The sequence below is a fragment of the Bactrocera dorsalis genome, chromosome 4, assembly GCF_023373825.1.
Source record: "Bactrocera dorsalis isolate Fly_Bdor chromosome 4, ASM2337382v1, whole genome shotgun sequence".
Taxonomy (NCBI): domain Eukaryota; kingdom Metazoa; phylum Arthropoda; class Insecta; order Diptera; family Tephritidae; genus Bactrocera; species Bactrocera dorsalis.
The window spans coordinates 29,608,101-29,680,189 of record NC_064306.1 but is presented as its reverse complement, the minus strand read 5'-3'; the positions used below and the strand labels follow the sequence as shown (position 1 = coordinate 29,680,189).

Sequence of the window (72,089 nt, the reverse complement as noted above, 5' to 3'; positions counted from 1 at the left end):
TTTCCGGCTACCCAGAGGATAGTTGGTCTAAGACCGGAAGACGTGATTTGCATGAGCCATATATAAAACAAACGTTTCCGCCCACTCCCAAATGAAAGGTGCTCAGAGAACTTTTATCACTAGCGTGAACTTCTACGCTCCATGCTACATTATTTTCACTTACAATTTAGTATAATTTTTTAACATTTTGACCTACATGTTCCCCTTAATGAACTGCAGCAATAAATCGAGCCGGAAATTGTGTATTCTTCAATAGTTTTAGTATCAATTTTCGAAATAAAAATATGTGTTTTGAACGTCAGTCTTGGGAACTAACTGCCTGTAGTCAGAGATGTAGCAATACACGAAGCTTGATGTGCTTAAAACACGAACGACTTATTTCATTCTATTTCCCAACTGTTAAATCTAAGAACGTGACACACAACATTATTAATGAACACCAATTTCAAAACTCTCATAAGCGATGATGTGGCCAAGTGTGCTGAAAGCTTGTACTCATGTGTGTGTATATATGTTTATAGAGGAAAGAAAAATGATAGCTTGAAATAGTCTCGAGGTATTATAGTTGCATATGTATGTAAGCAAAGACGAGTATTTATGTGGGTTAGCGCAAGAAATTTTATGCATTTTCATGACTATGAATGCATTAAACCGCACTGAAGCTCACCAACACCCATTGCCGCTATGCGTGGCAAGCATTTGTGTCCGGCTCGGTCTGGGTTGAGCTCGGAAATATTCTTCTTGTTTGTTTGACACTAACATTGGGCTATAATTTGCATGACAAAAAAGCTATAAAGTGAAATTTGTATGCTTGTAGAAGGATTTGCGAACGGACTCAGCTGCCGCCAAGCAACAAAGTTGACGAGCACACGCCATGGCGTATGCGTAACATTTTTGAGTTAGTACAGCTTGTACTCCGAAGCGTGCGAGCCACACAGAAAATGCGCCAATTTAATTTATTCAATATGCACTGCGATGTGCTTCGTATAAGAAAACTTCAAATAACTGAATTTTATTACGTGCTCAGTGAAACAATAACAATTGCAGTAGCGGTGCCTCGAACATGCACAGCGCAGGTAACACTTTCGTACGCCCACCTATCAGCCGCAACCGTCAATTTATTTTATCAATTACTTCAGCAACTTTGTCTGATTGTTTTCTTTCATGCTTCAGCAAACGGACAAAATCCATTTGAATTATTTCGCGTAACCCGCCATCACTTTTAGGCAACGTTTGCTGAACTTTAAGGCATGGCACACACCTCTGCTTCACCTGCGAGTTTCAATTGTGCCTTTGTGTTGCGAATTCCCTTTGCATGCAATTGAAAACCGTTCGTGTGCAGTACGAAATTTTATTGCATTCGCATTTCTTACACATTTATATAAGTTACTGTTAGCTATGTATATACATACATCAGAGTTGCCAAATTTTCAGCTTTGTTCGAAGGGCGCTCGTTGACGAGGCGGATATGTTCGGCGCAAGTCCGTTTGGTAGTTGACTTGAACTCTCTGGTCTTCTAAGAAAACGGCAAGTTGTGATTTTCCCGAAGACTAATCCCAAACGTATTTAATCTTCACAACTGTATCTTGAAGACGTCAAATATTTCATTAGGTGTATTTTCTAAGAAGATTAATTGCTCTACAAAGTCGAAAAATGAACAAAGCTCAAAAGTTTATCATAAAGCCATTTCAATTTCATTTATTTTAATGTTAAATTTCTCTTGCGATCTTAAATAGTCAGCGGTTTGAAACCCAAATTCTAAACAATTCTCCCATTGAAACACGGCTAAACGTACACAAGCTAGTCACTCGTTTCTTTTTTTTCGCTATTTGGCCCCAGTTAGAGATATCACGTGCAGTCAGGTCCTTTTACACGTGGTCCCTCCAACGGAGTGAAGCTCTTCCACCGGCGGGCACTGAATCGAAAACCTTCAAAGCTTCTTCCATCCGGACAACATGACGCTTCCAGCGCAGCCGCTGTCTCTGAAATCGTTGAACTATGTTAATGTCCACGTTGATCCGTTGAACACCCCTAAAGCCGATTCATCAAATGATGTCTCATGTACCATGTAGTAGAACAAGAAAGATGACAGACTTGTAGGGTTTGGTCTTTGGTCGGCGAGAGAGAATTTTGCTTTTAAATTACCTACTCCTGTTGGCAAGAGTGTTGGCTGTATGCATTTTTCATAAATTTTTTAAAACATACAATCTTTAAAAATTCTATAAAACCTTACTTAAAAAGCTGAATAACTCGAGAAGTATTAATGATAGCGATTTTTTTATAGCAAATAAAATTTCCTACAAATTTGTCATAAAATTTTTTTTCTTTAGCTCCTGTCATTTACGAGATATATACAAAAAAATGCGAAATTCTTGGAAAAGTCAGGTTTAGAGCCTCCTACTACCTCGCCGGTGTGAGTTACGACTTTGTTGTACTGGGCACTTTTGTAGAGTGAACGATTCTGAGAAATATGCGTCTAAAGTCAAATCAATGCCATAAAATACCTCTGAGCTGTAGGAAGTTAAAGATAACAAATCACGATTGTAGTGTATTTTCTATGGAAAATTTTTACAGGCCTTGGTCCAGTTCTTAACGTAAATATTATGGGGTAAAATTTTCAGTGATTTTCTTTTAGGGTATTTCCAAGGAAATTTCGTGACGGGACTGAAAAAAATTAATGGTTCAATTTATAAAAAACACCCTAATGTATATATATTTAGCACAAATCTATATACAGATTTATATATGTTGCCGGTATACTTTATGTTATAGAAGCAATTTATATTTTTCATGCCACGCAACTTCCGAAATGCAAGGAGAGCTTCTTCTACTAAATAAAACATGTAAAGTAGTAATAGGTTCAAGTGGCAGAGAGGAAAAGTCTAACATTATTTTTGTAATATTTTTAATCTGTATCTCGTGTTGTATATTTACCATCTGGATGCACTAAGGATAAACTGTCGTACTAATATCGGTATTCTGCTTGAGACGATTGTCTCATGTCTCAAATTGTCACAATCTTAATTTAGTGACTCTGTTAGTCAGGAGTCTCATTTTGGTATTCTGGCAGATACAGTATACTACTATACAATATACTACTACACTGTATCTGCCAAAATACCAAAATGAGACTCCTGACTAACAGAGTCACTAAATTACTATAGTCACAATTAGAGCCATGAGACAATCGTCTCAAGCAGAATACCGATATAAGAATGTTTTAAGCAATTCCGTGCTCTCGTTTCAAAGATGGACACCATCGAAGGGAAAATACGTAATATTATTCAGTCTTTTTTCGATAAGAAGGAAACCGCAAGCCAAGCAAAAGAATTTATGCCGATAACACTGAACAGCCAATTGTGTAATTAATTTATGACGAGCTACTCACCTACGGCCAAACTCTTACTTAGGACCTGTACCGTCAACAACTAACTCGTTTGGAGATAGCAATTTTACAGAAGCGGCCAATAAGAAAGGAATTGTGTTGCATCAGGACAACACCATTGCATATACTATACATGGGTAGTGACTCGACAGAGGCTCTGGTAGCATGTTTGGAGGTTTTTACTCATTCACCTCATAGTACTAAACTGGCACCAAGTGAGTACGACTTGCTCCTACCTATGGTTTTATTTGGGGAAAGTTTTCTTCAAAAAAAGCCTGAGGAAATCGACGGTTTCAAATTGCCAGTAGGAACAAAGTTTTTAATGAAAGTAGCATTATGGACTTCAAAATGGCAACAAGTTATTGCAGGATTAGATATTTCACCAAGATTGTATCGTTCTAATTATGCTAAATAAAACATTTTATTTAGTAGAAAAATTGTCAACTTTAAAGGGTTAGGTGGCTTTAAAAATTTGAAAAAAATCGATTTTTTTATCTTATTAAATATTTAGTAAATGCTTAAAACATTCTCTCAAAATTTTAAATCGTCCGAGTAAAATTCTAAGAAATAGACCCTTCGTTAGTTCTACCCATGAGGCCACGTCGGTGTAGCAACGCGTTTTTCTCAAAACTCCATTTTTGAATTCGGTTAGCACGATTTTTCTAAAATTTATAGACCGATTTACTTTGAATTGTGTACATACATATAGTATACACTTGTTTAAAATAACATTATCCAGTTATTGAACGAAGGATTTTTCATTACAATTTATTTTTTAAGCCAATAAATGACGGAAATTTTAACAAAAAATTTGATATTTTGTTCAAAGACGGACAAAATATCAACATTTATATTATTTTTTTGGTTTTCCTTTGTTCAAACACGAGATTTATATTTGTACTAAAGGAATATTTTTGATTTTTTTAATTTGAAATGTACCAATAATAAGTTATGCTGTCTACGGCGAGAGCACATTGTTTTCAGACAGCCAGGGAGATGAGGTCTCAACGGCTGAATTTTCAACATTTGTATATAAAAATTTCAGGAGACAATGTTCAAATATGTACCTTCGATATGCCATATTACTTTTTTTTAAATATATGACTGTTTATATTAAAAAAAATTTAATATTCCTTTTTTTGTGCCTCTGAAATTCACCAAACCGCTTAAGTGATGATATAATGCGTTCTTTACACCAGTGAACGTATTTGGGAATTTATTTACCATCAATTGACAATCGAATTCCTTACTTCTTAATGAATATATAAAATATATTTGGTATTAGTTAAAACTGAGTTATTAAAAATATATGGACAGAAATACATCGGGCAGAAAAGTGTGGTCTAAGCAATAAAAAAGTAATAAAGAATACCGTAATATTATGGGCAAAATGTTACGCTTGCATTCAATGGTAAAGGGTCAGAAAGGTAAGCTGCCAATTGTGGTATTAGAAGCCATAGAAGCCATACTACGCGCATTTGTCTCACCTAGCATGTCCACATATGTACATATGTATATATATACATACATTTTTGAGCGCACAATAACATTTACTAACATACATATATGTATAAAACTTATTCTGACATATTTATGTCGCAAACAACAAAAACCAACTATGCAGTTTATGCATTTTGCAATAAATGCTTGGCTGTCACAATGCCACTCGCGCACACGTGAGCCACGGCCGCCTGTGTTTGCCTCTAAATTTTATGCAAATTGACTAATTAATTTTTCGCAAAATGAAATTTTATCGCTGATGTCGCATATTTGCATAATGCCGCCATGAGCTTCAGCAAGTTCTCGTTTTTTTATTTTATTTATTTATTTACACACCCATATATACATACATATTTGCATTTGTGTGCGAATTCAGCGGCAAGTCCTACAAGTGCACCAGGTACACACATAAATTGCTTTTAATGGTGAACGGTTGAGCGCAAATATGGCTGCATATGTATTTGTTGTTGTATTGGTGGTTTTGTTTAAATGCAGCAATTAAGCGTGCCAAGCATTAAATGCGCTGGTGGACGGCGGTAGGGCCGCTTTTACCCGACCTAATGACCGCTGCACGTAGCTTAAAAATGTTATTGCAGCGTTGTGTGGCGCCTTTTGTTGTATTGCCGTTGCTTTACTAGCTTTTCCGTTGTTCTTGTGAGTTTGCTGGATTTCACTGTTATTATTTATGTTGCCACAGCACACAAGTTCGTTGGCGCTGGAAAATTTATTTAATCCCATAAATCCTTTTTCTGCCTTTACTAGTGAGTAGTAGTTTTTGTTGTAGTGCCATATGTTTGTTGTACCTACAAAGATGAATTTAGAAAACGGCATAAGACAATGCACAAGTGTGTATTTTATCAACTCATATAAAAGATGCCGTAAATTTATGTTTATTTAATAGACTGTAAGAGGGTCACCATGAAATTTGGCATGTGCAACAAATCAGTTTGACAGTTGTAAGTTGAGCTGGGATGAACGTAAAACAACAAGTTGTAAAATATTTTGTCAAGGTATGAGAGAAAACATATTCACAAACAAATGACAAAGACTAATAAAATATCTGGAAATAGGTGATATCTACTCTCCAAAATATATATTTTGATATTATTTATAGCAAAGTTCTAAAATGTTGAAGCAAAAGTTTACCATTGTCAATTAGTTTTAATTAATAACGCCACACATACAGATTTTGTATTTTAATTTATATTTTTAATATGGATTATATGGAAAATCGAAATGAATTGGATTTATATTGTCTCAAAATCAACCAATTTTAAAGACGATAATAAAGATTTCTATTAAAATACGTAAAAATATTGTTCTTATTATCAATCTTTCTCAAATTTGATAGAAAACTCCGAGGATCGGGGATATAAAACATCGAAAGTTGCGTCTATGTCTTAAGTTATCTCGAATGCAAGAAGAGCATTATAGATCGTAATTTTTTTTCACTTAAATAAAGACATGCTTCTCAATAGCCTACCGACCCCAAAATAACTCCTATTGGCAAGAATTATTCTGCGTTTGATCTCCAGGCTTAGATTGTTAGTGGTATTTATGCTGCTCCCGAGATACATATGTAGTTACTAGTTAATACTCAAGGAATCGTTGTGTATATCCTCAGAAGCTTTGTCTTGCCCTCGTTTACCATAGCGCCGACTACTTCCGCTTCTTTTTCTTGACTGGATAATACCTACGATGTTATTGCGGTCCATATTAACGAAGCTTATACCTTTCTCGAGCATTATATTGAAGAAGGCGCACGTAGGGGAATCACCCTATCTAAAATCTTGTGTTGTATCGAATGGCTCAGAGAAGTCCCCCCTTCCTCAATAAATTTCCGAGATAGTGTCTTTACCGATGCTAAATCTTCAAGTTTTCAACGAATAATTTTCAATAAAAATACCTACAGCTGTGTTCATCAAAATAGTAGTGCCGGTGGGTTGTAACTGTTAAACAAAAAATGCAAGTTAAAAATGCAAACTATGAATTAAAAAATTTAAGAAGTAATTTTTAGCTATTTCCCATACACAGTTTTATTTGTTTTAATATATTTGTATTTTTTACTAACAAGATTTAATAATGTAATTTTTTTTTCAAAAAAAATTTTTGTTTTTTCTTTGAAATAGTAGTGCCCATTTTGTTGAAGAAAAATTAGAAAAAAAATTAAAATTAAAATTTTGTATATTTAATTTTATCGATTCACTAATATTTGGATGTAAAATCTTTATTACATTTATACACCAACGTAGCATTGCTTTTATTAGATCCAGACCTCGCTTCCTATGGATTTGGTGCCAATGCCTCCTTGACCACTATTCAAAGTTTTGTTCTACTTGATGGATTTGCTGTTGCTACAACTCGTTTAAGATTTACCAAAAAATGTTAAAGTGAGCTTGGACGTAAGTTTTGGGTCCTTATTCTGTTCAAACATATACTTTTTATAGACATTTTCCAGTTGGGATATGTGATAATTTAACATCCTTCAACAGGTTTATATACCCAGATCGATTCATGATGCTATATATCCAATATGTAAAACCAACACCATAGGACGAAAAGCATATCCGTACCATAATGCTCAGTCTACCATGTTTAAAAATTTTGTTAGTGTACTTGGAAAGATCTTATGCCTTTGTAGAGGACGAATTTTTTTCTTCAAAAATAAGCAATTTTTCTTTCACTGGTCCACATTTCATTCTGTCATTTCGTAGATAGCCATTTAAAATGTTCTTTTGCGAACTTTATTCGTTCTAAAAATGAAAGAACACTGGGATGAAAAAAAAACAAATCAGGAAATTTGTAAATCACTTAAGGGGGTATTCTACTCTAGAATTTTGAAAAATTCGACTTTTTTCATATATTTAAAGTTTAGACCCTTAAGAACATATCCCCCAAAGGATTTTTAAAAATTATAATTATTTCAAGAGCTACAGTGACTTTAGTGACGCAGTACCTAGCCCGGTAGGTAAGTAGACTCACTTTTTTAAGCGCGTTTATCTCGCAACTACTTTTTTCCACACGGTACCGGCATTATCTCAAGTTCTATACAACCGATTTACTTGAAATTTTGTGTGAACCTTCTTTATATAATCCTTGATCCTTTATCTTTATATAATCCTTAGTCCTTTGTTTTAATATTTAAAAAAAAACTCAGGAATTTCAAAAAAAAAAGCGTAAAAAATGATTTTTATTTTCAGGCAGTCGCCATTTTTCAAAAAAAATTGTTTCGTGTTCCCTGAGGTAGGGACTATAACAGCATCCTTACTGATTAAGAATTTCTTTTGATTTTTTTTTCAGACCACCAGGAGAGTCAGGATCAATGTCACCAGGATGCGCCATTTTTTTTTACACCTGTCTCTCCCCCCCCTCTAATTATTTTAATTTTTAATATTTTTTTGTAAAATTTTTTTCTGTATTCTTAAGATATCAATAAAAACGCTTTAAAAAAATGGATGGTAAAAATATTTTTGGTTTTTTTTTAATAAAATTCAAAAAACTGCCCAAAATTTGATTTCTAGAGTACTTAGAATACCCCCTTAAACATATTTATTTATCACAATTCTCTAATCATTTCATTCATTTATTGACCCCTAACGATAAGCACTAATATGTATTTTAATGAACTGTTTGTTTTTTAGAAAGTATAAAGAAGTGGAAGCAAATATAACGGGATTTTTTCGCTTTTATAATTTTAAATCTTTATCCTTTCAAAATATCACTATTGTTGGCTTGACAAGTCGGAAAGTATTGGTAATCTTTAAATATAAGAAGCTGTTGCACTCTTTTTTCATGAACATAACTATACACGACGTTTGGGTCTAATACTCGCATTCGAAATTGACCATACAAAGCGCAAAGTAAAGACTGAATATTATTAGCAAACTTTTGTTAATTTTTTTTTTCTTTTCAGAATATATTTGGGTAAAAAAATGTTCATGTTTTAAGCAGTGGATGACAATTAGTCGCTACAATTATTTTATTTGATCCGTTGAACTCTCTCAAACCTTACAGTGGATACTTCGAATGAATCCCTAATAATACATTCTGAAAAAGATTTTCCAATGCTTTCAAACAAAAGTTAGTATTTCCATTTTTCCTCAAAAATCATGCATATAACTTCAATTTGGTCGCACGTTCTCTACATTAAAAGTTAAACGCAACTTTAGCGTATCAATAATGCATGACGTAATATATTACTCGTACAATACATTTTTAATTACAATTAAAAGCAAATTTTTTTATTGACATCCACTTAGCGCACTCTCTACACACATATATAATTACTATCCGATTGTTCGTAATGCTGTTTAATAACAGTAGTTGTTATTGTCACCTAAACTGTCTCACCTAAAACAGTTTTTTAATGGACTCAACATACCAGACTGGAAAAATGCAAATATTAAGCGCTTCATTGCGTTTATCAGATCACAGCCAAGTAATTATAATGATTAGCAAACATAAAATATTACTGCTCTTAACACAGACGCCGCTCTTTGTGTTGTTTTCAAGTAACGCTCTAATTACTTCAGTAATAAAATCGACCTTGTTTATTAAAAAATATGTAAAAACTTCAGCTGCTTTCTTACCCTTAGTAGATTCTAGATACGACTGCAGCCAATCTAACTTTACATTATGACCAAAGCATATTTTATTCTAAGCTCTCTTTGTTTTAGCTAGTAGTTGACCAAAATATCTTCACACTAAAACAAGTAAAAATCTTCTAATATTTCCCTAAAAATGCTACATCTGTGTAGAAATATATTTATATTTGTATTTTTTGTTATAACTGTACACATTTTGTTCTCTTTTATATTATTTTGTTTCTTCAATCTCAGCTTGCACCTGAGCTTGTCAACCCGGCCTCAAATAATGTTGCTTGCAGCAGTTGTTGGCATGCAGCCAGACAAACGGACAGACAGACAAGAAGACAGGCCAGCAAAGTTGATAAACAATTCACTTTTTCGGCGTCAAAATGAATTTACTTATGTAAAATTTCTTCTTGAGATTATTAAATTATCCAGCATATTTCCGAAATACCTGAAAATGTGTTAGGCTTTACATACATAAGTACAGTTAGAATATTTTAAAGGGCGACCCGAAATCAACATGCAGCAACATTATAATGATAATTTGATATGCCATTTTCGCTTCACCAAACGCTAATACATACATATGCGAATTGATTATATCCATATAAGCCACCTATCGGTTAAATGACCGGTTAAGAAGCCAAGGAGCTACCAGAGATTTTCATTAAAGTTATGAGTCTCTTAAGGCCCAATTGAAATTTATATCCCTTATCAATATCTTGTGTACCCATGATCATTCATCTGTTTGCAATGGCCTTATGAACTTCACGCTGACTCGAAACCATAGTTTCTGAGGCAAAGTTGTTCAGAAAGATCATTCTGCATACGCAAATTTTTCGTTGTTTGGCTCTTTGCAATGTATATATATATATATACATATATCTGAATTTGCTCCTGCGCAAAGATGTATTCTGAAACATAAAATATTTCCAATCTTTGAACCACCCGTTTAGAATTATCTGCCTAACATCTTTCTTGGAATTTGCACAAAAAAGTATTCCACACAAATTTGGATATACTTGTATGTATGTAAATGTCTGTCTGTTGCACACAAAGAATAACTTAATCAACTGTCAAATCTCGACATGCCAGCATAATCAAGTCGCTCTCTTATTTATTGCTGCTGGCATTTAAAATATCTGCGACAGATTTCTGGTTTTGGTTTTGTCTTTGAGAAATTTTAATATACAACCATAAGTTTTTAGTATAATATATACATATGTGATATACATAAATATATTTTGTAAATATGTATTTATATTATTATTTTTTATGTCTATGCTTTATGACTGTGCAGTTAAATGGAGCATAAATGATATAATAAATACCAGACGATGTGACTAATATGTTAAGTAAATAAGCTTTTATTTTCTGTTTTTGTGGTTAATGATTACAATGAAAATGTGCTGAAAATACATATGTATATGTATAAAATGTGCTCGAGTATAACTTTATTATTTTATCATAAGCCGTACAGAAGATAATTTTATTTATAGCCAGGTAATTGGATTAACAGTTTAATTTGTTTTTTTCAAATATTTTGAATTAAAAAACTTGCAGCCTTTCCTGTCACTACTATCAACTCAAATACTTCCAATTCAAAAAGCAATTTCGGCCTATATATCTTGAGCATATCAAGTTACTGGCCTATATAAAGTATAACACTAGTTAACAGTTACTTTGCCACTGTGATGTTAGAATCTGTTTTTTCTAATTTTTCGTTGCTAAAACCGAAAATGATAGTAAAAATTTCTTAATACGTACGATTTTTTGTGTTTTAGGCAAGAGGTGTGTCCAACCATCACAATTTACTGAAATGGCAAAAATAAAAATCATAAAGATGGAAAATTTTTTCACTCAAATTCGTAATCAGTACATCTTAAATATCCCATAGACTTCTTAGCACATCAGTCGATAATTATTCCTTCGTAATTGTTGAGTAGTGCAATCTAAAGAAAACTAAGTCAAGAAATGTTTATAAAAGAATTTTTTATTAACTATATAATTTTATACTTGCAACTCAAAGTCCTAAAGGATTCAATTACAGAAGTTTTTTGGTTTCACAAATATCCAAAAAAGATCGCTTTCTAACATAGCCACACTTACCTATGAGTTAAGAAGCTACCTTCAATATAAAACTTGTTTTTACAATGAAAATAAAACGGAATAACTAAATCGTAATCCAAATGCTAAAAATATTAAAATTTATTAGCTACATATATGTATGTACATATGTATATACAACAACGCGGCACAGATTAAAATACATGTAGGAGCAGCATTGGCAAAAAGAAAGCGCCTAGTTTGGACCCTCTGAAGCACCTGCTCAAAATGACATGTAAAATTTGTAATATTAGCAACAAGAAAACAATTGCACTGCACACGCAAATAAAACAATAAATTTCCCCAGCACAACCACTCTCACACAATAAAACGGAGAATTGCTGCAAAGGATGATATTCGAATGTGCTTTTAAGGAACTGCAATCCTTGGTAGTCATATAGTTTATTCTAAACCCAGCAGTGAATTTTCTAGAATCAAATTAAAGAGCAATTTTGGTAACTTTTGTTAGACAAAGTAAATGCTACATTGATTCAAGGTACTAAGTAATAACAAAAATCACTCATTTATTTAAAAATATGAATTAAAGTGATTAAGTACCACTTCAAAGATACTTTTTCAATTATTAAGTGCTAAAATTTCCAGTATAGTTTCAAGTTACTTCAACTTCTCTTCGAAACTTTCAGTTTATCTTGCTATGCATTATCTAAAGACTCCGCAATGTTTAAAGATAATATAATTCTGAGTGAAAGTTGGTAATTAATTTAGGTTTATCTGTATTGGCTTAAATCAATCCACACAGGCCAAGTTGTGAATAGTAAAACTGCTTTGCAGTATCAATTTTAATTAGTTAGCACAGATTCGAAGATCGAGCAACTTAAGGGGTACTCCCACCTATCTACCTATTACTTAGCCAATCAAATTATGTGTCATTTCTATATTTCAAAATACATAATACAATTTTTGAAAAAAAATAATTAATTAATTTTCGAGTTACACGTTAAAGAAACGGTCCTCCACAGCTGTGATTCCGACCCTATCCGTAGATGAAACTTTAAAATAATTGCCTATTAGGAGACATTATCCTTACAATGTATAAGATATACAGGTATAATCAAATATTTAAAAAACATTTTTCCAAAAAAAAAGTTTTAGTCGTTTGTGGTCTGCCGAATTCGATTTTTCGCCAGATCAAAAATCTGGTAGGTCATTATTTGGAGAACTATACTTACACTTAGTATTGCCATAAATTCTGTTACAAAGTTCACAATGCACACAGAAAGAAAAAATTTACAAAAAATAGTTGTTATTTTTTACGATAATTTGTAGGCAAAACTACCCAGAAGTGGCTTTAAAGCAATATTCTGGGTATCATAGTCTAATATCAATAAAATAGAATAAATAAATGAAAATCTGACTTCTCACAGAACACCGCCACCGGAAAACCAAGTGTTTCTTTTATCAGAAAAATATATTTTGCTCAAATTTAGATTCAAATCATACCACATCAGTAGGTTCCAACACAAGCAACATAAAAATATACTTCGTAATCTCACCGAGCTAGATGTAACTACTTATATTACAGAGCACAACTAAGAACTTGCTACAGGGACTCTTTTGCAATTTGCACCTTGGTGTTTGCAATATGCATATTTATGTACGCTTTCCAGTCCAGACCATATGCTGCAACATGTAAGTTGAAACAATTACACCAAATACAGTTACCTGTTCTTTTGTCTCTCTATCTACCCTCTTCCTTTGCTTGCATGCGACCAAAAGACGAATGTGTGCCACAGTTATTCACTCACATGATTATTACCATGTTGCACAATGTTTTAAGTGACTTTATGAGCACGTCTTCCACCAACACCCTTTGCAGCACACACACACTCGAGCAGCATGATGAATGCGGTTAAGGTGAAAGTGTTGCTACGTAAATTTACAGTGCAGTGAAATTTGTCAAAATGAATTATTTCCATTCTTTCGCTGTAAGCTAACGCAATTTCCTTTGCTGGCGGTAATCAGTCGTAGGTGTGAATTATGAATTGTTATGTGTGGATTGATGAAATTTAATGAACGCAAATTTTATGCACTTTAGCATGTGACAAAACCGACAACTAGTTGCTATGAAAATTGTGAATTGTGAGAGTTTAGTGCTCGCGCTTTCCTCTCATTTGTCTTGATGATACCTTCATATGGCAAATTTATGCCATCTAAGTACGGCTAAATGATTTGTTGATATGTCAGTTATCATTATTATAGTTTAGGGCAAGAATTGCAAGCAATTTATGTTTACCATTTCACGTGTATACCTTTTTAACTATATGCTCACTATACTCCAGTGTAACCCGCTTCCATCCGTCATGTTTCTGAAAAACTTACGCCTGAACACCGTTTATAAATTGTTCAACGTTATTGTGCCGGATTATGAATTATATTTTATTTTATCGATATTAAAATCTTGGTGGTATTAAAATCCACCTAGTTAGCGCAAATGAGATATATGTGATATAAACTGAACCAAAGAAGCTACATTATATATATCATATTGTGTATATGAGGAAAAAATCAGCCAAAGGAACGTAATTTTTTCATCAGTGAAAGATTTACGCCTAAACAACGTTCACAAATCGTTTAGCATTCATTATTGGATAATATTCCACCAAATAGACTACGTCCAGCACGCAGTGAAGAAAATGTAGCAGCCGTAGCTGAGAGTGTATAGGAAGACCGTGGAGAGTCTATTCGGCGCCGTTCGTAGCAACTCAGATTGACGTATGGAACGCCCTAGGGCATTTTACGTCGAGATCTTAAATTGAAAGGGTACAACATACCACTTCCCAAGCGACATTGCTTTGCTCTATGGGCTCCTAAAAATACCAAAGAAGATCCCACATTTCGACGTAAATTTTTTTCAGCGATGAAGCCCATTTCTGGCTCAATATGTACATATGTAAACACTGAAACTGAAGAGATTCAAGAGCTGCCATTTCGTTTAGAAAATAGAACGGTTTGGTGTGGTTTATTGGCTGGTGGAATAATCGATCCATATTTCTTCAAAATTATGCCGTTGAGAACGGCGACCCTTATCGCGTCATGATAACCGACTAATTCATAACTAAAATTGAAGTTATCTCAGCATTTGGTTTCAACAAGACAGCGCCATCTCCCACATATCGCATTAATCAATGTATTTATGGAGATAACACTTTGGTGAGCAGATAAATTCCCGGTGTATTGGCTACCCAGATCGTGTGATATTATACCGCTAGACTTTTTCCTGTGAGGTTATGTAGATTCTAAAGTCCATGCGGATAATCCCGCTTCGAAGCAGGCCTTTGAGCAAAACATCACGCGTGTTATTAGCAAGTTACTAGTCGAAATGCTCGAGTAAGTTATCGAAAATTGGACTCAACGGATGTACCATCTGAGACGTAGCCGCGACAAATATAGGAAAGATATAATCTTAAAAAAATGCCAAAGAGTGATCTTTGGAATGATAATAAACATTCCCCATTGGGTTTGAAGTTACTGTGTTTTTTTATAAAAAAAAAAGTTGGAAACTTCGAATTCTTCCTGATCCTTCTTTGCCTAATTTTATATACTTTTCGCATTAAACCATAACTTAAACAATATTATATGTTTATTTAGTTTTGCTAAGATATCTTACATATTAACTGATATATGAACCAATGCCAACCCGCTTGAGTACCAACGAACTTGTGTACTCAGATTAAATAAAATATCAACATTTATACTAAAGTTATTTTTATCGAAAAGATGTCGGTTCAGAGTTTTGGCATATTATTTTTAAAGGTATAACTATAGGTAAACTTCGAACTATGAAAAAATCGATTTTATTTTAAATTTCTTTCTTGTTGTGCCTTTTAATAAATACCATTTCATAGATTTAAGTTAATTAATAATAAGAATGAAAGTTTTGTTTGTATTGCTATAATTAATAATATTTTTTTTTTCTTAAAATTTCAGTTTCCACTTACGATATCACCTACCGAGGCTTTTTATCGGTAAGTCCTTTTTGAAAATAATAATTTTTCTATACGTATTAGTTCACGTGTAATAAAGAGTTTTAAATTCGAAGCCGCCATTATGAAATATTTAATCAAATGCCGTTTTCATATCAGAATCCATTAGTTGATTTAAAAATAAAATATTTTTGCACAAATGGTCGCTTTTCTAATTTATACAAATAAATTGCCCAAATAAAATACATTTGTCCTTCGTTTGAACACATGTTTCGCAGCCATAATGCTGAAACTTCAAGTACTCTTCAACAAAAATAGTCAAGCGTCAATATTTTGCAATTAAATATGAATCAATCATAAAGTGCGCCAACTAAATTGAGGTCAATACGAGTACGCATATGGCAGGCCGAAATGAGGAGTCAAGTATAATTGATGGTTTTAAATCAATAACTCTAATGCCATAAATGAAAGTTTTTGTTATTTTTTGTTCCAGTTTTTCATAGTTTGTAGTTACATTAATATTTGTTGGTGTGCGTAGTTACTATGTGAAAAATGACATTCTTTGATCTAAATTCACTATTGTCTACCTTAGTACCTAAAGTAAACATTCTTAAAATTCAGACTCTTCGAAATGTATTAAAGCTATGTAATGAACAATATCGAACCAATTTGTGAAATAATTTTGTAGATTTTTTGTTGTATATTTTTTATTTGAGAGAAATCAACTTATAAATAAGGTTTGTAGGAATCTTGTGAGTCATGGATAATTAGATAGGGAGGATATGCACCGGGACTATAGCTCTACTGTGCTCTCTAATTATTTCATATTGTTTCGTTCAACCCTAGAGCCGTTAGAAAATCTAGGGCCCTTAACGAATAGATGAGTTTAATATGACTTTGCATCCTAAATGCGATAGCCTTGTGCTATTCGCAGCATCGCTTTCCAATAATATGAAGGGTGATCCATTTCAAAACCTTTTTAAAGAAAAACCACAGAAACCAGCCCAAAACTTGAAATTATCTGCTCATCGAAGTCTTTTCTCAATAAATTCATTGATTGATGCCATATGTGGCAGGTAGGCCGATTATGTTGTCAGAGCTCATTCCTATTCTCTTCATATGTTTGCGTAGTCTACATTGTCCTGTAAGAAATCCAGTTAGCATTCCTAAGTTATTTTTGCTTCTGGTGTTATAGCCATCGGTTAGTTGCTTGTCTAAGTCCGTTTCTACATATAAAGCTAAGTTTAAATTATTTTTTTCTGTCTACTGTTTTGAATTTTCGCTCAAATCTAGTATTGCTAGTATTAACATCCAAAATTGGGCCGGAGCAGAGTCATTGCTCAGACATCGGCAATTATCGATAATAAATAATTCGTCCCGTTTACTAAACGCCCATGACAGCATTAATAATTATATACACATCTACAAACCAATTCCAGCGTTTAGTCAACAAATAACGGCATAAAAACTCACAAATATATCGGAGTTGAAGGCAAAGTGCATTGAAGCGTGAAATTTGTGAGGAAATAAGAGCGGTAAAAAGTGTCGAACTGACAGCGTGAAGATGATGATGCTGATATGTGTAAATGGGAAAAATATTCGGCGAAATCCCGCCAAATTGAGAGCAGGAAGAAAGCGAGAAAATTTCAAAAACATTCTTTTTTCGATTATGGCTTTTTACCTTCGACGTACCAAAAGTTTCCGTGCACTCGCACTGGTATTTTTTTGTTGTTGTTGTCTGGATTAAGAAGCCTTTTGCTTGCTTCAGCCTGAATACGGATATACGTACATATGTATGTATGCATTTATGGATTTACTGGCGTGCATGGCAGCTAGCTAGCATAAGCTTTCATGTCAGCCGTGCAATTTTCACTGCCGAAAGCCGATTTTCAAACGATTTTGCAACTAAAATTGACATCGTGAATGGCATCAAAATTGCCAAAACTTGCTGCTGACAAATTGTCCATTTTCGCATTTTTTTATTAACGCCACTTTTTTCTCTTCTCTTCGTTGAAAGCTTTTCAGCTTTTCTGCTCTTCTATTCGCCGAAATCAATTCAAAAACCGAAAAGCGGAGTGAAGAGCACCTGGCGGGCAATCAATAGATGTTTGAGAAATTCTAAAATGTTTTTTTTTTTTAATATTAGCGACATCATTAGACGCTACTACGATTATGACCGGTTGATGAGATACTTGTACACGAGTATGTCTGCTATTATTGAGTTGTCAAGTGACTGCTAATACGTTTTCTTACTTCAATAACATTTAAAATATATTTTATATTAATATTCTGACACTGCAATACATCAAGAATGCTAGTTGTTCGTTAAGCCGATTTTCGCTGTCAAAAATTATTGAATATACAATATATGAGTATATGTGTATGTAACAGCGCCGGTGGGAATCCCCGGTAATCACTCTTCATCGATCTATGCATTGGAAATTCGCTTTGAGGAAAAAAAATACCAAATTTTATCTTTGTAACTCGTTTCCGTTCGTTGCTTCTCGTTTTCACCGCTAAGCTGTTTGTTTATTTAGTCGCTTTGTTCTCGTAGATGTGTGTATATAGCGCACAATTGTGTCTCACTGCTGCGAAAGATGTCTAATCATTTATTTGTGTAAACAAAATAACGAAAAATTCACACTTAATGCCGAATATATCTACATATTAATAAGCGTTTTAGCAAAGGTACCGGTCTATAGCAAATATTGCGGGGAAAACTGGTATTTTTGTGACTACAAGTACGTCATCTGTGCTACGCAAAGCAATAGTCAGATTACACTGAGAGAAATTGTGGAAATAATAAATAAATTTTGAAAATATATATCTTCCTTATAATTTATTTTTTCAGTAATCTATTTCTTAGTTTTGTTGAAAACTTAAACTAAAATTATTTGCAGATTAGTGAAATGTATGTACTTCCTAGAGAGACATATACTAATTTTGGAAGGGAATGTCGAAAAAAAGTAAAACTCTCATCGAAATATTAACTATAGAAAAATAGTATATACTTTAAACAAAATTAGTTTTATTAAAAAAATCAATCTGTTTCAAATAATTTTTGTTTTTCATTGCAAACACTTCAACTAAATACCTTTTGAAGTTTTATCCGCAGCATTTTAAAAGCAGCAAATATGATGAGCCAAGTAATGCGAAGAACTTCTTACTTGATATTTTGAGCAAGGATGCCTCCCTACTCCACTCCCAAGATATTCACTTCTGCCAACGGATAATGTTCCATAACTGAAGCTTCTTGACGGAATCGGTTCTTAAACACTCCAAAGTCGTCTAACTGGTTTGCCTTTGGTTCTTGGTCTTTTATAAAAACTCACACTATGACGTGTTTATGTTTCTTTGTTACTTGTTCCCCTCTATTACCATCTTAACAGTAGTCTTGGATTTAAGTCAGCTTTTAATATTTATGCTGGTTCCGATTTGGACGAAATCCTCTATTACTTTAAAATTATGCCTATTTTTTAAGAAAATAAGTATATTTTTGTTCACTCTCCTTGTCAGAGGAAAAAGTCTGGTACTCGAATTCTTTATACATATAATAACCTCTATCACAGCGGGTCACTTTGGGTGAATATATTTTATACAAAACTACACAAAAGTCTTTTCAAATTCAAACTGCGTTGTGCAGTGTCATTTTATAAAGTCATTATGAGAAGTCTATAGATACAAGAAGTGAAGACTATATTACATTTTGTAGGCGAATGAAAAGCTTTGCATATCAAAATTATTGCAACTATTTTGGAAGTGTATCTCAAAGACCTGTCTAAAATTTCATAAAGATCGGTTAAATAGTTCTTGAGAAATCTTGCCAACCGACTTCAAACACACAGTTTCAAGAAAAACATGTTTAAAGACGGCGCACTTTGCTTAGCTAGCCGCGGGCGCACATGTTCAAGGCTGTATCTCCGAAACTATTACTTGAATCAACTTCATAATTTTCGCCAATATTCTAGATATGGTTTACAATTTAATAAGATAAAAAATATATATTTTGTTAAGATTGTAAGCCCATGTAACCCCTTAAATCCAATTCACTGTTCTTTGTAAAATTAAGACACTGTGTTTAGATAAGTTTAGTTTTCGAAGATGACTAAACGTATGTCTTTCAGTTTATTTAGTCACTATCGCAAACAGACTTGCCTTCGAACATATGAATATACATACATATGTATGTATGTTAGAAGATATATTTCACTATTCTGCTATCGTATACCGATTTTTCTCAGTGCATAACTAGAGGAAGTTTAAAACATAGCGAGTTTCTATGCTGCAGCTGTCCATCTTAGCGGTAAAAACACAGTGAAGGTAGTTCACAGTGCAAAGTCAAGGCAAGTCATGGTCAAGAGAAGTCGAATGTGATTTTAGAGACATGTGTCTGAATGCACTGTGAGAAATCTTACTTGGAATTTTTTTTATTGTAATAGTTATTAAAAAATAATGAAATATATGTATATATGTATATGTACATAGTGTATGGTCATTCATTTAAAGTGGATATCAAAAATGCATATGGGATACTTTATAAAAGATATTTTATAAATATATACAGAAAATTTATTATATTTATTGGTATATTTGCACATGCTGGATATTTTTACCCTGGACAGCATATACTACTTAACTAAGTTTAACAAGAAATTTATAACACCCAGAAGGCAACATTGGAAACCGTTTAAAAAAATAGTTTTAATTGCGCATATATTTCTTTCTCCAAAAAGCTGCTCCTTTGTGGGAATCGTCGATAGCAGAGCTATACAACTGCCATGCAAACTGAATGATCAATTTATTTAATAAGATATCTTCATAAAATTTGGCACCACTTTTTATTCGAAGTAATGCTTCAATCTTCGAACAAATTGTTCAAGCTGGATCAATATAGTATATATGCACATATGTAGCTGTCAAACATGTTCTTGTATAGACACTTTTTTTATTTGTGAAAGGTATTATAGCTTCAGTGCAAGCGAAGTTAATGTTTTTTGTTGTTTTATTGATTTTTAAGTAACTTATTTTTACAAAAGTTTAATAATTATGAAATTTAATAAAAAAAAAAACATTTATTTTCTCAATTCACTTAAATGTTTATTGTCTTTATTGCCAACAAATTGCTTGATTAACAAGTTTAATCAGAATATTTCATTAGCGCAATACTGATAGAAATTTTTTTCTTCAAGGGATAGTCGTTTATGGCTTTGAAAAAAAAAATTAAATGCTGTAAGACGTATGTATGTCTACATCTAGGTATGTCTGTCAGCCAAAAGCAAGTTCATCTATCTCAATATGAAGAGTTGTCGAATCGATAAACAGCGTACTTAACACTCTAATAAGCGATAAACAAATCACTGTTAGATATGTATGTGTATGACAACATGTGTACATATTTATATTTATATTTATATTTTTATTTATACTTTTGTATATTTGTCAATACATTTAACTGCTGTCCAACGAACCGCGCAACTCATCATTTTTTCCAACTCAAAATCAATTCAGTTCCAGTCTAAGCCATTTGACCGGTTTTTTCGGCTGTGTGATTTTTTTCTATTGCCCCTTCCGTACCTGCTTTGCGGCGCTGCTGTGCGCGCTTCAAATTATACTTGCACGCAACTACGGCTCGACATTCAGAATCCGAGCATCAGCCGTGGTAAGCGCAACTCCGGCTGGCAGCTATAAAATCAAAAATAGCAACGTGTCAACTGAAAGTTTCAAAAATTCAAAACTCGAAAATTATTCGCAAACAAGTAAAAAAAGAGTGGACCGCAACAAATTTTGTACCTGACCAAATATACCGTAAATTGTCAAATATTCACTGAAAGTGTGTTCAACGCGCAGCTCCAAGCAGCAATCGGATTACATTCATTACAAGTGTAGAACATCGTCACACGCGCAGTGCCCGCCAGGATGTCCGCCGTTCGGCAATTCACTTTGGGCTGTGGATTAGTTGTGCTGTTGCTGGCTGTTTGTCAAACGAAGGGTAAATATTTTTGTGCAAATCACAGCTGTTTCACTCGCATGTGTTTGTGGCCGTTAAATTGTTGTTGTGTTATTGCTGCACACAGTTGTAAAAATGTTGTTGGGAGCTGGGTGAAAGTGTTGCACAATTTACTGCGCTCGTGTTGCGGTGTTGTCAGTGCAGCCGCGCGCAGGACATTGGGTTAGCCGGTGGCTCAAATTGTGGCAACGCTGTTGGTCACCAAATTTCATTTGACGCTTGGAATTTGCATACTTTTTGGTTGTCATAGTTTTACCGTTGAGTTATCAGCGTGTATTTCGTGAAAATTGCCTCACTCCCATAAATCCGCACATAAATGTTTTTGCTTTAAATATTGCACGTAGTTATGTATATACAGCGGCTTATGGTTAAAAATGGCTTCGAAATAGTGGAAATATAAAGAATATGTTCGTTGACACGCGAAACAGTTAGTTCAAGTGTGACTTTTATAGAAATATGTTTTTTACAAAGGCGACCTTTAATACCGTAATAGGATTGCGGTTTGTTGCGGAACTTTTGTGCCAAAGCTCTTTTATTGCCTATCGGTTGACATAATTGGGGGCTTGTGTCGCTTAAATTTGTTTGGAAATATTTCTATTTGAGATTCAGAAATTTTGAATTCTCACAACCGGTGTCATTTTAATTTATTTTCGCGAAGTTTTATACTGTTATAGAGTTCTCAGTGTTCCGGTATAGTTGTCTGCCGAATTGACTTTATTTACTTCTACGATTCGGAATCCTAGATTTACTGAAAATCTAAATCGCATCCTATCTTAAAATGTTACATGGGTTTCCCAGACTAAAAACAGTCTTTTCTAAATTTTTTTTCTTATATAAAAAATTAAATATTTTATTAAAATGTTTTATTGTTACAAACATACATATTAGCAAATAAATTCTGAATTTTTTGGAAAAAAATGATTTTAAACTCGGCCATTGCGACGCCATTTACGGTGACCCCTCGGAGAAAAGATGCGCCCGCGTTGGCGGAGTATCTCCTTACAGAGGCATCTAAAGTGAAAAAATACGCGTTTTATTCGAAACTTTAACCTAGAACTTGAACGAAGGGAAAAGCAACTGAAAATTTAATTTTTGGCAAATATTTTTACAAAAAAATTAAAATTTCTTTAAATTTTTTTCAAATAGTTTTTCTTATGTCCAAATGTTTAAAAATTGTATCTCAAAGATCTGTTTAAAATTTCATGAAGATCGGTTGAGTAGTTCTTGAGATATATTGCCAACCGACTGCAAAAACACAGTTTCGAGAAAAACGCGTATAAAGACGTCGTACTTAGTCTATATAGCCTCGAGCGAACAAGTTCTCAATGCCGAAACTATTATTTGGATCAACTAGAAAATTTAGGTCAATATTCTAGGGGTTTTGTAGAAGTTAATAAGACAATAAAAAGAATTCAGTTTTTTGCTGAAGATTTAAAACATCAACAAAAGTAACAACAACACAGTTTTCAGAATTGACAAAAAATACTTTGACTCAAAACTATTTTAATCTGAACTAACAATAAAGCAATATTTGCCAAAACTAAGTAAGCACCGCTGGAGTAAACGTTGAACAAGTCAACAAGCTTGCACTTTTAAACAAAATAAAACTCCACTGAGATCGCAATTGAAGAAGCTAGTTAAGAGGAGATAGGCAAAATCTAAGGTATTAAGAAATACTGGAGCATTACCTTGTCGTGTGATGTACCTAATGTTCAGACAATACGGAAAGAGTTTGGATTGCTAAAGGAGGTTTAGTTTTAGAAGTTGTTAAATGCGTGAATTTTGGCATCCCAGGAGTGCTCAAGTTCGACCGCTTGTGGTCAGAAAAATTTCATAGTATATTTTTAACCAATCAAGCAACTTTCAAGATACAATACGAGAGCCGTCTTAAGTTGGAATATATCTATCCTCATACTTCTCTTCTACATGAAAATTATATGTGAAAAATCTATCACTCTCAATCAGCAAAGTAGAAACTGAAACAGGAAAAACTTAGTTTTTTATTCTGGAGAAAAGGCTATTACAAGTTATTAAAAACATTTCTAGAGATCTCAAGAGACAAGAATATTAAAAATTATTACATCGGCATCAAAGTAATCTTAAGCCTACTAGTATCTTTAAGGAACTAGTTCGTTGAAACAGATAGTTGAGTTGTTGAGTAATATATGGAAACTATTTATATAAAATGCAAAACTTTCTAGGAACCTGCAAAATTGTGGCTTTGCACTGCGACCTATGGCCTATTGTGACCTTGCTTTTCGTTAGACTGGTCCAAATTTAGCTTGAAAATGTTGTAAATTTAGTTCTTACTATAAAGCAAAAAATCATAACTAGCTCCACTTATATTTACCATGAATTTTGTCTTTCTTAAGACAATTTGTTAACTTTTTGTATATTTACATTATCAATTCGATCCACGGGGGTTTGTGGGGCAAAAATGAAATTAGTATATAGTAGTATGTATTTTGTGTCATACCGCAAATCCAAATCCTAAAAAATCGAAATTTATTTAACGTAAATATCTTTTTTTTGTTAAACAAAACATTAGCAAAACCGTCCATAGAAAGTTATTAAAGCTTTCTTAAAATGTAAATATTGACATCAGCTCACAATATTTTTAGACTTTCTTTCAAAGATTAATCAAAATACGCACTTTCTACTTATTTAAGTTCGGTTTGATGGATGAACCAAAGTCTACTTATACAGTTTAATTTGCAAATTAGTTTGTGGCTTTGTCGAGCTCTTTCCAACACTTGTTTGACGATTGGTTTGGCTACCGACTAATATAATATATTCATTAATCGCTGACGTCCGAATATACAAAAAAAACCAAAAACCTCCAGTCAAACGTGCATGTGTATTCAATTTATGGCAAAATTTAGCCAAAATTTCTTTGCTAATTTACATAATTTAGAAAACAAGTAGCTAAGCTTAATCAGACAGGTTTGTTGCGCGTGTTTATAGCTATGCATGATACTGATATGCTGTTAGTATCGGCAAATACAAATATATAACTAGTAATAAAGTAATCAAGCAAAAGCCGAATAAATACAGAGAAAATACAAAAAATTGTATCGCATTACTAAAGGCGTATTCTAGTATAAAAGTTCAAATTTCGAGAGTTTTTTGAAAATTGGTAAAAAAGCAATTAATAATTCTAGCACCCAAAAAAGTACCCAGAAATTGTAAATAAAACGCAAAATATTTATTTATTTATCAATATTTATTAGTTTGCGAAATAATAAAAAATCAGACGGAGCCTAAATCTGGTGAATGCAGTGGTTGACCGATGGTATTCCTTGCGTTTTTGGCTTTAAATTCGATCACAATCGTGGCTCGATGCGACGGTGCATTAACATCGTGTAGAATCCATGAAGTGTTCTTCAACATTTCCAGCCATTTTCGACGGATGTTCTCTCGCAAACGCCTCAAAACGTCCAAATAGAACTCCTTATTGACCATCTGTCCCTCCCGAACAAATTCATAATGCACCAAACCACGAATATCGAAAAAAACAATGAGCATCATATTGATTTTTGAGCGACTTTGGCGAGTTTTTGATTTGGTTCGTTTTTTTCTCTCCATTCCGATAATTGTTGACTTGTTTGCATGTCAAACTCATAAACCCATATCTCATCGGTAATATCTCATAATGCACTCCTTGAATGTGAGATCGGAACTCGCACGATCAAGCATGACCAAAGGGACCTGTTTGTGGTAATCTTCTTGCCAAAAAAAATTTCGAGAGATTTCGAGCTCTCTTCAACACTTGTCTGATGATTTTCAAGCACCATATCCTTAACTTTTTAATACTTTCATCTGTTGAAGAGGTCAAAAGTCGTCCATAATAAGGCATGTCTTCAACGATCTCTCGACCGTTTTTGAAGGCTTTGTACCACTCGAAGGCTAGTGTTTTTGATAAAACTGAATCACCGTAAGCCTTTTCTAACATTCGCCACGATTCTGCACACGACATTTGGTTAGAAGTACCAAATTTGAGACAAGAACGTGGTCATTTCTCGAAATCGTCGATATCGAACTACTGCAGTAATAGATAGTATAGAAATTTTCTCGAAATTTAGCATGGGTTGTCCAATGCAACACTCTAATATCCGATGAATACTAGTAGTTATTGTGCCGCTAAAACGGCTGTAACTTTGAAAATAGTTCCAAAGTTTTTTAGAGGGATAATTTTGAATATCTAAGCGAACAAAATATAAAAAAAAAATAATTTCGATTTTTTGATAATTTCTAGGATCCTTTAAAAGGAAATATATAAACTATTTTTTATTGTATTTTAATAAAGTTGCAAACACAGCATGCACCTTAACTCAGCTCTGCACCAACAACAATTTATTTGTCGCCACTGAATTGTAAATATTTATTTTTTTTGTTCCTCACTCTGCACTAAATCACACAACACTAATTAACACCTTTGTTAAACACACTTTTTCCAGTCGCGAGTGCACAGTTCTTCTATCCCCAACAACAGTACTATCAGCAACCACGTCGTGTTAACCGCCAAGGTTCGGTGTCGCGCGCCAATAGCAATGCCTTTGAACGTGAGTTCGACTATGGGCCGATCGGTCTAACCGAGGGTGTGTCCAATTCGCGTGCTGTAACAAAACAAAATGGCGGTCTGCGCAATGGCGGAACCACAAGTGTCGCCAAGAGTAATGCCATTACGCGTGAACTGAACCTGGGTCCACTGGACGTTGGTGGCACACTTACACGCACACAGACACGCACAAATGGCGCTGTATCACGCAGCATTGCACAAGAATTCAATGTGGGCAATGTTGAATTTGGCGGCTCATTGTCACGTGATAATTTGGGCAAAGGTTTGGGTTTGAGACGCGATCCCAACGGAGGCACCGATCTAAATTTGGGACTGCTCAGCTTTAATTTAGATCCCTATCGTCAAAATCAACAAGCTTCGACGCAGGCGCAAGTGAATGCACAGGGAAAAGGTGCGCGTACCCGCGCTAACAGCAATTCGAACACACAAACGCAACAATTTGGCGGTTTGAAAGTGACCGACACAAGTTCACGCTCGAATGCCTTCGGTCGCGTTCGCAACGGACAGACTTCAGCTAATACTGGCGGTTTTGCCGGTGATGCTTTCACAAATGCCAATAGCTTTGGCAATGGTTTCTTCCGTCGCAGACGTGGCACTCGCTATGTGCGTCCCATTGTGGTGCGTACTAAACGCTATGCCAGACGTTCTCATCAACGTGAAGGTGGCTTCTTTTTCCCCAGTGAAAGCAATGCGCAGTCACAGGGTATGGCTGAAAATAAAGGCGACCGCTTCAATCAGCAAGCCGGCACCAACACGCACTCAAACAATCGTGTAACTGATGGCGGTTTGTACCAGGATAACGGTGCCTCCAGTATTGGCTCGAATCTGGCGAATGATGGTTCAAGCGGCCAAGTCAGTTCGGCTAATACAAATAACATGAATACACAAACTAGGGATGGCGGTTCGAGCACGAACGACGCACAGAGTCAGTCGCTGAATTTCGGTAAGAACCAACAGCAGGCGTCCTCGGCGAATGCTGGCACCACACACACGTACAACAAGGATGGTGAAGACATAAGTTCACATGGTACATCGCAATCGACAAACAACAATCCTTATGGCACATCCAGCAGTACGACCAACACCAAGACGGATGTTATGCGCAATGGTAACTCTGAAAGTGTCACAGCTGACTCGAGCGGTCAGTCCATCTTCCAAGGCATGAGTGGTCAAAATGCTGGCGCATCTACAAACTCCAATGTTAAGTCTGAGCGTGGACCTAATGGATTTGTGAGTAATTCCGCATCGAGCAGTGCAACGGCTACCAGTCAAGGTGGCGGTAATGCCGACGCATCGGCATCGGCTTCATCATCTTCGTCCGCTGGTGACGGCAACAATGGTGCGTTTACGGACGCAAATGCCAATGCTGGTGCGTACAATCCCTTTTCCGATGGTAACGGTTTCGGCAATAACGGTTTTGGTGGTAACAACTTCGGTGGTTTCGGCGGTAACGGCTTTGGCAATGGCAATGGCTTTGGTAACTTCGGTGGAGCACAAGCCAATAGTAATGCCTTTGGTGGTTGGGGTTGGGGTCGATGAAAGGGAGAAGGAGAGAAGTGAATGGAAAAGCATGTTAAATGTTGAGAATTTTATTTCATTTTTGCTGAAATTTTATTAAAATACGAATAAATTAATTTATAATATTTGTTTTGTGTTTTCGTTAGTGGTATTGAGTATTTATGGGGTTTTGTTCTTATTTTTTATTTTGTGTCACTGTGTGGGAAAAAACTCAAAAAAGTAAATACGCTGGAAGCACTCAAAAGCACTTGACGCAGTATATGGTCTTGGCTTTTAATAAAAATAAAAGGAACACATATATTCTGACATTGCACAGATTCCTATTTGATTCACGATTCAAACAATCAATTTGGTTTTGAGATAATTAGTTTCGTCAGTGATTTCTTTATATTGTATCTCATATATGTATGCCGAATATTGCAATTTGCAAATGTAGTCGACTCAAAGTCTTTGGGCGGATCTAAATTTTTGGTGATAAAAAAGTGGGACAGTCGATTTTCATAAGTTTCTCTTGAGGCGGGTTTTCGCCAGCAAAATCATTTGCCATAGACAGGAGCAGACGGTAGCCTCGCTATTCAGGCCATACAATACCAGTTTATTGTACAGATACAAATTGAGAACGCACAGCACTCCTGTTAATTAAACCTGACTGACTCAGTTGCGATATCCGTCTGGAATTTTTTAAATGGCATATGCTTCACATTTGGATTAACGATTTTGAGATGTCTCCGATACAGGGGCCGGGAATTGATAACTACTGTGCTTAGGCTCCAGTGAAACATTTTCTTATTTGAACGATGTTTCACTTTATAAGCATGTCGGCAAGATCAACTCCTCCCATGTGTTTATTATATTTTGAAACAATAGCCGGTCTTGGAACTTCAACAATTTTTTTTTCTTTCGCATTCCAACGCTTACAAGTCTCGATTGGTTCGTCTCCCACAAATGTGCACAATAACTGAACTGGGTTATTATCCAGCCAACGATCCGCAGCAATGCCTAGATTAGCCCCACATTTTATTTCATAGGATCCCCTGCCAAGAAATCTGACCAATTATCAAAATACAGTGTGTAATTTTTAAATTACTGCGGTACTGTGGATACTAAGTATAACACAGCAGCGTTATACTGCCTGAAAAATTATCTTCCTAAAATATGCAATTAATAACCAAAAGCTTTTATTTGAATTGGCTTATTTACCATGTTAATGTTTTTTCTGACTCTTTCCAAGTAACGTCGCTTGGTCTTTTTCTCCATTTCAATAGGGATACATCAACTTTTTCAATAATTAAGTCAGCCATATTTTCGGATTATTTAGAAATTTCTTGGTTGGCAGTACTTTTTAGTATATCGAATACTAATTCTTCACCATTGTCTAAAAGCTTTTTCTAATTTTTCTCCAGAAGCTCTTTGACGTTTTCATCACACTCTTATTCAGGAGATTTGTCACAGTCCTTTTCGAGCTTTACTCATATTAATACGAGTATTTGTATGACCTAAAGCGGTACATAGAAAGATATTTTCTAATTTTTTTACTTGTTTTTTTCTTTCACTATTTGTTCGTAAAACTGTGCAATTATTTTATTCAAATATATGTTAAGTATTTTAATTATTTTTTTATAATCTGCTTCAAAACGCTCAACTTTGCTTCGAGTAATGAGTCATAATATTTACAAGTGTGATTGAGTATGACCGTTATGTTACTGTTATTTTGTTGATCCCCGAATTCAAATTTGACTTTTTAAACAATGTTAAACCAGAGAACATTAAACATAGAAGTTGCTTAAATAACAGAATCTTCCATTTTTCCATATCTATTGTGAATACTCGTTTTGGAGAGAAACAGAGTATAGCTCAAATGCACAACTAGTAGTCTACGCACAGGCTCCGCCGCATTCACGCACTTGCTTGAACGCACATTAAATTTGTAACATGCTTTTAGGAGCTCACTTTTTCTGTACCTATTACAGACATGCCTCTCCGCTGGCCATTCAACGTGAATACAACCCAACAAATGCCATTGCAGCAGTGGCAAAGCCAACAACAATATCAGCAACAAAGTGGCCAACAACAACCAACGCAGCAAATGCTTTACACAGCACAGCAGCGGCAGCAAATACAGCAAATGAAAATACAACAACAACGGCTGGCTACTGAAGTCACGGACTTGCGAAAGCCAAGCAACTACAATACCAACAACATTAATGTTAACTACAATAATATACCACCCCCACCACAACAACAACAACCAGCTCAGTTGCCACCACAATTTAATACCAGGCAACCGAATAGCTACCCCTACTACTATAATAATTACAATTACAATAACAATAGAGTACCACAATGGCAAGGACAAATGCCGAGGCAGTTGCCAGCTAACTACTCGTATCCCCAGTATGGTGTTGCAGCTAAAAATTCGAGCACTGAACAGTTCGAGAAATTCGATCCGTCTCAACGAAATGCGCGCACATTTGGATTCATCAGCGACATTATCAATAGCTTCTCGTCGTCACCTTGCGTCAATCCTTGTACAATTGAAGCATACAGTCAAAATCGTTGTTGTATAGTTGTTGTTAACCCCGAACCCCCCGTTTGCTGTCAATATCCGATGCCGCGTCCACAACCTCCCATAATACCACCTATCCCCATGCCACCACCGCCACCGCCGCCGCCGCCGCCGATGTACCCAGTAAGGCCGCCGATCAGCTGTTGCAGCGCCTGCAGCTACGGTTACTTTGGCCCACCACCTTGTGGCTATTATGGTGGTAGTGGTGTGATAAGAAGAGGTGGTGGACTTTTCGGGAGCGGTGGACTTTTTGGTGGTGGTGGTTTTATTGGTAGTAATCCAGGCGGTTTGTATCTCGGTGGTAATGTTGGTAATCTAGGTGGAGGACAATTTTCCCTGTCTGTACCACAAACTTCAATATTTGGTTAAATTCAAAAATGTAATGTTTTATTAGTTTTTTTAAGTTATTATATTAAGTCCTTAACTAATAAAAAGTTATTATAAGTGTAAGGGTTATTCTCTGAAATTTGAAATTATTGAAATGTAAGCAGTGTGTCCGAAGGCTAACAATCAAAGGAAATACAAGTCGTAGGCTCATGAGCTCATAAGGCGTTAATAAGAAATTTTAAATTATAGAAGAATAATATTTTTATTGGCGGACGGCCATCATCTGATCAAATTGAGTTTACGGAACTGGAATGGATCCGGAATGATGTCAGCTGGTCAGTTTTTCATATGCTACCTACCACCGTAATGAATGATGTTACGATCACCCGGACCCAAGGGTTTACTGTTTTTACCACTACTTTAATGTTTTTGAATAATAAGTCAATAAGACATAGTGTTTTTTGCTCTCAGTACATTTATATTAAACTAGCTTTCTTGTTGTTAAGTGGAACAAATTTGTTTTACAATTTTGAAAATCAATAATGATAAATCAGTTCACGCATAGACTTTCATCAAAAATATTTTTTCGTATTATACCGGAATATGGTAGAGATAGTAAGACTTTACGGTCATTAAGAAGAAAGAAAAATCTCTTTTAAACATTTATTTATCGATTTAATTTATATAATCGGTTATTTTTTAATCTGTTGACAATAGCGTTTGAAGATTTATATAAAAATAGAATGCTGAAAAAAGAGAATTTAAAATCTAAAAAAAATCTGAGAAAACTTTTAAATTTATTGATCCCAAAATTTCTACACATATTAAGATATCTTTTAACTACATTTTAAGACTTAGTATTTGTTATAATATATAATAAACTATACTATTGATTTTTTGAAAATTCTAACTGTTTACAACTCCTTAAGCTTTCGAACTTGCAATTTGCTCCAATCTTCAATTATTTAGAACTTAGAAGTGAGCTTTTCGTGCTTTGGCGGCAGCGAATAATACGAGGGCTGCTATATATATCTCTGGCCTAATAATGAAAATAGGAATATTTTTCAACGAAAATGGTTTTATTGTTTTTCAAAATATTCTCCATCAAGATTTATACACTTTTGCATGCGCTCAAATCAATTTTCGAAGCACATGCTTTTTGAATGCTTCAACAGCATCTTCTGGCGACGAAAATCGTTGACCACGCATTATTTTCTTGATGTTTGAGAATAAAAAGAAGTCATTGGGTGCCAAGTCAGGGCTGTACGGCGGATGACCCATCAATTCGACGTTTTGGCCGGTCAAAAAGGCGCTGATTTGAGCGGATGTGTGAGAGCTCGCATTGTCATGGTGCACAATGATTCGTCTTCTCTTGTTCGTTTTTCGAATTTCTCCGAAGACTTCAGGCAAACAAATGGGGGTGTACCACTCAGAATTGACCGTCCTACGTTGCTCAAGCGGAACACTTGCCACATGACCCGTTTTGCCGAAGAAACAGGCCACCATTTGCCTCGAAGTGCTTCTTCCATGAACAACTTTCGTTGGATTTGGCTCGTCTTAGAAGACCCACACGGTCGATTGCTGCTTTGTTTCGTGCTCATACGCATAGATCCATGATTCGTCACCTGTGACGATCTTACAAACGTCTTTTGAAGCACCGCGATCATATTTTTTCAGCATTTCTTTACACCAATCCACACGAGCCTTTTTTTGAGCGATTGTCAAATTGTGCGGGATCCAACGAAAACAAACCTTTTTTACGGCCAGGTGTTCATGCAATATCGAATGTATGCTGATGGGAGAAATGCATAGGCATGCCTCTATCTGAAGGGATGTTACATGACGGTCTTGCATTATCAGTTCACGTACGGCATCGATGTTTTATGGCACAACGGCTGTTTTTGGACGACCTTCACGGAATTCGTCTTTGAGCGAGCGTCGGCCACGATTGAATTCGTTGTAACAATTTTTCACAGTGCTATAGGATGGTGCTTCATAGCCAAACAAATATTTTAGTTCATCGATGCACTCTTGTCGTGATAATTTACGTCGAAAGTTGTGAAAAATGGTCGCACGAAAATGTTCACGAGTTAATTCCATTTTTTGGCCGAGATGAATTTTTTAATTCCCTGTAAATAAAACAATTCACGATTAAATGACAAAACGTTCTGAGTGATGTTATGCTAAAAAATGACAAACTTTCCAATGGAAATGTCAGATTGCATCTGGCAACACTTAGTGTTGCCTGGCCAGAAATATATATAGCAGCTCTCGTACAAATTCTTAGCTGTAGATGGCTCAGAAATATTACCCTGTAACGACCTTCGTTATAAAAATTGGGGATTCTTGCTAAAGCACCCAACGAATGTTCACCACTTGAAACAGAAACAGTTAAAGTGTAAAATATTCTCCAAGCGGTGCAAATATTTGAAAATCTTCCTAATTTTCGAGCATTGCTGGCATTCATTAAGTTGTATGAAGTAGGACGTGTTTCAAAATTTACATCGTACATGTGTCTGGGGTGAATATCTTCATTGGATTCTAAACGATTTCGTATGGACTCGAATTCTTCTTTACTGCAGTCTTCATCCACTTATTCATGTAAATCTTTTCCTTCTTTTACTTGTGGTTAAATTGTGACGACATGCTCTACATTCTCTACAGCAATTTTGTTTTCCATTGGGCGCGCAGAACCAAGTTTCTTTCATTGATTAATTGAAACCACAGGTCAATTGACAATACTTTTCTAAGAACCAGCAATAATCTGCCATTATCATCCCATCAATATTGATACCACTCTTCCATCACTTTTAGAACCTAGTTCAACCGTTCTCCCTATTTCTTACAAACATACTATACATGAAGGCCATCAAAACTCACCCAAATTTGCTCATATGTATATTTCAAAATTCCACGAACGTCTCCACGAGTTTTTGCTATAAGGTTAAGTTTTTTAACTTCTTTCAAAGTGTTTATTAAGGTTTGGATTTCTTTAGGTAAAAAACAGCCTTTTTCAACTTTTTTTCTCATATAAAAATTAAGTGTTCTGTTAGAAAACATATTAAAACATATTTTAAACTCCGGCATTGCGACACCATTTCCGGTGGTTCATCAGAAAAAATATGCGTCGCGTTGACAGTAAAAATTCTTACAAGATCATCTAGGTGAAAAAATAGGTGTTTTAGTTATAACCTCAACTTAGAATTGAACGAAGGAAAAATAATTAAAATTAGAAAGAAACATGCTTCCTCAAAGTCTTTAAGAATTGTAACTCAAATCTTCTTCTTTACTGGCGTAGACACCGCTTACGCGATTATAGCCGAGTCAACAACAGCGCGCCAGTCGTTTCTTTTCTTCGCTACGTGGCGCCAATTGGATATTCCAAGCGAAGCCAGGTCCTTCTCCACTTGGTCCTTCCAACGGAGTGGAGGTCTTCCTCTTCCTCTGCTTCCGGCGGCGGGTACTGCGTCGAATACTTTCAGAGCTGGAGTGTTTTCATCCATCCGGACAACATGACCTAGCCAGCGTAGCTGCTGTCTTTTAATTCGCTGAACTATGTCAATGTCGTCGTATATCTCGTACAGCTCATCGTTCCATCGAATGCGATATTCGCCGTGGCCAACGCGCAAAGGACCATAAATCTTTCGCAGAACCTTTATCTCGAAAACTCGTAACGTCGACTCATCGGTTGTTGTCATCGTCCAAGCCTCTGCAACATATAGCAGGACGGGAATTATGAGCGACTTATAGAGTTTGGCTTTTGTTCGTCGGGAGAGGACTTTACTTTTCAATTGCCTACCCAGGGCGAAGTAGCACCTGTTGGCAAGAGTAATCCTGCGTTGGATTTCCAAGCTGACATTGTTGGTGGTGTTAATGCTGGTTCCTAAATAGACGAAATTATTTACAACTTCAAAGTTATGACTGTCAACAATGACGTGAGAGCCAAGTAGCGAGTGCGACGACTGTTTGTTTGATGACAGGAGATATTTCGTCTTGCCCTCGTTCACTGCCAGACCTATTTGCGTTGCTTCCTTGTTCAGTCTGGAGAAAGCAGAACTAACGGCGCGGGTGTTGAGACCGAAGATATCAATATGTAACTCAAATACCTGTGTAAAATTTCATGAAGATCGGTTGAGTAGTTCTCGAGGAATCTTGCCAACCGACTTCAATATCACAATAGCGGGAAAAATGCGTTAAAGACGGCGCAATTAGACTGTATCTCCAAAACTATTTCTCGGATTAACTCGGATCAAAATTTAGTGCAATATTCCAGAAGTGTTATAGAATTTAATAAAATATGTACGAACCTCTTCGAGAACACCGGGCCGGTGATACGAATACTCGTTTTAGTAGGAAAAACACACATGAAAAAATAGTGCTTCGTACTTCATGAAATAACTCCATTTCAAGGGGCTCCGAAATCGGGTAAAGTTACAAAAATTTAAGATCTCTTATTGACCGACAGCCAATTGAAGGTGCGAGAGATGACTTATTAGGCATCTCAAAAGACCGCGTTGGTCAAATCTTTATTCAATATTAGTTGCATGAGAAAGCTGTCTGCTCCCCAGTTGCTTTCAATTGGCTGGCAGAACGTCTCCAATTCTATTAACCACTTTCCTTGAAACAAAAACAACAATTGTTCAAAAAACCAAGTATAGAAAAGAAAAGAAGAGCAAACATGAAAAGTAGTGCCATAGCAAAGAGTCAAACCCGAAAAAACTCGCACAGCATAAGCCACATGGTCACTTTCCATTCAAATGCTTACACACCAACAGAAAATCGCGAACAAGGACGAAAATGTATACAAACTTCTTATCGCCGTGTTGACACCCAGCCAAGTCATAGCCAAGGCCATCAAAAAGCGGGAAATTGCTGCGAATGCGTGGAATGCATGCAAAGTGCGCGATATCAGTCGTTTAAGCGCCATTGTTGTGTCGGATTGAAAAGATTACTGCAAGTAGAGCAAGTAAAGCTGAAGTAACACCGCGTGAAAAAGGCGCAATGAAACAAAAAGCTACTCTTCTCGGCTACATAAGCTCAACGGCACAGAGCAAAACAATTGGAAAGCAACGGCAAGTTGCTGATAAGTCGTGTTCCACGAAAGACACATTAAGTCATTGCGTTCACATACACAGAGATGTATCAGTTCTGGCAAGGAAACGTGCAAAATATGCAAAAATTTAAATAATAGAAACTCTTGTAAATTACCAAATCTCGTTAGAAAATAAACACCGAAAAATCCTCAGATTTATTTTTATTTATTTATTTTGTTCGATATACACACACTCATGTACATATGTATATTCAGTCTAATCGTCTAATATGAACCATGGCCTCTTAAAATCCTCAAGTACCGCTCAGTGGTGGTAGCGACGTGCTGATTGCTTCACATGTTTACGTGCACCCTTGCGAACGGAATGCACTATTTGTGGTGTGTCCTTGGCTGCGTAGAGGAACAAGGGAATCTCTTCTACACCCGTTTGGAATTGCGACGCACGCACAAGGGTTGGGCGTGCAAGGTCATCGGCTGCCAAGCGACGCACTGACTGTACGTCCGCTGTCGCAATTTTGGTCTTATCCACGGATAGATTTTCCAACAATTGATCGACATCCTCTTCGGCCACATTCAATGGTTCATCCTCTGGGTTGGGCTCTTCATTAACAACAGCAACTGGTTTATCTTCAGCATCCGCTTCAACATCACCCTCTTGCGCTTGATTGAGAAGACCTTCGATGCTCTCCAAATTGGCGAGACCGTTCAGTTCGAGTTGTTGATGCAATTCGTTGGGTATAGCAATGGCCTGTACGTCAGGATGTCCCGAGATGCCATTTGGTGTGGGAATGAATTGTACGTTGGCTGGAATTTCAGAAGTTGGATACACGGGCACCAATTCGCCTTCATTTTCATCACTTGATCTCAACAAAATCAAAGAGATTGGTACGATTTTCTTGAATTTCAACAACACCAACTTTTTGATGGCCACGGCGCCGGGGAAGACACGTGCCTGTGCGTGCGAAAGTGCGCGCTGTGTATTTGGATGTGGGTGACGGCCGGCAACATTGCTTTCAACGGAAGAGTAATCATCATCCTCATCACCGTTCACTTGCACGTAACGGCTTTGGTGGCGTGGCACATGGCGGGCTGTATGCCGGGAGGAGAAAATTAGATGTTTAGAATATTGAATGGTAGCGAAATTTTAAAAAGCTAGTATGGATTATCATTTTAAAGACATAGTTTTATTAGATTAAAGTTTTTTATATTTATAAAGGCGTTAATTTTTGCTACTGATATAATCAGAGCCGTGGTGGTAGTCTTATTAGTGGTTCGCCCCACCACTCAACGGGCTCTGAACTCGATTTCACTTTCCACGTTTTTCACGCATCAAATTTTTTATTGTATTAATTGTGTGCCTCGTGGCAAGCAACGACAATCCTTCAAGTACATTTTAGTCACTAAAACCCTATCATTAATTGCAATGAATTGCAGCAGCAGTTTGGAACGGCTTGAAACTCAAAAGTCCGTTCGAATATCGTCGTATTCCCAAATACCAAAAACTCTAGTGGAAGTGGATTTTTTTTTATTTTGAAGAATTCACCTACTGCAGTTTTGAGAATAATACTTTGGACAAAATATATTTGATTGTTTTCATGCCAACCAAGCCTTCCAACAAAAAAATATACATTGCTAGAACTTGGTGGTATATAAACAGGGGTTTCAAAACGACACTATATTTTTTACCGCTCTTTTGACATTTCTCTTCAACAAGGTGTGTTATTCTATCATGGGAAGATATACGATCCAACAATTGGTCGAAATTATTAAAATTTACTACCGAAATTCGGAGTCAGTGGCCTAAACGTCCAATTTATGATCGTCATATTCGTCCTGTCATATTAACAATTGTGCGTCTAGTGGTAAAATTTCAATCCACAGGCACAGTGCAAAATGTTTCCGTGCCAGTGAGATAAAGAATGCTAGCGCATCAATTGGGGAAGACCTAAATCAGTCTCTCACACGTCGTTCTCAAGCGTTGGGAATATCTGTGACGTCTTTGTGGCGAATTTTGCGAAAAGATTTTAGCCTACATCCTTTCAAAGTCCAAATTGACGCAAGAACCACCAGAATCGTCGTGTGTTCGTGAATTGGCCTGAGAAACAACTTGAAAATGATCCAGATTTTCATAGAAAATATCTTCAGTGATGAAGCTTATTTCTGGCTGCAGGGTTTCGTCAATAAGCAAAACATGCGTTATAGGTCAGGCAGCAATCCTCATGTACTCCATGAATCACCTTTGCATCCCGAAAAAATTACGGTTTGGTGCGGTTTATGGGCTTCTTCCAATGATGATAAAAACCGGCATCAGACCACTATAGCACAAAATTGTTACACATATATGTAGTTAAAGTCAAAATAAAGGTAACCTTAATTGGACTTGAAGGTTTCTTTAACCGTTCTTTACGTTTTCAGATCCAGTTGGTTTAGTTCATATAAAAAAGTAACTATGAAGGTTGCTTCAGTGCAGCCGAACTTTGTGTTCTTCTTGTTTTGTTTGTCTTAAAGTAACAACAACAATACATATTTCTACTATTTTCACCAAATTTTAGGCCGCCAATTTATTGATGTTTATTCAAATGAAGTACTTTTTATCAAATTTACATTCAGAACATCAAGATAGCTATCAAAACAGTAGGCTCTATTTAGGCTTTCTGCCAATTTCGGATTAAAATTTGCATGATATTAACATTTCGAACCATAATACACAGAAGTAACTGTATTCAATAAAGCTAAATTCCATAAATAGGCGCGTGAATAAGATTACAAATTTAGTAAAACGAACTTTCTCTTAGTATACTCTTCTTCTCCTCTGTATTTACAACTTACCTTGCACAAGGCAGACCACGGCCAACACAAGAACAGCAATGCTCAAAACTGATTTCGGACTCATTTTTCGTTACTAGAATTTTTTAATCACTAATTAAAGACTTAACAAGAAGCGCTGTTTGTTATGTTTCTTCTTTAAAGCGCGACTACTAAATGCTTAGAGACACCAATACCCATAGACTTTTTATATGGACAAATAAGAATCAAAGCGGAAAAAAATAAAATAAATATAAAGCAAAGAGATATTTGTTACTGTCTGGCAAATTGTTCTGAAATCCATTACAGACAGACGAAATGCTCATTTAAAACATTAACTAATATAATATATACTCGTAAATAGCTATAAAGACGCCAGTTATAATGAAGAAAATTAAATAAAATAACAAAATGCAGAAGAAAGCATTTATTTGCCAGCTAAACTGTCTGTCTGTAAATCTGCTATAGGGGCTTCACAGTTCTGCTGAGTCGTTTAGTTCTGCGTACGTATGTATGTGTGTGCCGCTGATAGTTTAATTTGCAAAGCAACAACAGAGCGACGCCACAATCAAGAGCGAAATATTAATAATTAGATTGAAGTGTCCAAGGTGTTGCCTTACACACATACATACATACATACATACATACATACAGACAACTATCTACATATCACACTATCAAATGCGAGAATGGCGAAAGAAATTAGGGAAATGCTAATTTTTATACGCAAAATTTTGCTGATTTATGTGTCGGCGGAAAAATATGCAAAATGTGCGCTTAAAATGACAAAAGCAATGCTGTGAAACAAAACACCTTGTACCGTTCGCAGTAAAGAACGGCACTTGCCAAATCTAGGTGTTGGCTGGCGCTACAGCTTAAGTCGTTGACCAGCTTTAATGAGACAGTTGACCCGCAACAGTACACGTATCTAGCGGAGACGCGTATTTTGTGTTTCAGCTGCGTAAAAGTGACCGTAATCGGGAGATGCCACTTACATATATTTTTGGCCAAGCGCAAATGCCAACAGTGGCTACTACTTCTAGGTAGCTTGGCATTAAAGTTGCAGTTGTGAAAGTCAAGATATTGTCGCCAATAAATAACACAAGAACACATATATACATATGTAACATATAAAATGTATGTAATCATATATAAAAGCGATTATATGCGATAAAAGCGTGCAAACCACAGACGATACGCAATTGGGTCAAGCGTTGACTCAAATACATAAAACCCATGAAATTAACTTTTCACAGGAGAAACGTGGAAAATAACGCTTAATTAAAAATTCTACTATGAGTATAAATTATTGACCCAAAATAAGAGAAATTCGCAATAAAATTAGTTAAGCAATAGAATTTTGTGTGATTTTCATATCTTTTTTGCTGCTGAAGAGAAGCACCGCTTAATTTGCACACATCTGTATCCACCCATAAGCATATGTTCATATAATTAATTACACAAAAAGTCAAACTAAGATTGCTTGATTTTACCGCTATGTTCATGGTAGTAAGCACTATTCAGGCTAGTGATGCGCATAAATCAGCTGTAGGGCTGAACAACTCAACAATTCTTCAATGTCACAAGTTCACATCACCGAGAGATTTGTTCAGCCAGCTAGCTCAGCACGAAGCTGCCCCCAGACCAGCACCTCGTGGGGGCGTAACAGAGCGCCACTTTCACACTTATGCGCCTCGTTGGAGATCGTCACCCTCCGGTGAAGTCAATTATTAAGTCATTAACACATAAAAAAATAGCTATTTTGCCAAAAGTTTTATTTCGGTCGCGCCAAATCTTTAATTCGGCCAAATCTTTAATTAGCACCCATCACAGTTGCATATTATCTGCGTTGAACGGAAAGAGATTTCGTGATTTGCAAAAGCATGCGAATGCTCAATCAGTATTGATAGAAAATTATAAAATAAAAAATAAAAACAAGAGAAAACATTTACTTTAGCGGCATCGAAGCTATAATACCCTTCACACGTTCAAATTTTCCTTACAACAACTTATTTTTAATCGGTTGGTTTGTATGGTAACTATATATTATCGTACTCCGACCAGAAGAACTTTTCCTGAGATTGTACAAAGAAAAAGTTCCCCCTACGATTACTTTAGTTTAATCCTTCAGCTTGTATGGCAGCGATATGCTAGTAACCTAATTTTGGAAAAGATCAAAAAAGTCCACAAAATAAATTTGGATGATCGTAAAGTTAAATAGCAGGCACTCTAAACTGTGCCCAAAAATAAGGTGACATTGTATTTATTTTGAAAATTTTTTATTTATTCTTCCAAATCAATTTCATTTCCTTCAAAGTAATCCCCTCCCGATGCAATGCACTTATGCCAACGGATTCTCCAATCTTCGAAACACTGGTTGTAGTCACTTTCCGGGATGGCCTTCAGTTCCGTCTTCGCTGCGGCTTGAATCTCCTCTATCGTATAAAAACGGTGTCCCCGGAGCGGCCTTTTGAGCTTGGTGAACAGTCAGAAGTCGTACGGCGCCAGATCAGGTGAATACATTGGTTGCGGAACGATATGGGTTGAGTTTTTGGCGAAATGATCACGAATTACGGGGGCAGTATGGGATGGTGCATTATCGTGGTTAAAAACCAAGAATTGTCTTCCACAATTCCGGCCTTTTTAGGCGGATAGCGTTACGCAAACGACGCATAACGTTCAAATAGTATTCCTTGTTGACTGTTTGACTGGTTGGAGGTTGATGGTCGCCCTGGACGCTCTTCGTCTTCGACACGTTCACGGCTGGCTTGAAACTCACTATACCACTTGTAAACATTTTTTTAGACATAGCCTCATCACCAAAGGCTTTCTGCACCATCCTCAACGTATCCGCAGCAGAAAATTGATTCCGTAAACAAAATTTAATGTAAATTCTTTGCTCAACAAATTTCGACATCGCAAAAAACGAAAAACTCACTTTTAGCAGCTCACCCTAATGAATATTTTGACATGAAATTTGACATAAATGTGACTGACAGTACTACCAATCTAAAAAAAAACATAATTCTCCAAATCCTTCGACGCGCACAGTTTAAATTCAAATGTCACTTTATTTTTAGGGCAACTGAACGTGTACTATACATCATATCATTCACGATTATTTGGGTATGAGAAAGCTCTGTGCAAAGAGTTGATGATTCAAAGCGGTGTTTTGAGATATTCAAGCAAAATAAACCGGAGTTTTTGGGTCATAATGTGACAATAGACTCTGTAGTCTAATTGACAGTCATCTGAGTAGACTACACACGGTGAACCCGCTTTAAAGAGTCGAAAATCCAACAGTCGTCTTGATTTTGAGATGCCATGGGATAATTTTTATTGACTACCTTGGAAAAGGAAGGTCCATCAACAGCAACTGCATTGCATTATTGAACTGTTTGAAGCATTTGAGGAACGAGAAAGTGATAAATATTTCACTAAGACATTGCACCATGTATATCGCCCTTGAGTCTGGCCAAAAAGATGTGACTTTTTAATTGACCTGTTATATAGTATACAGACAGAGGGATATGTCTAAAGCCATATATATTATAGGGTCTCCGACGATTCCCTCTGGGTGTTTCCAGCGTTGTGGCAAACTTTATATACGAGGTTTGAAAATTAAGTAGTGAGGCTGATTTTATTGCCGCGCTTGTGGTAAATCTGTGACCTTGAAATTCCCTTTCTCTTTTTCCGGCATCCCTCCCCTCTTCATTGATATACATATGTACCATCGCCTGCTGCGTCAAGTTAAGTAGACGTGTGTTTGTAGTGCTCGTCACGAAAATGGAAAAACGAAATCAAGAGCAAAGCCCAGAATGCGCCAGATTGGACGAAACAGCTTCGGAAACGTACGCTAACTTGTAAGAGAGTATGGTGATAGTGCTCTTAGTCGTGCCCAGGTATTTCGATGCACAAAGAGTTTAAGGAGGGGCGTGAAAGCGTGGAAGATGAGGCGAATGCCAGCGTGTTCGCGCATTAATCTGGGGGAAATTGTGAATCAAGTCTACTATTGCCAAGAACTCGAAATATTGCGAAAACGAGTCAACAGGGTGCGCCCAGACATCGCTCGTAACTTGATACTTCACCACGACAACGCGCCGCGCCACACCGTCCTCAGCTTGTCCCAGTATTTTGCTTCTAAAGGGATCGCCGTGTTGCAACAGGCGCCTTATTCGCCAGACATGTTACCCTGTGATTTTTTTTTGCTTCCTAAAACAAAATCGGTGGTCAAAGGAATCCATTTTGAGTCAATTACGGACATTCAGGCTGCCGTGACGAGGGTACTCGCGAATATCCCAGTCGAAGCTGTTACGAAGAAATGTTACGAACGCGCTGGAATCGCTCTATAGCTGCCCAAGGGTACTAGTTTGAAAGGGATGGCAGAGTTGTAGAATAATTTTCAAATATACGATCTTTATGGAATCAGTCTCATTACTTAATTGCCATACCTCGTATCCTCTTCAGGTTATAAAAATCACAAAGTGCGGTATACCAGTATTAAATGACCGTTTTTTGTAAAAATTAAATACTAATTAACGAAATATTATTCAAAATATTGGCAAATGCCTTTTAAACATTTTGACCACTTTTATGTCAGAAATACAAATAGTTCGTATTTTGAAGCAAATCAATCAGACACCCAATTTTCGATTTCTGCGTAGGAATCGAAGTGTGCGCAATAAATGCGTGACCCATCGATGAAAACGTATAAGTAATCGGAAAGGCCCCAAGTCTGGTGAATACGGCGGATCAGGTAACAGTTCTCAGCCAAGTACTTTGATTGTATTCTGAACCGATTTTCCTTTGTGTGCACGTGCATTGTCGCATAACAAAATTACTTTGTCGTGTCTTCTGGCCCATTCTGGTCGTTTTTCGATCAATACATGGTTCATATAGCTTATTTGTTATCTGTAGCGATTAGTATTAACAGTTCCACCACATTTTAAGAGCTCATCATATACCACACTCTCCTGATCCCACAAAACACGGAACATTGCCCTCTTACCAAATCTTTCTTATTTTGCAGTCGATGTTGATGGTTGTCCCGGATTAACCCACGATTTTCTCCCTGGATTTTCTTTGAATGTGTCTCACACATTGCTCAATATGTTGGGTCAAAAGCCAACTATGGGTCTGGAGTTCACAAATTCGGTACTTTAGGGCTAGATTCGATTCAGTATTTTTGATTCGATTTGAGCAATTTTTGGTGATGATCTAAGCGTGGACGTAATTCGATTTCGCTCTTTTTTGAACTGTGAAATAAGAATGTCAGTAGAATGTTATCCGCTTTTTTGTTTGGTTGAGATCGGTCGAACAGGTCCCGAAATCAGAATATACTTAGAAGCTGGCGGTGTCACTTCCATTGTCCAATTTTGACCTCTACTCATATAAAACCATCTCTGGTGTAAAATTTAATGTATCAAGTGTAATTACTTATTGATTTGTCGAGCTTTCAGTAGTTTTTAATAATTTATCTTATATAGGCAGTTGGCGGATTTCATCCATTTAATAGTGTTGGTAGGGGCGGGCGGTAAGCAAGCAATAGAATTTGTAGTGAGCGAATTTAATTATTGCAGCTTTAGTGGTTTGGGAGATATGTACCTTATACCAAACAGAGAGCGGGCCACATCCACTTTTTTTACTCACATGTACCTCTTGCTACTGTAATCCCCTTGTATAAGTTTTTAGTTGTGACCTTTCATACCCACGCCTAGGAACTATGCCTCTGCGAACTCGTCCTCACTTTATCCAAAAGTAATAATTTATATCTAAATTATTTAACTTGCACGGGCGAACAGAAAGACAGACATTTACTCGGAATTGAACTGGTTTCGTCATTCTGTTCATTTATACATATATATAATACCAAATCTCGATTAATTTTGTGTGATAACAATAACCGTGAGGTGAAAAAAACGATTATAATATGTAGTAGCATGCTGCAAGAGTATACTTTATATATCAAATCGGATGGATTTGCATGTATTGGACCTATAGGAGGATCAGGATTCATCGCATTAACCTTATTCCATTACTAAAGTATACTGAATACGTACGATGATGCGTCTTCGGCGGTTGGTTTTCCTGATTTCATGAAAGACAACTGGCAAACAAATGGTTGAATACCAATCAGAATTTACTGCGCTGTTCCAGTGGTGTGGTTGCGATATCTAGTTTTTCCAAAAAAAGAGCCTATCATTTGCTTGGAAGTGCTTTGTGCGGACAGTGAAATATTAAAAGCAACATACGTAACATGTTTCTGTTCTTCGTTTAACCTATGGTCAACATACTCGGCCTACTGAGCATTCTATTCGTAACGCCATCACCCATCTTGAGACCCGGCATTAATTATTGAATAATATTCGACGGAATAGACCACGGCAGTAAAAGAAAATGTAGCTGCAGGAGCTGAGAGTGTATCCGAAGACCGTAGACCGTCGATTCGGTGCCGTTCGCAGCAACTAGAACTAACGTATGGAACGACTTGGAGCATTTTACGTCGAGATCTGAAATGGAAAGCGTACAAAATACAGTTTGTGCAAGAACTGAAGCTCAACCTTACCAAGCGACATCGCTTCGCTTGAAAAAATTCCTAGAAGATCCGATGTTTTCGAGACAAGATTTGCTATGAAGCCCATTTCTGGCTCAACGGGTACGTAAGCAAGAAAAAATGCCGCCTTTGGGACGAAGAGCAGACTCAAGAGCTGCCATTTCATTTAGAAAAAACAAAGGTTTGGTGTGACTTGTGGGCCGGTGGATTCATCGGTCACATTTCAATGGCGACCGTTATCGCGTCATATTATTCGAATAAGTGATGCCTTAAATTGAAGCTCGTGATCTTGGCGATATTTGGCTTCAATAAGACGTCGCTTTCGATTCAGTCGATTCAGAGAACACTTCGGTGAGCTTATAATTTCGAGTTTTGGGCCGGTCAATTGACCACCAAGGTCATGTGATATCACGCCGTTAGCCGCTTTTTTCTGTGGAGATATGTATCTAAAGTAGAAAGTCTATGCGGACAACAGATTCGATTCGGGCCTGAGAGTAAAAAATTACTCGTATCATACGCCAGTTATCAGTCGCAATGCTCGAACCAGTCGTCGAAAATTGGAATCAACGGATGGACCATCTGAGACGTAGCCGCGGCTTTTTTTTTCGAATGATTATAAAAATTATCCATTATATTTAAAGTTTTTGTGTTTGTATATAGTCAACAGGAGCCTCGAAAATATTTATATTAGCAATGGGTACTATTTTGCAGCTTAGTTGGCTCTTTATGCGATTTAAATTAGTGGCGTTTTGTGGGCGTGGCGATGATCCGCGCTTCCGATTCGACCTAGGAACAAACTGATATTTTAGCATAAAGTCACTGCTTGTAAAATATCTGCACGTCTTTCAATTTTGTAATATCGCATACTTTGTCGCACAGTGTTAAAGCTTACAATCATATACCTGTATGTACATATGCTATTATTCTTCTTGTGAAAGTAAACAATATAACAAGAAATAAATTCAAAGTATTAGATTAACTTTCATTAAACTGTTTATTTGCTTATTTGCAATGCAGATTAAAGAGGGGCCTACTAATCTATAATATACACTTGTACAAATGCAGATATCTAGCACACACACATATATATTTAGCAGTAAAATAAATTCGCCTTTAAGCACTCTCCCTTTCGTTAAAATTCGCAGTGAACACTTTCCAACTGGTTTAGTTTGCAGAGGAAGTCCAAATGAAAGAAAGTTAAGCTCGTGAGGAAGGAGAAATTGTTGCTAGAAGTTAGTGAATAACTAATATATTTGATGGTATGTTAAGTATATAGCTGTGGGAGAACTGCCTGGTTGGGCGGGCAGCAGAACTTTGAATGATGCTTTATTTTTTCGACCATCGGTCATCTCCATGCCAACAAAGTTCGCCAAAGTGTGAAAACTGGCCGCCCACCATCCATCATTTTCGCAGCTAATTTTGGACAATTGTATAATTAATGATATCTAAACCTACTAAAGCAAAGTATATGTGTATGAGCATTTTAATGGCCCAATTAAATAGCGTACTATCCAATTTCTATTTTCCACAAATGATACTCGTATTATGTAAATTAAGAAGCACTTTAGGCAACAAATTTTTGTTTGCTTATTTTAAACACACTTTGGCTACTTATTTGGGAAGTTGAGTGACTCGACTATACCTGAAGTCAATTTCTAACTTCTGTATTTACCACAAAATATTATATGACATATCTTAACCCTCTTATTTGCGGTATGGTTTTCGCGTCGCTTTCGAAAATTTCTTTATCTATGATTTTTGGACATCTCATAAGCTCACATAGACCTGGAGCCGCTTTCCGACAGTTACTATTTCCATTCTTTCCTTGCTTCTAAGGACATTCCCTGATGTAATATGAGGAAAGATTATACCCTTAAATGCCGCTTAGTTGTCGACGTTTATATTGATCTTCCTTTAATTGTTTCTACTGCAATGCCTCTGATGCTTGAAGTGTCACCTGCGATCTAGCTCTGAGTAATTCTTCCGACCAACGCTATTTTCCGGAACCTTTCATATAGAATGTCCCTGCCGGATTTAGGGATCTTCAGTACCCTCCAGTCTTTCGTCGGCGCATGAGAATTGTGTCTTCCGGGAAGCCGTAGCGCGTTCTCAGCATGACTCACTTTCGGAATGGTCGGAACGCTATCTACAGAACGGTTCCCTCCTACAGGCTTTGAATTTTCGCAATCACTTTATTTACCCATAGAGCATAGCCACTACATTTTAGGATTCTGTCCGCATTAAGCCAGTCCGCAACATCGAAAGTTGGCATAGGCCTACGCAGGATTTTATTGCTTTTGAAGTATTTGGTTGCTCCGGTCAAAGAGTGCACCATTATAGTGTTTTTTGAATATCTTTCTGACTGTTTCTGCGGCTTCAATTATCAGGGTTCTTTAAGATCGAGCCTAAAGTGTTGGCTTACAATGTCGATCTTTCTTTTCAGTCGTTTAGTTGGTTCGAATGTGTTTTCTCCAGTATATAGCTGCTTCTTCAATCTCTTTCTCAATCCGATTTGCGAATCTCGAATCCATGAGTGAGGCCTCGGAGCTGAACGCTCAAAATTGTCTATATTTAGAAACTTTGAATATTCCTTTAAAGAAATAATAGTTACTTCATTAGTGAATCCGCATATGGGCTTACTAAATAACTCAGATAAAGGTAGATTTTGTCTTCTGATTTTGCTGGTTCATCCGTTTCTTATTTTTTCGAAACCATTATTGCGTCATTACTATTCTAAATTGCGTTTTACACCAGTCTTCAAGAATCTGATTATAAATGTCCACTAAAGGGTTAAGGTTACTTTATCTTAAATAACTAACAGACTCACACACACATCAAGCACAGAATACTCTTAGTAACGTTACAATGTGGGACAAAGCGAGGTACCCACTAGCAAATTCTCCGCTATGTAACATAATTAAGGTAAGACGTTGTAAACAAGTCGGCGAACTCGGAAACACACCGAAAGCTGCGAATCAACGCCAACAGCGAAATTGCGCTGACAGTGCGCGCAACAACAACACTGTTGAGCGTCACATAAAAAGCTCATGTTGATGCGAGCGTTCGACCAGTTGGTGAAAAGTTGCGATTGTCAAAAGAAGTGTTAGGCGATATTGCGAAGTCGAGACTTGGCTTTCAAGTGTTAACGTTGAAAATAAGACTAATCGAATACCTGTTTTATTTACGAAAAAAGTGAAACAGTTTGACTTTATTGAAAGTGTTTATTTTGTGGTGATCCACCAGCTTCGAGGATTGGCCTGATAGAGCCTTTAACTCAGTAAACATGTATGCCAAGTACACGATATTCGCCTTAATGGCTTCGGCGCTTGTTATGAGCGTCATGACAGCCGAAATGAAAATGGAAGCTCGTATGGAAGATTCCACAGAGTCACCTGTTGCTGATCTTGCGGTTATTGGTGAGTAGTTTATGTTGTTCAATTAGAAATTACGGATATCAAAAGGGGAATATTTATTCACAGACACTGAACTCAAAACATCAACTGAACGTCCACCAGCTGCCTTGAAAAGTGAACAGCCACAAAATGTCCAGCCTCATACCGTCGCAGACTTTATAATTCATCCTTTGATCGCTTTCAAACCTCGTGCTCCAGAAGAAGACGTGGCTGGTAAGCAAGCCGATGGCGCTTCGTCAACGACACCTTCACCCTGGACACTGTTCGGCTTCAATGCTGGTCAAGGCTTGGGTTCACAGGTCTCGTCTTCAGTATCGAATCTGGCTGGGTCCGTTAGTGGTTGGTTAACCGATCGTATACAATTACCAGGTTTGGTAGATTCACCTGTACGTGAGTCCACCACGACCAGCACGACTACTTCAACCACCACAACACAACGTCCCGATGTGGTGGTCCGTGTACAGCATAGAGGTTCGACGCGTCGACCACTTATAGCAATCACGAATGACAATCGCCCGCAACGTTTTCATAACAACAACAACGTGAACTTCGAATCGGATGAAGAGGATGATGACGATTTCGATGATGTTGAATTCGAGCAAATTAACAAAAAGAAGAACAAACGTAGGAACAACAAAAATCAACAAACCAAACGGAAACCAATTCGTGACCAAGAAGATCTCGATGATTTGGAAGAAGAAGACCTTCGTCCAGTGCGTCGTCCACAACAAAAGCGACCCCAACAGAAGCGTCGTCGCCGTCCAGTCATAATTGATGATTTCTCCGATGAAGAAGAGGATGATGACGATGAAGCATCAGCTGAACATGACGATGATGAAGAACTGGAAGATGATGCAAATGTAGAGGTTGATGAAGAAGATGACAATGTGCAACAATCAAGCGTACGCCGTACGCAAAACAACAACAAACGCCGTCTTCAACAACAACAACGACGTCGCCTAAATGTTGGCAACCAACGCTTCGTTGTGCGTCGCGTACCAAAACCTATTGATAGCGAAGAGGTTGAAGAAGATGATGTTGACCAGAAATTCTACTTTCGCAGCCAGAACGGACGTCCCTCAACCAAACGTTCTCAAAGTGAAGCAAATTTTTTTCAACGCGGCCAGGAAAATATAATAAACCAGCTACGTCAGCTGACCGGCGGTCGTACACCCGCGGAGGTTGGCGCCTTAGTACGTAAGTCCACAAAGCAGTCGGGCAATAAGCAAAATCGACGCCAAGCGACCACCCTCTTTGTTAATCGCAATGGACAAACTGTCTACTTGGCGCCCGAACTTTTGAATGCTGACGATATCCAATTGATCAACCCTCAAGTGCAACAACTTAAACAAGGTACTACGAAATTCCCACAACCACCTTTGAGTGTGCCAGTTAAACGAAAAAATGCACCCACCCAATACATAACCATCCCTTGGTCACAATTGGGCATCGCACCACCCGATCAATTGCACTCGGTAACCGAAGATATTCAAACCCAACCACTTATTCTCAACATACCAGCCAGCGCACTCCAAACAATGCAGAACCAAAGCTTGAAACGTAAGAAGCAACCAGTCATCACCGCCGAAGCTGTGCCTCTTCTAGCTGAAGCTTCCATAATGGATGTTTTCAAACCACCAAAAATACCACATGATCGTCACACTACCGACTCGGCAACTCAAACCACTGCTGGCAGACCCGTCATCATTGCGTCTCAAATAAAGCCAAGCGCTGACAACACTGCCACACATACCATCCTACCACAACGCATACGCCCTGGCACTATCGTAGAGAAGGCTCCCAGCAGCGCTGACAGTGCACAAGAAGCATCCGACGAAGAAGATGCACCAGAATCTGGGCGCAATGTGGAAAGTGACTACATGCCAGGTCTGGCACATCACGTGAAACCCGCTTTTGCCGAAGCGCGTTATGTCTACGGCTCAAACGCTTCACCTTACCTGGAATTATTGAAGCAACATGGTCGCTACGCGTTCCGCAGAGCCGGACGTGAACTCGAGTTAGCTGAAGCTAGCGAATCGAACTCCAACAGCCAAGTGCAGCCCGCAAACGGTGAACAATTGATACCAGTGCAAATTATTAGCGAACCAGAGGTGACTGCACAACCGCAACAGCTAGATACGGCGGCGCTGCCACTTGTGGAGGCACAACCGCAGTCGAAATCGGAAGGCGTACAAGCTGAACCGGTCGTTGAAGTGCAACAGCAATCGGTAGGTGATGCTTTGCCCGCGAATGTGCCAGTATTGGAGAATAAGGGTAACGAACCAGTGGAGGCTGCGTAAGGGGTTGGGCGGTCGAAAGACTAATTTAGCTAGGGCATTAAATAATTATAAGTTAATTGATAGTTTATAATTTATTGCGACAATAAAACCGATAAAATATTTATTTAATAAAATACAGTGCAAACATTAAGCAGTTTTTTTCTTTGGTGAAACTGAGAAATATATACATACATGTACAGTATATATAATCGTGTCTTTTTTGTTAATCCTTTGAAATCCACTTTTCGAAGGTAGGTTTAAAAATTCACGAGAGTCGTCGACATTATACCAAGTCTTTATGGAATTAGTCAATTTTCTCGGAATTGAAACTTTCTCTTCACTAAATTCACCTCCACGCAAATATCCATAATATTAAAGATGAAATGATTTTTCCAGTTCGCGTGATTTACGATTTCTAAAACATGACTATTTTAAATGGATAAACTTTCTTTATATATATATACCATTTTATATAATATTTTATTTATTATTATTATATCCTCTCAAATCATTCATATAAATATTTTTATGGCAAACTCTCCTCTCCTCTGCTATAGTCGAAATCTTGTTATGGCCTTTAGCCTACACTTCTTCTCGTATCTTTTGACGTTCTTTACCTTAGTTAGATAAGATCAGTAGATTCTTTTTGATTCACCTACTAACCTCATTCAAGTTTATTGCCTTCAAATTATTAGAAATGCAAAAAAGTCTTTAAATTTATGTATGAATTTATAAAAACCCCAAAATCTTATACTCCGTCGTCTTCTGCCCGCTTTTGGCACTCCATCTCATCATGACTTGGAATAATTAATTAATACATATTCGCCGGTCAGCCATGCTCGAGCGGCAATCAGCCGAACATCATCAACAAGCTGGCTAGCGGCGCCCACTAAGCGTTTTCATTGTTGGCTACATATGTATCGTTCTTTATGTGATTACTATACTATACTCAAGTTTCCTACTTAGGTATGTAAATATTTTACTAATTTTGCGCAGGTTAACTGAGTTCAAGTGGCTAGTTTTTGAATTTGACACGCTTCAACATAACCTGTTCATTATGAAAACAAGCTGTGAATTTACCGTTATCTCCGATAGGTATTAATCGCCCAAAAGTATTTGGAGCAGACGCGCGTGTTGTGAAGAGGACTCAATGGCGGTGTTTCTAAATGCATATTTATGTAAATTAGCCGAGGAATAACGAGTGAAATATTGGCGAAATTTTAGCGCTGTTCTTCTTCTAACTTCTTTAGTCTGCTTATATGACTCTTTTTAACTAATACTTTTCTGAGATTTCTTCTGATACATATAAGTTAGGTTGAGTAAATTGGTAAAAGCTGATGGGTTAGTCTAAAATTTCTAAGTAACTCTTTGTTTTTGTTTTTTTTTTTTCTACAAATTAGCTATGCCAAAGTATTTAAGTTATCATAAAATAGTAGCTTTCTACATTTATCACATTCTTAGCGTTACTAAATTCCTTCGACCACTGAACAACTCATCTTTACTAGAAATTTAGACGCAAGCTTTCTAGCGAAGTATTAACACGAGAAACCATCATTCTACTAAAAGAAAAAAAAGGTTAACGACATTACATATTTGTCAGAAGAAATTAAGATTTTTTGTGCGTATGGTTATCATTTTTTATCTCTGGTAACGCGGGAGAATGGCGTCGGCTTTTTGGTGTAGACACCGCTTACGCGGTTTTAGCCGAGTTTACAACAGCGCGCCAGTTGTTCTTTTGTTTCGATGTTTGACGCCAATTGGAGATTCCAAAGCCAGCCACCTGGTATTTTTAATGGAGTGAAGGTCTTCCCCTTCTTCTGCTTCCCCCGGCGGTTACTGAGTCGAAAACTCTTAGAGCTGGAGTGTTTTCATCCATTCGGACGACATGACTTAGCTAGCGTAGCCTCTGTCTTTTATTTCGGGGGACTATGTTAATGGCTTTCGTATATCTCGTACAGCTCATCGTTCTATCGAATGCGGTTTTCGCCGTTGCTAATGCACAAATGACCATAAATTTTTCGTAGAACCTTTCTTTCGAAAACTAAAAAAAAAATCAGATCTTGTCATCGTCAATGCATCTGGACCAAATAGTAGGACAGGGATGATGAGTGACTTGTAGACTTGACGATAGTGGACTTCACTTTTCAATTGCCTACTCAGTTAGAAGTAGCACCTGTTGGCCAGAGTTATTCTGCGTTGGATTTCCAGGCTGACGTTGATGTTAATACTGTTCCAAGATATACGAAATTATCTACGACTTCGAAGTTATAATATTCCGAACATTAACTGACATTCCTTTATGTTGCAGGCTTTACTTTTTTCCATATTATTTTTTAGTTGTCATTGGATCTGTGAGCTTTGACTATTTTCAGCAAATTTGCCATAGGATTTAAATCTAGAGATTGCGTTGGTCAATGAATAACTTCAACTCCATTGTCCGAAAAACATTTTTTGCTAAGCCTTTAGTCGTTATGGGGTCTTACTGATAAACCCAGCAAAAGATAACATATTCTCCTCAAGTATTTGGTTGGGAAAAACACATGCATGCTTACACGGTAAACCGCTACAAAGAAATTTTTTGGGACGTCAATATTTTCTACTAAATTTATTTTATTTTCGTCTGATCAAAACACATTTTGCAATATTATGGCAGTTTGAACACCTGACCCTTCTGCGTCAGACTTTGTGATAAGCAAAGTTTCTTTGTCCATAAATCAATGCAGCGACTCTTTGGTATGTTCTTCTATAAAATTTTTAACTAATCGAAATATTTATATAATACAAAAATTAGTATAATAAATTATTGTATATATTATAGTATTTTCTGATAATTTTATGATAAGAAGATTTATTTAGAAGTGTCCATATGTTCCAAGATATTTATAGCGAGCAAGCTTCATAAAGTACGCTGTAGATTTAAATGAAGTTATGTAGATCTAGCTCATTTTACTCAGTTCATTAATAACATTCTGTATATCAAAAAAATTGACTTCTCTTCGGTATTCGTTCTATTCGATCTGGAATTGCAAATAATTCACACTTTTGTGAACTGCTAGCAATTTTTTTAACCAGTGTTTGCCATTAAGTTAAATTTTGAAATGAATACCCTCTTTCAATTCAATAGAAACTGCTGATTCACAAACCTTTGTCATCAACATACTTGTTTACTCAAAAACACTTCAACAGCTTTGATAAACTATCAAAATGGTTTCAATAACTTGTCGAGTCAATTGCCACAATATGGAAATATTGAAGTCCAATGAATGAATTGCGTATTTATTGCAGACCGATATACTCGTATTAATAAATGTGTGTTTTGTTTCTGTATGGATGTAAATACTACATACATACTATGTGTATTATACATATTGTATTATATGTATTAGTAATACGGGTTTCATGAAAAACTACAAGCAAAGTGGTTCGATGAACTTTCAACTTATGAAGCAAATAAAAATTAAAAAAATAATTTCAGCTAAAGTGCTTATCGAACAAGTCAGCACCAGCAGCAGCATCATTAAAAAGCGACTAACAGACAGTTTCATGCAAAGCAACTACAACAGTGGAAGCCTTGTAGAGATAATATATTTGTGCTCTATCTGAGGGTTTTCTCTTACATTGATTAAGAATAAGTCTAGTCTCTTAGAAAATTAAATAAATTTTTAATTTTTTGCCATTTATTTTTTTGACTTGAGTAAATATTAAGATGAGTTGGATGGCTGTTAACCAATTTTTCCATGCCTAAGTTATTTTGGTATTAAGGGCTCGTATTTCGAGATTTCTAGGCTAGAAGTTCTACATTAAAATTTTATATAATTTTACTGTTGTCTACCAAGTTTAGGGCAGAAAATTCCAGATTGGTTATATTTTTATTCATTTACTGCTTACTTTCAATATAACATCACTTTCTCTTTACTAAAATATCGTTGGTGATATATCTAGTATTTTTAGTTATTGAAATCGAAAATCTTTGTTCTGATTCCGAAGTTAATAACGTAAGAAATCAATATTGCGATACAAACCTGTTCCCGTTTATCTAAATAAAGCACCTTGGTTGCAGAATCACAAATTCTAGCGGTACATAAGTCTCACATTTCCCATTGGGTTCATTCCAACTAAATAATAGTGCTCGCGAACGCAGGTGCGGTATAATACCGTTTTCAAAAATATTTGCATACGAAATGATTAGAAATTGCTAATTTATATTTGCCGGAAAGCAAAGTTATAAAAAACGCATTTTTATATACGAATACGAAGAAAATAGTGAGTGAGCGAATAAATATTTCTAAGGAGAAAATAACTTTCATTGGTCCGTTGCTTAGCAGAAAAGTTTGTATACGTGCTAATAATCACTCTTTTCTAGTCTTCTTCCATATATGCATATGTACTCGTATGTATGTATGCTTGAGTTATAGAAATTTTAGAAACTTTATTAATCGCAAAGATTTGCACATTGAGACATTTCAACTAATTTTAGAAGAAAACTTGTCAAAGTGAAATTTATTTGACTGAGAACCTGTTTAGTAAAGACTTTACAGTTTGTGGCAATAAAATAAATAAAAAGCAAAAAACTAAATATGTTCCTAGAAAAGTTACTTTTTATGGCCAACATACTATATTCAATTATTCCTTAAAAGTTTAAGTGCACACTTCATTTCCTTTTGTAATATTTTCAACTCTTCAATTACTCGCATAGAACTTCTTAATTATGTAATCAATCAAAGCTCTGTGAGTACTACGCCATTGGCACATATCATTATACTTGCCATAACGGTCAATAAACTGACAGCTTAGGGCTTCTTGAATATGCTGCGAGACGCACAATGTAACCTCTGGGTATTGTCAACGACGCTGACGGATTTCTAAACAGAGTGCTTGCAAATCACTTTCAAGGCGGCATGCCTTTTTACATACACTAAAAGAGGAACAAATTCACATCTCCTCTAAATACATGACCGATTAGAAGCAAATTTGATTCATAAAATTTTCAAATCGCATTCTTTACAATAGTTCAAAATAGATGAAATTTCGCCAATTAAGCTTATTTTTTTGCTTTCAAATATATAACTCAAGCATGCATGAAGGGAAAGGTAAAAAGTAAATTTGGGTAGCATTTCGTTCAATATGTGGAATATACAAATTAAATTAATTATATATTGTAATTTGGTTCTAAAACCGGATGAAATCAGACCAGACTCACAATTGAAATATGGTGTCCTACAATTTTCAGTTGAGCATAAATATGTATATGAAAGTTATTATAAGGGGTCATTATACAAAGTATATGTATAGGTATACAGTAAAATTTCTCACAATCAGTCTATATTTCTCCTTCTCAAAAACTATATTTCTCCTTCTTCTTTTTTGGTGTAGGCACCGTTCATGCGGTTATAGGCGAGTTTACAACAGCGCACCAGTCGTTTCTTCTGTTGCGTTGTTTGGCGCCAATTGGAGATTGCAAGTATAACCAGGTCCTTCTCCACCTGGTCTTTCCAATGGAGTGGAAGTCTTCCTCACTCTGCTTTCCCCGGCGAGTACTACGTCGAATACTCGCAGAACTCGAATGGTTTCATCCATTCGGACGATATAACCTAGCCGGCGTAGCCACTGTCTCTTAATTCGCTGAACTATGCCAATGTCGTCGTATGTCTCTTACAGCTCATCGTTCTATCGACTGCGGTATTCGCCGTTGCCAATGCACAAATAGCCATAAATCTTCCGTAGGACCTTTCTCTCGAAAACGCGTAACGTCGATTCATCAGATGTGATCATCGTCCATGAATCTACATAATATAGCAGGATGGAGATGATGACTGACTTGTCGAGCTTGGCCGTTGTTCGGAGTACTTTACTGCTCAATTGCCCACTTAGTCCGAAGTAGCAAGCGTTATTCTGCGAGGCGAAATCGCATTATAAGAAACTTCGTCTGGTTTCGAACTGCTCAGAGAGGTCCTTCCCGATCCTGCGGAGTTGTTAGACGAAGAGGTGGTGTGTCTCGATCTATTTCCCATGGTGAATATCTTCCAGGCCTAAAGCCACACTGATAAGATCCAATCAATTGTTGACGGTGGGCTTTAATCTTTCGAACAATACACCCGATAGAACCTTATGACGTATGTGATGCTTAGGAGACTTATCCCACGTTAGTTGGTGCAGATTGCGGGGTCTCCTTTTTTTAGATTAATCACACTTAAATTCCAATTATCCATTAATCAGTTTTTACATATTGTAATTAATATTTAATAAGCTCAAGTTCGAAATCCGAAGCCAACTGTTTCGAGTTTGGAGTGTAATTTCGAGAAGAAACAGAAAAATTACTTTTTTACTGAAGTAATTTTTTGGATTGGTATTTCAATTTGTTGGAACTATCTCATCTAACCTAAATTGAAGATCTCTGGATATGAATTTAGGATTACATTTCAAGTATGTATTAAGTCGTTGGAAAAATATATACATATTTTATTCAACATACATATGTAGTAGAAATTTTTTGGCGTTTAAGACTTCTTCTGTAAAGCAGCAACAGCAACACCATATACTAGCATAAATGTGTCCGTAATTTTTTATGGTAGCCTGACATATATACAATACATATATGTATATATTGAGTAAAACATAATTTATGTATATTAATTATATGCCAGATTTCTATATACTCTGACGGAGGTCGCTGAACTTCTAGTCACTAGCTGGCGGGGTTATAAGCAATCATGCGTATTAGTTTGTGGTCATTGTGATGCCAGCAGCAATGCCTAACGAGCGGCTCAGCCACCAATGTCCCATACACTGGCGTACCAAATTAAAATTGCCAAAAATTCACAGTCAAAAAAAGATAATTTCAGAAAAGAATTCTTAATTTCATATCACCCAGACGATTGTGCTACTGATGGTGAGTGGTTGAAGTGTTTACCCAAAACCACACACGCACATTCAGGTACGCTGGCATGTTATTAATTACAAATTTATATGTTCTTCTCCTCGACATGCCACTAATGAGGTGAGAAGACAAAGCACGTCGCCGCCACATCATTGCTTTGTCAACATTAACGCATCGCTTCCAACAAAAGAAAGCCATGTAGGCGCATGCGAACGCGTGCGAAAGTCACAACATGTCATGTCAGGCAGCTATCTAAGCTTTCTATAGGGCAGCCACATCATTAAAGTTTGGCCCAACAAGTGAGTAAACAAGAATTCTACACTTATTATGCCATATTTGTTTTCAAACTCTTCAGCGGTTATTTGCTGATTTTTTTGCTGCTGTTCTTCATTTCTAAGCTTCTTTGGCTATGTATTTGCTATTTTTCTTTTATTCTTGCTGCGCTTCAACCTCTGCAAACCAATTTGATTCTTTGACCATTCTTGGCCATTAGCTGTGTATTCGTTCTGTACCGCTAGCTCACAGCTGGGTTTTGCATAAAAACGTAAAGCGATCAATGTGTTCTCTACAGTTCTGCTGGACATTGCTTACAATTAGGACACTTTTTGTTGGTAACGCGTTTGTTGTTCGATATTTATCATAAATTAAACCGATTGATTGATTGATCGCCCAGATCGATAGTAAAGCAGCATGTTGAAGGCAGCAGCAAGTGTGGCAGCAGTGCTGCTCTTTGTGGCATTAGTGTGTGCAGGTGCGTATCAGGGGTGGGGAAGCCCGAATTCTTTTTAGTTGTGAAATTAGTAACCCGACTGAAGTCATAACGAAGAGTTAGAAAGTAGTTAGGATCTGGCATAGTCTGTCATATTTGAAAAATTGCAAAGAGTAAGGAAACAAAATTTTTGATTAACGAGAAAAATATTTTCAAAACAATGTTTCAGGTCTAGAAGTATAGAAAAATAACACTAGAGATTTTGTTCCATAAAATGTCAATTTAAGCCTTTTCTTTATTGATGAAAGCTGGGCTTTTCTTACTTTTTATAAAACTTCTTCAGAAAAATGTATGAAATATCTCAGTTACAACAGTTTATAGCTTATGTGGGTGAATGTTATTGCAATGGATAGATTTCAAAGTCATAGATTTCGATGTTTCCTCAAAATATTTAATAATAACTTCTTAATTCTATTGAGACGTAAAATATGTAAGATCAACCATTAGTAGGATAACTTAGAGATGCCTCCCAATTGGTCTAATAACACTTACTACAACACAATTATACACATCTTTAGAACCTCGCCAAGGACTACAAAAGCAAGTTGCACAGAAACAACTGCGTTCGGGCGCTGCAGCCGCCGCGCCAAATCATCCGTATCTCTTCCTTACCGTGCCACGTGAAAACGGCAATGGACATGAGGTACAAGGCTTCAAAGTTGTAGAGATCGAGGACGACGACGATGAAGAAGAAGCTGCGCATAAGAAAACCAAAGTCGAAAACAACGCCGACAGCAGTGATGATGCGGACGATGATGAGGAAGATGAAGCCAACAATGGCAATGCAGCAAATGATGATGATGATGACGAGGACGACGATATTGTACGTAACAATAATGTTGAAGTTAACGATGATGACGACGACGATTTCGAGTACAACGCCGACGATGATGATGATGCGGACAATTTGAATGACGAAAACGATGTCACCAATAATTTGGTATATCTGCGCTCACGTGCACCACACTCGCCACGCCTGCGTAGTCAATTGAAAAATCAAGCTGCCGTTATCAGCAAGGATGACAATCGTGCCAGCCAATTGAATGCACAACTCATATTGAAGAATGCCAAACCCACAAATATGATGGTATCGCGCGAACATGCCGGCGCTATTATGGTACCCGATGGTATTATCGAAATCGAAGGACAAAGTGTGGTGGACGAGAAGACCGGCAAGACGGCACTACTGGTGCCGCGTGCTGCACTCGATGCCATACCAAATGGCAGCGTTGTCGCGCTAATGGAAGGTGGCGAGACCGACAGCGAAGAGGCGCGTGCCAATCGTGTACTAGTGCGTCGTCGTCGCAAGGGTTCGCGTCGCAATGTGGTGCGCCGTGGTGGCGGTAAGACCCGCCGCCGTCGCGGCGGCAATCGTCGTCGCCGTGTTAGCAACAAACGCAAGAACGTACGCGTCTATCAAGTGGGCGGTGGCGCCAAGCGGCGACGTGGTAGTCGTCGTGTCGCACGTCCTGTAGTGCTGCAAGGTTGATTGAAAGCGCTGATGGACCACACGTGAACTATTTTAGTATTATAGGTTAACTAACAATCGACAGCTAAACGATGCTACTTGAATTATGCAATTGACGGAGAAAAATAAACGGATGAAATAAAACTTAATGAAAAATTAAATACATATTCTTATATTATTTTTATTGTGATTCAATATAAAGGTTGAAATGGCATATGATTGAGCAAATAGAAAAAAAAAATTATAAAAAGATTTAGACACAAAAAAGTAGTAAAGAAGAGGAACGCATTTAACTCGTTAGATTTTAGTGAACTTACTACGTAGATTTATAGATAATATTAATCTCTATTTTCGTCAAAAAAGTGCACACGCGCGTTCATACTTTTCCCCACTCTTCCAATCCTTCTACAATCATATTTGCAGCGAAAGCCAAACGACCAACAATAAGCTCAGATTGACCAAAGTGTTCAGCTATCAATCAAGATCGCCTCACTTCCCGTTGTCTTTCTTATGTATCATCTTTTTCAGCCAAATCTTCGATTGAAATACTTGTATTTTGGCTAAATTTCACCGCTTGCGATCGTAAATTTTACATTTAACTGTCAAAATCATACTTTTCATCCCATTAAACTATCGGTAACAAATAAATATATTTAGAGAAAACGATTTGTGTGGCAGCGAAACACAAAGAAAGTCTCGCATTTGGCAGTCAGCGGAATATGATAATATCGTGGCGTACAGCAACGCACCAAACATGATTAGTCATATAAAAAGTGATCTTCGAACTGAAATTGTTTAGCTTATAGCTCATCGCTTTTGTTTTAATATACATAAAATGGCGATATAAGAGCGTAAGCAGTGCTTTAGTTGTTCGCATAACGTGTTGGCAACTAAACGTGTGCTGAAGTCCCGAAAGCAAATACGACACACATCATTAACCCTTAAGTATTCAACACGCAATGGCCAAGTCCAAGTCGTGTGTTTTCTTGGCGCTTTTATGCGCCGCAGCGTTGCTAGGCAGCGTCACTGCTGGTACGTATACGATTCTTAATCGAACGCAACAGAACTATAGTAATTTCTAATATTATCATAAACGACCTTTTAGAAGAACAGATATCTGCTGCTGATGCCATTATTGAGGCAAGAAATGACGAAGTCGCACCTGAATTGCTGCAGCCGGAAGCTGACAAGGTCCTTAGTGTGCCTTTACCAGCAAAATCCGAATTGTCTGAAAATCCCGCCATTGTGCCTGTAGAGGTAGAAGAGAAGACAGATGAAGAGCAAGGTAAGCCGGTGGGTGAGGGAGAAGTTGCTGAGGCTGAAAGTGCTGTCATCGGCGCTGAGGATAGTAAAACCGAAAATCTTGAGCTCGCCATGAATGCCGAGATATTGCAGCATCCCGAGATGGTGCGTTAACCGAAATACAAAACACCTGATTTCTTTTATTAAACATTTTAACATTCCTTATTGCTCCACCTCAGGCACGCCTAGCTCGCCATCTCAAAAGCTTCCACAACTATCAGGTATATCGTGCACAGAAAGCAGCCGGAGTACAACGCGCTGCCAATGGCGTTGATGACGTGGAAGAAGATGATGGCATAGTACCCGAGGAACGTGCCGTACGTCGTCGCCAGCGCGTACGTAAGCGCAAGACCAACAACAACGTACGTCGTAAACATCACAGGAAGAATGTTGCTAATCGTCTGAACAGTACCAAACGTAAAAATCAACGCGTCAACTCAGTACGCAGACGAAATACGAAGAAAGGATCAACAGGTCGTCGTCGCGTCAATAATGGTGGCAATAAGCGTCGTAGTAGCAGCAACAAAAAACAGAGAAAGTCAAGCACTAGCAACAAGCGTCGCTCATCGAAAAACGGTATGCGTAAAATGAAACAAAAATCATCACTGAAGAAACGCACCACGAAGAACTTCAATAACGGCAGCCCGTATTTCGAGGAAGAGCAGACTGTGTACCCCCTTCGCTCGCAGGTGAACAACGTTCCGCAGATGATCGTCATTCTGGATGGTGACAAGGCAGAAACTGCAATCGTCGGCCAAGCTGCCTAAAGCTGCTAGATTCGTTTCAAATTGTATATTTTAAGTATTAAAAGCATGATTAATTTATACTATTTATTTTCGATTTAATAAACTACTTTTAAGTAAAATACGTAACTGCATTACTGTTTTAAATAAAACTCTTTTACCGACAGAAATAATCATTAATTTAATATGATACAGACATTACAACTCCTACATAAAGTTTGTTTAAATTTTCCAACTTAAGGGGTTCTATCCACGTCATCAGTTTCAGAAGACACTTCGGACACCACCTTTAAATTTTTCTGGATAAATATCCTTCGTTTAAAAAATTGCTACGTAATCTTAGATCCACAAAGATTTCATGTTAAAGCCAGTACTTGGATATTTACGTGTACGCCGGGAGCTGCTCTAATCTTAAGATTCTTAGATAGGAAGCTTCCATTGAAGGCTAATATTGAGATGAGAATAGGGAAGACATTGATTGCTTTGAGCTCAGTAACCATGGGTTTAAAGCTACCTAAAAAATGCCCAACCTCGCTATCACAACGGAATCGCAGGTAACTGTAAAGCTGACAAGCTGGCAACCACACTAGCCCCGTTATCAGTAGAATGGAAACGAGTTCTGGCGTCCGACCTGCCAGCTGCAGAAGTTGAATGAAATAAGGTGAGGTGATAACCTCTCCCCCTTGCCGTGATCTAGGCTTAAACTCTTGGGAGTTCATACGTTCAGATATGCCACTGAACTTAAAAATGAAATTAAATGCCTGAGTAAACTTAAGTTCTATTTTTATGGCCGTGCGATCTCTGGATCTACCACCGAACCTATGTAATACATATGAACTTTATTCAGTTAGATAATCTTGAACCAAAACAAATAAAGAACAGCTAGGCTCGGGTATATGAAAAGAGGTCTGCAAAACAATGTTCAAACATGTTCGAAAAAATGTTATGTAATTTGTCAAACCCATTACCCTCAATTCTAATTATTAAATATAATAATAAATCAAATATAATCAACTTTCTTACACAAAACAAAATATAATAAATAATTCTATCCATTTTATTTTACTAGAATACCTTACTTATTAACCACTATACACAATGTTATATAGATCTGAAGCTCTAAAACTATTATACGACTTACCATATAATGATCAAGACAAGACTCGTACTTTTATAAGGTTAACATTTTCACATCAACCAAGTTATCCATACTAATATTATAAACAACAAGAGGAGAAAATTACTCAGCGGATTTGAAAAACCGGGTCAATTTAAAAGTCCTCGGGCTGACACGTAGATGACACTACTAAAATTAAATCCATATATATAACCTAACCTTCAAAATTAGCTTTATAATCGTCCTATAAGTTTGTAAATTACGATATATGATTTTGAGTGAAGTAACTTTTGTCATTGGGAAAAAATCTATAAAAAGGAGTTTCGCGTGTTGATAAAATATTGTCTTTTTGAAGGGAAAAATATAGCTATTACAGAAATTTTTTGTCGAATGAAGAGCTGATCGCCGAAACTGAGGTCTATTTTGAAGCAAAAGACGCATCGTTCTCTAACAAGAAAAAAACGTTAACTTCGGCTACACCGAAGCTAAAATACCCTTTACAGGTGCATTTCTTTTAGTAACTATGTGTTCAGTTTATATGGAAGCATTATGTTATAGTAATCCGATCTGAACAAAAATGAGAAAGTTTTTCATACATGCCCTTGATTCCGAACGTTCGGTTTGTATGGCAGCTATATGATATAGTAGGCCGATATGAAAAATTTTTTCGGAGATTACATTTTTGCCATAGAAAATAGTCTATACCCAATTTCGTGAATATATCTTGTTAAATGTAAAAGTTTTCCATTCAAGAACTTGACTCCGATCGTTCAGTTTGTATGGCAGCTATATGTTATAGTGGTCCGATATCTGCAGTTCCGACAAATGAGTAGCTTCTTGAAGAGAAAATGAAATATTCAAAATGATATCTTAAAAACTGAGGGACTAGTTCGTATATATTCAGACAGACCGACAGACGGACATGGCTAAATCGACTCAGCTCAACATACTGATCATATATACATATATATACTTTATAGGGTCTCCGACGCTTCTTTCTGGGTATTACAAACTTCGTGACAGACTTAATATACCCTGTTCAGGGTATAAAAATGGTATCAAAAAGTTGGAGGCACGCTAAATTCAGTATCTCACCATTGAAGAGAACTACATATGTTCAAAAAAACGAATTTGTCAAAAATGTTCTTTGCTGTGGTAGGTCGGGGACTTTTCAATTAATTTGTTAGGCTATACTATATTTTTGAAAAAGTTAGGCATCCTTACCAATGCGCCTATAATGGAACCATAGGTTTAAAAAAAAAAATCCCAAAAAACTTAGATCGCTTATTATTTATCAGATTTTATCATTTTTATCTACTATCAACATACCACATATTAAAAAGATGGTCCCTGAGTTTTATTAAGGTATCTCACATGCAATCACCCTTTAATATAAAGTACAATCAGGCATAAGTTCGAAAATTCTGATATTAGTTATATAGGAACTAGGTCAAGCCTTTTCCAAATTTTATTTATTTTAGGCACAAAAACACACTTCTTCTTCTTTACTTTAACAGCTTTGGTTGGATTCCAACATTTTTTTGTCATTAGGTGGCATATTTTAAAGGCATTAGTTTTTGCAAAATTGTAACTCGTTATAGCAATTAATTCTTGAAATACTGGAAAGTGAAAAAATCAAGTGGAATGTGAAATTATATGGGAAGTAGGCATGGTTGTAGTCCGATTTCGCTCATTTTCGCAAAAGCTTTCACAACCACCAGGACTTACCTACATATATTTAATTACTGGGGCTAGAAAAATTAATTGATCGATTGCAATCTGGTGGAATTCAAAAAAATTTTATGAGCAGAGCAAGTTGTCGTAGTCCGATCGTTGAGATTGGTCAGGTGATCATTTTGTTTCCTCGTCATTTCGTTAATATTTTTTCTTATATACTAAAACTTTTCAGCTTTAGAGTGTTATTACGATACCTTTAAATGGAAGATAAGCGTGGCACAGGTAATGTCATCTTAAATTTTTTACATGGTTGCGCTTATGATTGTTGTGAAAAGTTTTTGGCTTACACGTGCCGTTCTCATTTGCCTCTCACTATCATATGAGTTCCATAACAAAACGGCGCAACAGATTGCTCATTTCTGAGGCGAGCCTATACAAACTAACTTTTATTTTCTAATAATTTGTTTAAATGGCTTTACGAAACCCACCCATAAGTACTTAAAATAAGGACTTTCAAACATGCCCTTGACTTTATATACTAATATGCAAGTAGTTAATATATGAAGTAGCTTAATAAAACTCATAGATCATCTTTTCTTAGTATTGGTATGTTAACAAGATATAGATGATTGCAATCCCTTCTCTCTTTCATCATGTAATCAATGTTAAATTCTTTCGCAACATTTTTTAATATAAAGTTTTACGAACACCTGAAATTATTGAAAGGCGTTGATCCTTGGAAGCGTATAAAATGTTTGGTTACACCCGAACTTGTATCTTCCTTACTATTTCTGAATCAAAGGCTTTTCGGTGCCGTTACCAAGTGCATAAATGCGTGACTATCACCCACTTTGCAGCGTGTGTTCCATTCTCGTGCGAATTAATTAACAAACATACAGTGCAAATATTTTCTAGGTGCAGCCACAGGTGGGCTAAAATTTGCAGCGCTCTACATGTGTCGCATTGTACTCGTTCCAGATAAAATACATACAGATAACAGAAAGATCTATCACAAGCTTTGCATGTTTTATTTTGGCAAAGTATCAATTTCTTCTTCTTCTTCTACTCTTTGATCACTGCGGCAACTTTGCACTCTTGAATTGGTCGCTTGAGCTGTAATTAAAACAAATTGTTAGCAATTATTTGTATTCATACTGTCTCGGTAACTGTAAACGGAGTTCTTGAAATTCCGCTAATTTTATTTTGGGGCAGCATCAGATGAACAACTGAACGCTGTTGTTTACATATCTACACAGATACGTGAAGACAATTGCTATTGATCTCAAAACTTAACAAGAACCCAGATCAGCAGATTAGATGATTTATTGCTTTCGTATTTGCAAAGTTCATGACCAATATTTTTACTAACTATCACTATTATTTGGGTACTCGACTCTCACTGCTTTTAGAATTTGGAGAAATTACATTTAATTATTTAGCCTCGGGATAGCCTTTAGTATAATTGGACTTTTCTGAAAATCGAGCATAACGGCCACAATTATACGTCTAGTTTGGCAATTTTCAGTTAAGTTAGCGGCACAATGCGTTTACTACAAATAGCACTCGTGCTAGTTTTTCTCCCGACTCTTCAATTCGTGGGTAAATCATTTACATACAACTTGCCATATTCAAAAATCAACGCCAATTCACCGTGTCAGTGGAACGATATGAGTATGTGCAGCCTCACAAGTCGATTTTTATATACGTTGAAGGGTGTTACAACAACAACCAGCGCTGCACCTGCTTCCTATACTGTACCAGTAACATCACCAGATGATCCAACTACTTCCACTTATCCAGACACGACTACAAGTCCCTCCACAACTTCCCCTTCTACGACAAGTCGTACATCTGCGACCAGTCCTAATGTCTAATTCTTAACGAATCGCTACGAAAATAGTTTAAAATCAATGGAAAATAAATGAAAGCAATATGAAAGAATAAACTTCAAACTCTGTTCATAACTTACTAAGTGCAACTGCTATAATTCTCTCAACTTAAAAAATTCGGTGAAAGAATTCAACAAACATTGCTCCAAGAAATTGTAAACGAATTAGGATCAAATTTGGTACTTTATTAAGTTATATTATGGGTTATAGACTCAAGTAGTTTTAGAACCATATTTAAAACACGTTCATGTAGTTTAATTGAGATAACTTACATATTGGGCGATATTCTTATGGGGTTTAAAGTCAGTCGGAATTTCGACAATCTTTCGATATACCTTATTTGGGGGCTACAGGAAATGTAAACCCCATTCAACCCTTTCTACCATTCAGGCAAGCTAATGTCGGAAAGCATTCTCGTCGAATTTCATTTATATATCTCACGCATTGACCGATGTTTTCAATAAAAAGTCAAGCAAGCGTATTGGGGTCCAAATATTCGGTACCTCATTCTCTGAACAGTTTTGGTTCGATTTGGACAATTTTTGATCATACAAGCACATACCGAATGCTACTTGGTTCAAATTTTTGGTAGTTTCTTCTTAAAACTAAGTTGGCTTTGAGCTTTTAAGATGTGTTTTAGGATTAGTTAGTTTAAGTTTTAACTCTGATCTTCGAAACGAGGATCGCACGAATAGATCTAAGCTTCTCTTATCCACCACAAAATAGCTTGAACGTTTTGTTTATATTCCAGCCAATTTTAAAGATGCCAGTGGTTGAATATTTAGAAGTTCAAGTTATTTAACACTAGTTTCGCAGAAGCTATATAATCGAAACGGAAGGATTAAGAAGATTTCACTTTGCCTACTTCCAAGCTACTAGATAGGTTGCCTTTTTATATTTCGGGATTAGTGAACAAAAACAAATATTTATCCACAAAAATGGCTTTTTTTTTTTAATAACAAACCTATACATTTTTGCAAGCGCTTGAACCAATTCTCGAAACACTTTTGCCACTCTGTTTGAGTGATTTCCAAAACTCTTTCTGAACTCATCAGCCGGTTCTTCAGATGTCGAAAAACATTGATCTCTTAGTTTATTTTTTTCATACAGGAATAAAAAGATCTCACTGTGCGCCAAGACCCGATGGTCGATTACTCATCAAAGCGATGGTTTAAGTGCTCGAACAAATTTTGTTGAAATAGGTTCCATTTGAAATATCTATGCAGTTGCTGCTCTTTAGATTCGGACTCATTCCTATAAATCTATGGTTCATCATATGTCACGAAGTCATAAAAGTGTTTCGAATCACGGCTTACGTATGTTTTTAATATTTCTCTCGACATGAGTTTTTTTGGACGATCAACGAATTGTGTGGAAAAAAAAAATTCTGGAAACAAATACGATATTGAATAAATGCTGCCCACACTAATGGCTATAGTTGAGTAAATTCCACGATAGGTCAGATGACGATCTTGCAATATCAGTTTGCGCACAGCGTCAATAGTTTCGGGAACAAATACCGATTTCGGACGAACTTCACGAACTTTGTCTCGGAGTGACTTGGAGAGACCTCGATTGGATTCATTATACCATAAAGAAACACTGGTCTTTGATGGAGCTTCATCGCCAGAAATTGAATTAAGTTCACCAATGCACTGTTGCAGAGATCGCACGAAACTGTACGCGATTTAATTTAATTTTTTTTGCTGATTTGAATATTTTAAGTTACTGTAAACAACACAAATAGTGCTCGCATCCGACAAAACGTAACAACTAATATCTTAAACTTTACGATAAAATTGTGAGTTGCCAAAATGCAAAACTAGGGTTGCTAAATCCCGAAATTTCGTCTAGTTTTCAATAGCTTGCAATAAGCATCGGTTAGGGTTGCCTTTAATGGAATGGTTTCATTCAGTTTCAGCTCATTTTTGGAGCATCATTCGCTAAATTGTTGGAGGGTTTCGACGTAATGCTCAGTTGCGTTGCCAAGCATCTCTTTTGCGACTTATAATCGATGTCGTTCTTGTAGGAAATACAGTGATTTTGGTATGAATCTTGCACTGACATATGAAGCGCGTTAATCAAAATGTATTGATTCGATTCACAAGAGTTGTTTAGATCCTCTACTGTCACTTTAATGGCAACACAACGATTTTCAAGGACTGTTACTTTAACCCTTTCGATGTTGTCAACATATATAGCAGTTCGGGTCAAATTTGATCAGACGGGATTACTGAAATATGTTTATTAAATTGCTTTAAAGTGAACAGTCAATCATTAAAGGTTACGTTCATGAGAATGCGGCACTGAATTTGGTAGGTGAGCCAAAAATATATTTGAGAAAACTGAAGATTAGACTAATGTCGATTATGTGTTACTAAATGTATACAATGTATTTTGTATATACACCAAACTGCTGTAAACTATGTAAAGTAGATAGTGTGAGATATTTGTATATTCATATGTATGCCTATAAATTCTAACGCCGCTGTTAATGTAAAATAACGGGAAAGAATTGATGCTACCTAAATTAGTTGGTTTCTCTTAGGCCTATGCCAGCGACGATTATTCAAATATCTTGATTTGCAATTTTTATGCGATTTATGTAAATTAACTTACAACGTTCTGTAAAGGCAAGTGTAGCTAAACGAGCGCTAGCTACGGCTATTGTGGTTGTTGTATGTTGTAATTTTTTAAACAGCCTATTGATGATAATTTATATTGTAGTTGTTGTTGTTTATGTGTATTACATGGTAGTATGGTAGTAACAGAATTTAGGCCCATTTCGATAGGCTTTTTGCCATGGTTCATCATATAAATATTGCGTTTGAAGGGCTTATCGATCAGTGAGCTCCAAACACTTGGAGTAACATAATATTACAAGAAAAAGCAAAAGATTTCTTTAGAAAATTCTATTTCCCCAATTGGGTAGAATTTAGTTTCAAAAAGAACGAATCGAGGTGTCCTGGTAGAGAGGAGTAACGCTTTACACTTCAAAGTACACCGCCGTCATGTATTTCTTCAAAGTTGCCATTCTGTTGCTCGGCCTAGCAGCCGTGACACTACCCGCCTCAGGTAAGGAATAACTCTACACAACATTGTGGATTCGAAGTACGAGTAGCATTATCCAAACTTGAATTATTATTCTTTTGTTTTTATTTTGTGTTACATAGGTAAACAGATCCCTCAATCTGGTGCAGAACAAAGATATCAGTTGTTTAATAGACAGCGGTTACATGCTGGAAAGCGTATCCATGAAGATGTGGCTAGTGGACGTGTTGTCTCTCAGGACTTTATCAATAAATTGACCTCACTGAAGAATCCCAGCTCATCCACCACTTCTATCATTACAACAACATCAACACTTGTGCCATCAACTCCCACAACAACAACTGTTACCCTTTCGCCCGCCACACCTACGTCACCAACAACATCCCCTACCACAACTACCACACCTACAACGCCCACCACAACAACAACAACTACTCCCACTACAACAACAAATAGTTCACGCCGTTCCTTCGGCAATTTCGACGACGACTCAGTTAATGAAGATGAAGATTTCGTCTTTGCATTGTACCATCCCGATAGGAATTCCATTGACAATTACGAACAAGATGAAGGAGACGACAGCGACGAATTCAATGTTGCCGGCATTGAAGATTTGAATGACTCAGTCGAGGATATTGGTCGCGCAGCACGTGCTCGCCCTTCGAATTGGCGTCGTCGCCAGGCGCAACGTCGCTTGCAACGTCAACGTCAACGCCAGCGCCGTCTAAACAAACGTCGCCGTCAGTCGCAAATGAAGGCACGTCGTCAACGTCGCCGCCGTCAACAGCGTCGTCGCAACCAACAGAAAAGACGTCAAGTCGCCAAGAATAAGCAGCGTCGTCATCGTCGCGGCGGCAAAAAGTCGCGTCGCTCCAACAAACGTAGACGCATTGTACGAGTGAAAGTTTAAATAACAGCGCACGATATGTAACTCAAAGGACAATGACAGTGAAATAAAGAAACATAATTTGAATAGTACTTATATGTAGACGTTCATTTTTTTATAACAGACTGCACGTTGAGTTGACCGGGTCCAGACTTGGTTGAACGAAAATATTCCCAATGTGACAGAGATATCTGCTTGTTAGTTAGCTTTATCTATCAATGTTTTTTTTTTTTTTTTTTTTTAATTGGGAGAAGTTTGGACTTTAAGTACCTCCCTTTTGCAGTTTTGTAAACTTCCACAATAGCGCATCCCACTAACTTTTAAGCTCCATAGAACGGCCGATAGAAAGTCAAGTAATAGTCTAAAGCTTAGACTTTATCTGCTTTCTGTTTTGAAACATGCTTTAGAATATACGCGATCTTTGCCATAAGTAGTTAGCTTCACCGTCCGATTGGAAATGAAATGTAGAGGCAACTGTTCAAATCGAACTCGCCAGTTTTGTTCTGACAAGTGAGAAAGCAAATTCTAAGAAATTAAAGAAATCGAAAAAAAAAAATATTTTTAGTTGTAGAAAAGGGATGGTAGATAGGTTGGTTTCATGGGACATGCAAAGTCGACAGACTCATTGCATGCAGCACATACATAAGTTTGGTTAAGTAAGAGTCGGTATCCAGAACGAAGTTGTTTTAGTGATCTTATTCACTATTGTTTCGTAAGTAGGTAAGAGTATAAACTCTTCAGTCTCCATTAGCGCTAGATGCGCCGCTTTGATAAACTATTCGTAAGCGCTGTAAGTATTGCTATGTCGTTTCATGGTTATGTTCAAACCAACTGGTACTCACAATGAAATTGCTTATCTCCATTAAATTTTTGTAGATAGACATTGAAGGCTTGGCACCTGATAGATTCCAAGAGTTCTGCATCGGGATTGTCACAGAGATGGGCATAAGCTGCGGCATATACTATTTTTAACGCATGCTCTCCTGATAGCCAATGCCCCGTTATGGTAGCTGTAAGTCTATATATACTTTATACCTTTTAAGTAAGTCATTAGTTCCTGTGTTGTCACATTTTGGGCGTATCTATTTCGCTATTTTGCATTTGATTGTAGATTTCCATATTTTCTGAGCATTTTGTTCAAAATCCATACATATTTAGCTCCGCCTCTCTAGAGAGGTCCCTCACTTTTTCAACTCGACTGTTTTTTTCGTTGCCAAAAATATTCCTATGACCAGGAACCGAAATTATGGAAAAGTGCAATTGACCTGCCAGTGAGCTTAAGTTCTTCCTTCATTAGCTGACCTTGCTGGAGTTTATCCTTAGCAATGACAAGGCTAGCAAAACCGCCCGACTATCTGCGTATATGTTAGCTCTCTGTGCCTTTCCATAGCTTTCTAGTAAAACTCCACAGGTTTTTATATGACTAGTACTTCCGCTTGGAAGAGCTAGCTGAGTTTGGTAGTTGGATGCAGAAAGATGTATCAAGATCCTGAGAGTGTACTCCTACCTCTACTCCGCAGTTCTTTTTGGATTCGTTGATATTGATGAAGATACTATTATCTTGGCCTACTAAGCGCTTTTCCGTTCATGTCAAGAGGGTGTTCTCACATAGAAGCCACTAATGAAACCTTGTGAATAAACCATCTGATCGATTTAGGTTTCGGATATCGCTATATCCATAACTTT

At 36.8% G+C, this 72,089-nt stretch overlaps 7 protein-coding genes across 7 annotated transcripts; 6 read left to right on the top strand and 1 right to left on the bottom strand.

The window, feature by feature from the left end:
* Positions 1 to 21,137: 21,137 nt before the first annotated feature.
* Positions 21,138 to 27,753, top strand: LOC105233914 (uncharacterized). Its single transcript, XM_011216089.4, has 2 exons — positions 21,138 to 21,513; positions 25,989 to 27,753. Exons 1-2 carry the CDS (start codon positions 21,441 to 21,443, stop codon positions 27,647 to 27,649), a joined length of 1,734 nt encoding a protein of 577 aa, XP_011214391.2. The 5' UTR covers positions 21,138 to 21,440; the 3' UTR covers positions 27,650 to 27,753.
* Positions 27,754 to 29,480: 1,727 nt separating this feature from the next.
* On the top strand, positions 29,481 to 30,686 carry LOC115065758 (mediator of RNA polymerase II transcription subunit 15-like). Its single transcript, XM_029548388.2, has one exon. It carries the CDS (start codon positions 29,601 to 29,603, stop codon positions 30,561 to 30,563), a length of 963 nt encoding a protein of 320 aa, XP_029404248.2. The 5' UTR covers positions 29,481 to 29,600; the 3' UTR covers positions 30,564 to 30,686.
* Positions 30,687 to 35,760: 5,074 nt separating this feature from the next.
* On the bottom strand, positions 35,761 to 38,541 carry LOC105233915 (uncharacterized). Its single transcript, XM_011216090.3, has 2 exons — positions 38,404 to 38,541; positions 35,761 to 36,663 (listed from the first exon to the last, which is right to left on the bottom strand). Exons 1-2 carry the CDS (start codon positions 38,465 to 38,467, stop codon positions 35,879 to 35,881), a joined length of 849 nt encoding a protein of 282 aa, XP_011214392.2. The 5' UTR covers positions 38,468 to 38,541; the 3' UTR covers positions 35,761 to 35,878.
* Positions 38,542 to 47,770: 9,229 nt separating this feature from the next.
* LOC105233916 (probable serine/threonine-protein kinase kinX) lies at positions 47,771 to 50,760 on the top strand. The gene is made up of 2 exons (XM_011216091.3): positions 47,771 to 48,348; positions 48,412 to 50,760. The coding sequence occupies exons 1-2, from the start codon at positions 48,216 to 48,218 to the stop codon at positions 50,643 to 50,645; spliced, it is 2,367 nt and encodes a 788-aa protein (XP_011214393.2). The 5' UTR covers positions 47,771 to 48,215; the 3' UTR covers positions 50,646 to 50,760.
* A 7,431-nt stretch (positions 50,761 to 58,191) lies between these two features.
* Positions 58,192 to 59,865, top strand: LOC105233917 (uncharacterized). The gene is made up of 2 exons (XM_011216092.4): positions 58,192 to 58,252; positions 58,789 to 59,865. The coding sequence occupies exons 1-2, from the start codon at positions 58,192 to 58,194 to the stop codon at positions 59,757 to 59,759; spliced, it is 1,032 nt and encodes a 343-aa protein (XP_011214394.2). The 3' UTR covers positions 59,760 to 59,865.
* Positions 59,866 to 60,165: 300 nt separating this feature from the next.
* LOC105233919 (uncharacterized) lies at positions 60,166 to 61,923 on the top strand. Its single transcript, XM_049456275.1, has 2 exons — positions 60,166 to 60,770; positions 60,844 to 61,923. Exons 1-2 carry the CDS (start codon positions 60,698 to 60,700, stop codon positions 61,152 to 61,154), a joined length of 384 nt encoding a protein of 127 aa, XP_049312232.1. The 5' UTR covers positions 60,166 to 60,697; the 3' UTR covers positions 61,155 to 61,923.
* A 7,554-nt stretch (positions 61,924 to 69,477) lies between these two features.
* Positions 69,478 to 70,427, top strand: LOC105233920 (myotubularin-related protein DDB_G0290005). The gene is made up of 2 exons (XM_011216094.3): positions 69,478 to 69,541; positions 69,640 to 70,427. The coding sequence occupies exons 1-2, from the start codon at positions 69,478 to 69,480 to the stop codon at positions 70,425 to 70,427; spliced, it is 852 nt and encodes a 283-aa protein (XP_011214396.1).
* The last annotated feature ends 1,662 nt before the right edge of the window (positions 70,428 to 72,089 follow it).

Excerpts from the sequence above, each read along its gene's own strand:
- LOC105233919 (XM_049456275.1), top strand. The coding sequence starts at position 60,698 with ATGGCCAAGTCCAAGTCGTGTGTTTTCTTGGCGCTTTTATGCGCCGCA. Across the intron at positions 60,771-60,843 it reads GCTAGGCAGCGTCACTGCTG|AAGAACAGATATCTGCTGCT; the intron begins GTACGTATACGA and ends ACGACCTTTTAG.
- LOC105233914 (XM_011216089.4), top strand. The coding sequence starts at position 21,441 with ATGTCCGCCGTTCGGCAATTCACTTTGGGCTGTGGATTAGTTGTGCTG. Across the intron at positions 21,514-25,988 it reads GGCTGTTTGTCAAACGAAGG|TCGCGAGTGCACAGTTCTTC; the intron begins GTAAATATTTTT and ends CACTTTTTCCAG.
- LOC105233917 (XM_011216092.4), top strand. The coding sequence starts at position 58,192 with ATGTTGAAGGCAGCAGCAAGTGTGGCAGCAGTGCTGCTCTTTGTGGCA. Across the intron at positions 58,253-58,788 it reads TGTGGCATTAGTGTGTGCAG|AACCTCGCCAAGGACTACAA; the intron begins GTGCGTATCAGG and ends ACACATCTTTAG.
- LOC105233916 (XM_011216091.3), top strand. The coding sequence starts at position 48,216 with ATGTATGCCAAGTACACGATATTCGCCTTAATGGCTTCGGCGCTTGTT. Across the intron at positions 48,349-48,411 it reads TGCTGATCTTGCGGTTATTG|ACACTGAACTCAAAACATCA; the intron begins GTGAGTAGTTTA and ends ATTTATTCACAG.
- LOC105233920 (XM_011216094.3), top strand. The coding sequence starts at position 69,478 with ATGTATTTCTTCAAAGTTGCCATTCTGTTGCTCGGCCTAGCAGCCGTG. Across the intron at positions 69,542-69,639 it reads CGTGACACTACCCGCCTCAG|GTAAACAGATCCCTCAATCT; the intron begins GTAAGGAATAAC and ends TGTGTTACATAG.
- LOC105233915 (XM_011216090.3), bottom strand. The coding sequence starts at position 38,467 with ATGAGTCCGAAATCAGTTTTGAGCATTGCTGTTCTTGTGTTGGCCGTG. Across the intron at positions 36,664-38,403 it reads CGTGGTCTGCCTTGTGCAAG|CCCGCCATGTGCCACGCCAC; the intron begins GTAAGTTGTAAA and ends CCCGGCATACAG.
- LOC115065758 (XM_029548388.2), top strand. The coding sequence starts at position 29,601 with ATGCCTCTCCGCTGGCCATTCAACGTGAATACAACCCAACAAATGCCA.